Below are 72,089 nucleotides of genomic sequence, written 5' to 3'. Positions count from 1 at the left end.
ACTAGCCTCTTCTTTACTCTGCTATTCTCACAGCAGAATAGTTGCTGTAAAAAGAATCTGTAAAAAAGGGTTACTGTCTTCTAATGCCTATATAGGAACCCCATTGGGAAAAAACAGTGGAGAGCAAAATATAACCAAAAATTACCATTTCTGGACCTTGAGATCTATCTGATTTTGTCCACTTCTGCTTTTTAATCTGACAACTTAAGACAAATCTTAGGTTTCTAACTAGCAAGAGAGTCATCTATTTTTTCTATAAGTGAAAGTTTACAGAGGCTTTTCCCAATAAGTATACTGATTTACTAGTGAACTGCTAACTTGTAACAAAAGTTAGATTAGCTCCTAACCCCATCGTGAAACACACAGCCATCCCTTTAACCCAGCAGCTAGTTCCTTTCATTCAGTCTTCAAAAAAGGGCTAAAGGAAGCCATTCTTTCCCTACAAAGTGAAGGATCTGAGGCTGCTGGGGAGCCAGAGGCCATGTCACACAAAGCGAGTGTCACTGCTAGCACAGTTATCATTATCTTCGTTATTACTGGAGGCTGTGGCCTCAGGAGGCCTTTAATGGATTTCTGTAGGACCAGGAATGTTTAACTTCAGGGTAAGATAAGCTTGGCCCTGGTAGGGTTTCTCCACGCAGAGCTTAGAAGGTGTGCTTTTTCTCCATAAAGGGTGAAGCATGAGAATTACACCAACTGCTTATTCCCATAAACTACTGGCTATTTGGCAGGGATAGCTTGCTTGGAAGTGTCTCAGTAGCAAGAGGAGAGGCCAATGAAGGATTGGGAAGTATAGTAGGAAATCTTCCACACAGATCATTTAAAGTCTAACTCAGAGAGGTGTTTCTGTTCCTTGAGGGTCTTGCTTTGAATGGCAATACATCCCTTCAGAAAATTACTAGGACTCCCTTGATAATATTCTTGTGGAAATGAATAACTAGGAATTAGAGAAGTTGAATTCCCCAAAGTTACCCAACCAGTAAATGGCAGTGTTAGCACCTAAATGCTGAGGCTCTGTCCACTCTTCCATGCTGTCTGCCCAAGCAGACCAGCTAGACTCTGGCTGTGGCTCCCAGCCTTGGCTAACTACTGTGTGCTGAGTGCAGTTATATTCAGGGCTTTGCATGGGTCATTTTAATCTGTAGACAGCAATGAAACTCTCTGCTGTCATCAACAGTGCAGTGAGGCCTTGACTAATGGTATTCCATAATTCTCAAAGTTTGGGGCCAGTGTGGAGATGCAGCTGGCACCAGCACAAGGACCTCTGGCCTTGCATCCCAGCCAAAAGTCAAGTCAGTCTTAACTGGCAGAAAGGTAAGTTGCAAATCAGTCCCAGTGGACACCAGCATCTCATGAGTGTGTTCTGTACTGGTTGATTCTTCCACAAAAATGAGGGTCAGGAGCACGGCCCTGCCTTTCACCTCCAATAGATTGGCTTCCTTAAAAGGTTACCCACAGGTTCTTTCTTGTGCAGCAGGCTCTCAGCCAAGGGGGTTCATTACATTCTAGGGGGCTGGTTTTCCACCCTTTGTGACAGAAGCAGCACTATGAGCCTTCAGGGTGGCTCCAGAGGTGGTGTAACTCTGCAGTCCCCGGCCTTGAGAGTGCATGGTGCAACAAAACAGAGGCCTCCCCTTGGGACTTTACCAGTGGACATTCATTTAGCTTCCAAGACTGTAGCCTGTAAAGGACACAGTTGTCAGGTACTAAAGTTCTTGTTTTTGTGGGTTTTTTTTTTTAATCCAAATCCAGATCTATGTTACAAGGAGAAATTCAATTTCTGATCTGACTTGGGAAAAGTGTTTCGTTTATAGACTTACTTTATGGTACTAATGTTCAAACCCAGGACCTTCACATTGAGCTATGTCCCCATTCCTTTTTATTTTTCATTTTTTATGTTTTATTTTCCAGACAGAATCTAGCTAATTTTCCCAGGCTGGTCTCAAACTTGGTACTCCTCCTGCTCCAGCCTCCCAGAGTGCTGGGAGTACAGTCATGTTCTACCACACCCAGCCAGTTTATAGACTTCATTAAGAAATGAGCTAGTTAGTGATGGCAAGGCAGAGCTGCGTAACATTGAAAGCTCTTCAGTACAAAGGTGACCTCTATTGACTCGATATGCACCTCTCCTCTTTCCTCTTACTTTTTCTCCCTATCTTCCTCTTTCCCATTTCTCTTTCAGTAAAAGAGAGAACATGCAGCTAATATCTGTCAAAGGTCTAAATTCTAATTCTGAAGAATGGCGGTGGGAAAGGAGGACCTCAGTGACCTGCTTTATCTCCATCCAGGAAGGCCATGGTTAACTGAGGCTTGTGTTTGGCATTTCCTCCTATTAAAAAAAATTCAGGAAATATGCACTCGAACATGAATTTGCTATCTCAACAAAATGCTCCTTATCTCCCCCACAACTGCCTGCCAAGCGCCAGGAGCTTTAAGGGTCAACGATTATCATCGCTCCATTGAGACACTGACATCTGCGAATATGTTGACCTTGAAGATTGGACTAAGTCATTCCTAACAGATGTTAATTTGTTTGCTCCCTTTTGGCCTCTCCTGAGGTCTGGATTTTGTCTTCATCACTGTATTAAGATGGTGATAACCTCCCTGAAGTCATAAAAATGTTCTGATAAGACTTATCGATCCTGGATTTGAAATTGAACAGATATCCAAAGTGTATTATGCTAAACTTTTAACCTACTCTTAAGATGTATTTCCACAAAGACAGAAACAAGGGTGCATGCTTTCAGTCTCATAAAAGACCTCTCCATTTGTTTTTATATTAGTAATTCGTGCTCTAAAAGTAACATAACCTATTCTGTCCACTTTGCATTTAGTTTTATCAGCTTCTGGCAAGAATCAAGACTATTATAATCAGGAAATTAGTGAAACTCCCTTAAAAATTTTGGACAGTGGAAAATTTGGAAGACACCAATGACATTAAAAATGTGATAAAAATAACCTAACTTTTAAAGTGGAAACATGATCAGAACAGATAGCTCTCAGATGAAGAGTTGGAAATGCTCAACCTGTATATAGAAAATCATTCTGTATCACTAATCATCAGGGAAATTCAAATCAAACCATGAGATTGTATCTCACCCTGGGTAAAAAGGAGACAATAAAAAAGACCAAAACAAAAGGACAGTGCTGATGAGCACATGAGAAAGGGGTCCACATGCCGGCAAGGGTGGGAATGAGTGTAGCTATTCTAGAGAACACTGTAGAGGTTCCCATAGAATGCTGAAAAAGAACTACAGTGTGATCCAGAAGTCCCCTTACTGTGTGTACAAAGGGAATGAAATCAGCATATCAGAGATAACTGCACTCCTGTGTTTATTGCACCACTATTACTATAGCCAAGATATGCAATCAAGTAAGGTGTCTACTGACAGATAAACCCATAAAGAAAATGAGATATATATACTATATGTGCAATAGAATATTATTCAGCCATTAAAATGGACAAAGTCCTGTCATGTGCAACAATATACATAGACTTGTAGATCACATTGACCAGACACAGAAAGACAAATACCACTTGATTTCTCCCCTATATAAGGAATCTGAGAAAATTAAACTCATAGGAGCAACAAGCAGAATAATGGGCACCAGAGAGCAAGGCAAGGTGGTAGGACTGCTTCACAGTGCAGAGTTATAGCCAGACAGGAGGAATCGGTATTGATATTCTAGTGCACAGAGGGTGAGGGCAGTTCACAGTGCTGTGCCACAGAATCCAAAAGAGCTGAAAGAGAGGAGCATTTTGAATGCTCTCATCACAAAGAAATGACAAATATGAGTTGATAGATAACCTATTTTGAGTTGATCAACACCCAGTGTGTAAATATACCGAAGCACCACATTATACTGTACAAAGATGTACCACCATCATGTCAATTTGAAAAGAATTTAAATAGTGATGCTCACTGGATGCTTTTACACAAGTTCCACAGTATTAGAAATGATGCATCTGTTCCTGTGTAGCTACAGACACTGAAGCCCTGGGGAAGAAAGCATCTCCTCACTGTTGTGTTGCAGAGGAAAGAACAAGACATGGTCATCAGTCAGAACTGGGCTCAAACTTAGGCCCACAACTCACCAACTAGGTATTCTCAGGGAAATTAATGGAAGAGTCCAGGATGCTTCCTCACAGGCAAGATAGGTCTAATGCCCACTGGGTTATTAGAACTCAAAGCCTTTCCTTCAACACGCAGACCCCAAAGGGACACTGTAACTGGGTCCTCATCCCCAGCTTCCTTGTTAACCCTGCCCACAAACTCTAATTATTGGGTGAGACGTTGCTGTCATTACCAGAAGCTTGCTAACCTGAAGTGATGACAGAACTGGCCAAATGCTCCCAGAGTGGCAGAGCTAGGAGCATAAGGTAAAGATAAAGACGATTCACCATTAAATTGTTAAAATTCCCCAGAATGGGTTGACTATGTATCTCAAATACTTGAAGTAGATGAGCTAGCCACTAGACTAGAGATATGGTTGAGATAGTGAAGGAGGTCTCACTCTGATCAGGCAGGGAAGATGGGAGAAAGTTCTAGAACACTGACTGCTCAAATGCAAACAATCCTGGACTAGGCTGTAGCATCTTTAATGCTACAGGCCCCTGCATTATCTCAACAGTGTAGTGTGGGTTCCTTGGAGGGGAGGTAATATAGCCACAAAGGAAGAAAAGGAAGGATTATGCTCAGGAGTGACTATGTATACCTTCATTCTCCCTTCCTTTTTGCTGATACCTGAAACTCTTTTAATTTGAATGGATCAACTTCATTCCATAATTAAAGCAAACGAGGTTAAACCTCACATGTCTATTTCAAGCAAGGTGTGAGAAATGTGACTTCTAGTCAAAATATAACCAGTCAATCAGGCAACAAATGTCAAGAACTGGTTACCAAGCCCTCCCTCTTTCTCTCGGTTTTGAGAGAGGAAAGAGTGAAGACAGCAAGGTCCCAGACCCTGAGGAGAGGTGACCACCCAGAGAAAGTACTAGACAAGAGCTTTCCTCTCACAGCACCACCTCGGGCGGGTCCTGCTTGCATCGGGGAGTAGGCAAAAGAAGCTGACTGCTGGCTTGGCTTTGGGAAGCTTTTGGAGTTTTCAAAATATTTTAGTTTTTTTGTTCATTTGATTGGCTTTTAGTTTTTGTTTGACCAGGTGTCTGCAAATGATAGCAGTGATTTATATTAGCACTGACTTGTGAACTGCATTTCCTTTGGTGTTATTTACTTATTTTTCACAGGAATGGCTGGCTTCTTGCTGAAAAAAGACTCCTTATAAGGTGAAAGATTGCAAAAAAAGACAAAAAAGTCTGGGGATATAGATCAACAGTACGAGCACCTGCCTGGCAAGTGAAAGGTCCTGAGTTCAATCCCCAGTACCCAAAAAAACAAAACAAAACAAGTTGAAAGATTGGATACTAGAAGGTGGATACAATTCCTTTGAGATGCTTCAATATCCAGTGCAATATATTCATTGTATGGTGACTGAGCCCTGTCAGCCAGCCCCTCAGTCTATCAGTCAGTCAGATAGACAGACAGATAGTATGCCAGATACACAGATAGTCAGATAGATAGGCAGTCAGACTATCAAACAGACACACAGTCAGACAGTATGCTACATACACAGATAATCAGAGGGTCAGACAGCCATACAGCTAGTCAGTCAGTGTCAGACAATCTGTCAGTCAGACCCTCAACCAAACCATCCATCAGACAGTCAGTCAGTCAGTTGAACATTCAGGATTATGTTAACTACTGAAAGTCAAGATGTCACTGTTTTCCCCTTTGGAATTCCAGTATAAATTTGGTTAAATTTTAAGTAAAAATCAAATCTAGAGCCCAGATCAAAGGATTAGTTTCTGGAGACCTGAAGTTAATCTCCCACATCAGCCCATTATGTCAGGCCAATTTCCAAGGTCCTTTGGCACCTTCCCAGTAGTCCTTGAGGGCTGAGGCAACTCTCCTTCAACGCTGGAGTCTGAAGATCTGGTACTCAGCAAATGTGGCTTATGTGATAGATGTGTATGTCAAAGTGATGCCAGATGTCACAACAGGAATTCTTGGGTCCCAGGTGGGTTGGCATAATAGAGCTCTAGCCCTTCCTGGCAAGTTGATCAACGATCCAGACTAAGAGAAGTCTGGCCTTCTAACAACTACAGTGCTTGTCCTGGACATCAGCAAGCAGCAGGAATCTAATGGGATGTTCTTATGATCATATACTTCCACCTACATTCCATTGGGCATAACCCAGTGCATGTCCTAGCCAATTGCAAGAAAGCCCAGGATACTAGTCCATTGATGGCCTTAGAGGAATGAGAAATCTATGGTGCTTCTACCTAGTATCTGTCATCATGCTTAAACAATACTGATCACATGAATAGTACTAAGTCCCCGTGCTACCATTTACTGAGACTGATCCTAAAAAGAGCTGTTAAATTTTATCTGGAAAAAGGTCATAAAACTTTAGAGAGCTTGCAAGAGTCTGAACACCTGTAAATATCACTCCTCAAAACTCATATCTTTGAAACCCTTACCTGTAAGATATATAAGGCACTAGGATGTAGGGCTTTTGGAGATCAGAGGCCCAGGAGACAAAAGTCTCACATGGGATTAGTGTCCTTAGAAAAGAGAACTGCAAGGGGCCCTTCTCTCTTTGCACCAAGTGAGCTTCAGGTAAGAGAGCCATGTAGGCACAGGAAATAGTGATGCAATGGATCTGCTGGTGTTCTAGTTTTGGACTTTCAGCCTTCAAAACAGTGAGATGTAAGTCCCTGTTGTTTGCAAGCTGCCCAGTTTATGGCACCGTGCTACAACAGCCAGAGCAGATGAGGATATAATGAGCTTCCCAGCAAGATGCACTTTGCTGGCTTTCCCAATAAAAGTACCTCCGCGCTGCAAGCTTTGTCCAGTGATTTGGCCTTTTTCATGGCATGTGCTAGACTTAGGTCCAGTAACATAATGACTATAAGGAATGTATAATCTTCTCAACCAACCACCTATTTTGAAGTCATTTCATCTTTCATGCTAATCAGCAAAGGTATAAGGATATTTGAAGTGCTAAATCATCACTCTAGGAATGTGGATTGGTGGTCAGGCTACTTCAAATGCTATGTTCTGGTTTGTGTCTGGATGTCCCCCGAAAGCCTCATGCAGTCATAGGAGATGAGCTTCTTGGAGGCAGCTGACTCTAGAGTTTGTCAATGATCTATTGTCTGGTGCTGGGATTATGTGTGTGAGTGCTGTACCCACCTTAGGGCAGGTAGCTTACATACAATATAAGGGACAGAAAAAGTCTTTTCTCATGCTCCTCCCTTTTGCTCTTGTTGCTTTTGCTCTCCTCTACCACCATGAACTGTTGCTCCTCTGCCATGTGCCACTCTGCCTTGGAGCCAGCTGATTATGGACCAAAACCTCCACAAACTATGAGCTAAATAAACCTTTCCTTCCTTAATTTAGGGCACTGAGCATTTTGTCTCAGCAACAAGAGAAAAGTAACTAAGACATGCTGATTAATCAGTCTAAAGACCAGATCAGAATTCATTTATACACATATCACAGAATTTACTCTAGAGTACTTCAAAAGAAAGTTACTATGGAGACAATGCACCTGCCCACCAATAAGGGACTAATTAAATATATTATGATATGCATATAAAAGTAAATACTGTGGAAATAGAGGAGAGAATGAGGACATACAAATGAACAGCTGTGGAAATGTGAGTGTACCCTAGGTCACGTCATCACATGAAAACAAGTAAGCCCAGGCTAGTGTACATAGACAGCCTTTGTGTCCGTGCATAAATATGTCTAGAAAATACATGTTCACTAGATTATGTGCTCGTGTGGGGGAATAAGCTAATGTGAGTTTATCAAGGTGGGAGAGAAACATTTCATCACTTTCCCTTTGTGTAATTTCCAAAATACCTCAAAACAAATGATTGAAATATTAACCATCTTTAATCATCCTTAACAAAACACTTTCAGGGTAACCTCATAAGTAAATTAACATATTTACTCTGCATTAAAGTGGTGAAGGAGACCGGAGGTCACCAGACACCAAAAGTGCCTGGCTTGTCAAGGACATCGTGCAGGTTTTGGCAAAGCTGTCCCCAGCTGGATGACGCCTTCCCCACCCATGATTGCACAAGCCTCAACTGCGAAGGGCACCTGCTCCTGCCGTCCTATGTCTCTCGCTCACAGACACAAGGAGGGGGGTACAAAAGGTGGGGGGCACATTTCCCCAAAAACACTTAAAAATTCACTGAGAGATTTGCTGATATAATTTTCCTTTTGTTCTTAAATTGGTTTCAAGGGAAAACTGTAAACTTTTGTCCTTCAGGAATTTCCCCTTTCATCCTTCCTCCATGTCTTTCACTCCCCTGTCCTTGGCACTGGGCCAGCAGCTGCAGTTTCAGTCCTGAAGAGAGTTTGCAACCAACTGATACTGAATGATTGATATGCACTTCTTTCTTCCATCATAAAGGGTGAGTTCACCCCCAGAGCAAAATATCCTCAGCAACAGCCACAAACAGTAAAAAAGGACTTCTTAGAGAAGAGGAAGAGGATGGGGTTGGGAGGATGGAGGAGGAAATAAAGGGGTTGGGAGGATCCAAGCTGATGTATATGTGTATCTATTCCACCAAGGAAATGAGACCTTTATGTATCACAAACTTACACTAATTAAAAAACAGAAAGAAAAAGGTGGGGGGCACATTTCCCCCAAAACACTTAAAAATTCACTGAGAGATTTGCTGATATACTTTTCCTTTTGTTCTTAAATTGGTTTCAAGGGAAAACTGGTGAACTTTTGTCCTTCAGGAATTTCCCCTTTCATCCTTTCTCCATCCAACTTCTATCATTTCCTCTCAATCAAAATACCAGGAGCAACACCCTCTTAATGGCTATTTTGCAGTCAGCCTTAAATGGGTCAAGCTGCAGCCACAAGTGAAACAAGAGGCAGTTTGTTTGGCTCAGATGTGGGATTACACAAGTGCTCGCTCAGGTCAGGTTTTCAGAGGCTCACCTGCTGTACAGGATGCCTTCTTGCTGCTGGAGGCCAGGGTGGGTCCTCCGGGGCAGCGCAGTGCCTGGGAAGGCACTGGATGGGGCCAGGCATGCAGCTTTCTCTCACTGCCATAGACAACAGATGCAGCAACTGGCAGCTGCTGGCCCTGTCAGCACCCGCACAGCTGTAGCGCGATGAACACTGTCACTTTCAACACCTTTTTATTAGTAACCAGTCTCTTTAACAAATGGAGATTTCACTAAATTCTGGATCTACCATCTCTTAGTTCGACATATGGCCAATCAAGATCCAAATCCCTTCCAGACAGCAGCCTTATGACTGAGTTCATGGCTGCCCAGTGTCCACATCAGCACAGTCCCAGTGGCCTGGTTGTTTTGGTGACACATAGTGCTGGGTGACAAATGACTGCCAAAGTCAGCAGTTTAACACAACCAGTTCATTTTGCCTGTGATTGTGTAAGCTGCACTGCAGTCACCAGAAGTGCTGATCTGGCTGGAGCACCGAGATGGTCACTGCTGCAGCTACAGCTGGAGGAGCTGGGACTGCTGTGAACTCTGCTGGAGCATAGGAGCACCTGTCAGGGCCTCTGTGGCAGGCTGTCTGAGGAGGGCCTTTTCAGACAGTCTTCTCTCAGAGTGGTTGGGAATGTCCTGAGAGAACCAGGCAGATCTGCAGATAACCTAGTGTCAGAAGTTTCATCATCATCTCCCCTGCATTTGTGCAGGACTAGTTAGTTCCAGGACCTCCAAGGCAATTGAAATCCACAAATGCTCAGGTTCCTTGTATAAAATGCTGTAGCACAACCAGACCCTGTATCTACAGACTCCACATCTGCAGCTTTAACAAACTGTGCATCAAAAAGGTTTTTAAAAATCCCATGCATACTGAACATACAGATTTTCTTCCTTGTTATTATTCCTGAAATGATACAATATAACCTTTTACATATCATTTACATTTTGTTAGATGTTATAAATATTCTAGAGGTGATTAACAGTATGCAGGAGCGTGACATAGGTTAGACACAATACCATTCCATTTCATATAAGAAACTTGACCAGATGGTGATTTAGTTTCTAAAGGAGCCCCTAGAACCAGCCTCTTGTAGATATCAGGGACAAGAGTACTCTGTTGGCTGAAGGCCTCGTAAGCACAAAGATTCATGGGAAGCGATATAGATACCACTTTCCCATGGGAGACATGTTAAAGCATGTGCATATCACTTCACATGTTTCATTCCTATAAACTTCATAAAAACATTTCTATTAGTCTATGTCTGTACTACTTGGTAAAGGTACTCAGTATAGAATAGTGGTACATTCCCGTGTGGTTGTGGGTCCCCTGGGCCTGAGTGAACACTTACATGAAAGGACTTCTCCTTCCTCTCCTTTTCCTGATCTCTGCCCACTCTACAGATGGGGGTTCAGGAGTGCTTGCAGAGAGTCACCCATATGCCATTCCTTCACCTTCTAAATGCTGCTAGAGCACCAGCCATGAGCCAGGTGCTGTCTACATGTTTTTGTTTAACACCCCCCATAGTGCTGCGATTATGTGAACAAGTATCACCCTCATTCTGCAGGCAAGGAGAATGAAGTTCAAAAGTGAACTACTTTGAGTGGGGTTGTACAGCTTTGAAAGGGCAGATCCAGGATTCGAATCCAGTTCTTGCCATGTGTCTCATGATAAGGGAGATTGGATTTTTGCCGGCTTCTCCTTTCCTTCCACTTCCTGGGAGGCTTCAGATAAATAAGAAACACACCCCGGAGGAGAAGGAGATGTATGAAGAGCCAAAAGTAAAGGGATATTTAAAAAGATCCTGGGCTCAGAGAAATAAGACCCTAGGCAAATGTGGGAGAATGTGTTCAAATTCTAAGTGGGGCTTGGGAATACAACAGACACCATTTTGGTGTCTGCACATGGTCAGTCTTCACTGGTTCATTCTCTGCTTTGTGATTTTTCAAAGTCCTCTGGGTCTCCACTCTTTCCAGCCAATTTTCTTTTTTTCTTCTGCTCGTACTCTTCCTGGGCATGAATAGAAAGCTGCTCTGTTCCCATTAACACAGGGAGGGGGCAAGTGAGAGTTAGTATTTATTGTGACCCTACCACACACTGGGCATTGCCTGGATGCACTCAACCCTTGCTGTCCTCTAAGGCAGATATTATGGTCCTAGTCTCAGAGGCTCAGGGAATGGAACTGCACAAGATCACATGGCCAGCAGGACTCCAGCCCAGTCCAGACTGATTTCCATGGGCACGCCATGGTTGATGTTGCTTAAACACAACCTGGGAGATTTATAAGTAAAAGAAAAAGCTAGAATAAAACTCTGGAAATTTTTTGACCACTTTGTGGCCTAGCAGGGAAAAAAGAGACTAAAATACAGACAAATATGGAAGAGGGGATAAATGAAAGCAAAACTGTGCTACTTTACTATTCAACATTAATGTGAGGGAGACATTCAAGATGCACAGAGTTGAAATGTATTCACGGGGATAAAAAATACCAGTTGTCTTTGCTATGGCTGGAAATGTAGTTGCTTGTCTCAGGGATCCATCCCTGCATAGCAAACTGCCCTAAAAGTTATGGCTGAAAATAATGATGTATTTCTCCTGGTTTTAGGGTTCAGATGGGAGTTGATCTTTGCTACATGTCATTGGCTAAGACTGTCAGCTGCATTCAGCCCAAAATGCAGCTGAATTGAAAAGACCTAAGAAATTTTCACTCATATACTGAGGTCTCAAAGATCTGCTGTGGTAGACTAGGGAAAAGTTCTCTTGTTCCAAAATTCATTCACTTCTTAATCCCCAGCATCTGTAGCTATTACTGTACATGGCCACAGATGTGATTAGGAATCCTGAGAGATTTTCCTGAGTTGCCCTGGCAAACTCTTGATGCTTTTGCCACTGCCCACATAAGACAAGAGACAGAAGAGTTTTCAGGCGGAGATGAGCACAGAGCAGCAGAGATGCAGATCCAAGCAGAGCTTGGCAAGACGTGATCACGTCAAGCCACAGCAGCAGGAGCTGAAGGAGACCAGGAAAGCTTTCCCCATCAGCGTCCAGAGGCAGTGTGGCCAACATCTTGATTTCAGATGCCTGGGCTCCAGGCTACGGGAAAATAGATTTCTGTCACACAAACTCTGGAAATTTGTTACAGAAATCACAGAAACGAATCCATCTTCCAACTGGCCTCTTCATGTGGCAACAGCATGTGGTCTCACATCAGTTACGCTCCTTACATGGTACTGGCTTCCCCTGGGAAGGCTGCATGCAGGACTGGCGGGGCCTCACATTCGCCGGCAGCCATAGGACGGGGGAGGAGGCTGAGTTCTCAGTGGGTGGGGCATGCAGAGAGGAAAAGGAAAAATCGAGGCAGCCATCTTTGCCTGACACCCACCACAGTGGGACACATTCACTGATGGTCCTCAAGGGCACATGAAGCTCTCTGAGGACTTAGAAATACGCAGTTCACTTTTTAAAACATTTTTTGTTAAAAAAAAAGTAGTGTATACACTCAGAGAAAATTGCAAACCTTAACTGCACAGAAGGATATAAAATAAAAAGTGAAATTCCTTCCCATCACCCATTTCTGGGATCTTCTTAAACTTCTCTTTGTATATCTTCTTTTTAAGTCATATAAACACATGTGCTATGTGTTTTTCAAAATACAAGATATATAGATAATTTCTGAAATATTATATTCCCTAAATGTTCCCCATTTATCCCCACCAATCGTTGTGCTATACAAAGATGGTAAACTTTTAAAATGTTTGGTTGCTTTTTGGAAACTATTACTGACCTTCAGTCTCTCAAATATTTGTCATGGTTTTTTGCTAATACTGCTAAATTAACGTTGGCTAAATAGACCTAAATTCATGTAAACTTTCACAAATGTACATTATCTGGATTTTGAAATTCTCTCCTCTGTTTTCTGAAACTTTAGGCATAACTGAGTCCCACATTCTAAGTCAGTTTGAATCCAAAATAGTTCTGTCTGTGGAAATACAGAAAAATAACATCAAACACGAAAAGAGATTAAGTAACAATGATATGAAATAGTGGTCAGTCTAAAGCACAGAGTATCACTAAGAAGTGAAGAACTTGAAGTTTTTTATGCCAACTACAGAAAGTACTAACTAAAGCTTGAAAAATTCAAGATCTACGTTCATTTGCTTTCATGAAAAGATGGAAGTCATTTTTAATTAGCATGTCAATCACTGGTGTTCAGATGGGTTTGTGAAATTCTTTCAAATTCAGCTCAACACCATTTATTGAGCATGGAGTCTGTGTTCATTTTGTCTAAATATGGAATCCCAAGATGACAAAGACATCGCCATGTCCTTAGAAGAGCCCGCTGCTCAAATGAGAACACAGGGACAGGAGGGAGGGTAAGCATGATGAGGCTGGTGGAGAGAGATCAAGCTAACGGAGTCTCTGTGGCCACTCTCACTTCCAAGGAGAAAAATGGTTACCGTGGTGTCACTTTCAAATTCCACCCAGAAATGGAGGTAATGATGGCTTATGCACACCAAAATATGGCTACATAATTTTTTTCAGGAGATTCAAGGAGGGAAAGTTAAACTTAGTGTAGCTCTAAAAATTCACATGTAAAAATTTAGTGAGTTCAAAAGGATACTGTTTTAATTATGCATAAAATTTTTATCTGTTAGTGCCACAGTTTTAGTACTCTCTTGTATATCAAAAACTACTGAATGTGAACTGTGATACGCAATCCCTAACCTACTGCTTGTTTTCTGGCTACAGTTGTGTAATCATGACATAATCTAGAAGACGCTCTGAAAGATTTTTTAGAACACTAAGTAAAATTTTAACAATGCATCTCTTGTTAAGGTTTTATAGAAGACAATTCAGGTCAAAGGCATGCTATCTGAAGCCCAAGGTAGATTGTTTCCTGGGTTTATGAAGTTAAGGGGTGACAAGGAGCAGGTAGACTGTTAAGAAAGAAATTGATTAGAAATGAGATTTTGTTCTCAGGGTACTGTAGAATGCATAAACTTCCCTCAGTCTTTTCCTTTTAAATATGATATCCCATCCATTAGATACTCACCATGCAGACATTCGGTCTTTTTATTTCAGCCTGCTTAGACAGAACTCCAATTGCAAACTCTCACCATAGGAAAAGGATATGGGAGAAGGGAAGATTGGAACTGAGACACAATGAAGTAGGAAAAGCTCATGTTTTGTGTTCTTATTCCTCCCTCAAACACCTCCCTTCCCTATCTGTCTCAGGAAGGCTGACATAGATGCAGACCCTGGAATATCAGGGCAAGGAGTTTTAAATAAAAAAGTGATCCCAGAAAGCTCTGATAAGGGAATAGGGTGAAGAAAAACAGGAAGGAATTAAACCAGTGAAGCTGAAGTATAAGTAAATTACCACTAAATCACTGGGGGGCTGAACCAAAATGAGGGCTCTGACAGAGAGTGTACAAACTTTTAAGTTATCCCTAGCAAGGAGAAAGAAAGCCGGGATATGCACCTAGTATCCCCATCTGTCATGGCTATAGGCTTTTCCCAGAAACCTTAACTATCTAACCCTCCCCAAGAGAAGGCAGAGGAAGCCTCCCAGGAGAGCCAGAGGTCCTCATGGTGGAAGTAGGTGTGGGTGTGCTCTAGAGCAGTGCTGACCAAGGTTATATGACAGACGCCAACAGCTCTTGCTACACCATCCTGTCCTCCATCACAGTATTTCCAAAGTCTGTTCTATGCATGCGGTTCTCCCTGCTCTTGGAATCTTACAGTTAAACATCTTCTATAGAGTAAAGAGTCTTCAGGAAGAAAGTTGCATAAAAGAGGAGCCTTTGCACATGTGTTGATATTAAAATCCTGAGTAAGAATTATTTTGATGAGGTTTGGGCCCCAGGGGAGACCTCCTACAGAACCGATGGGAGTTAGGGGGGAAATTCTTGTCTTGTATTTGTACTAAATAGCTCTACTTTGATTAACAATAATGACTGATGGGAATAATTCAGTGAAACCTGTCTCTCCTTGTCTCTTTATTTCATAGACCAATATCTGCCTAATGTTCCAGGCAAAAAAGATATAGATATAGATATAGATAAATATAGATACAGATATAGATGCCCTGTTCTGTGTAAGCCATCTACTTCCAAAGCAAATTTTTATAAATAATCTAAATATAACTGGGATCCCATGTGTTCCAGCCTTGAAATGCTATCACATTAAAAGAAACATGGTTGGTTCAGATGAGCCTACAAAAAATCTTTACTCAGTCTTTATGCACAAAAACCAGTTCTGTAATTTTCTCTATTTACCTTTGCCTTCTTGGCATCATTCACAGAGATGATTGTTGTTCCCACAAACTGTCTTTCCCACTCTTTACTTCCCATACACCACACCCTCCCTATTCTAATGTACATAGTTTCAGTCTCTCTCTCTCTCTCTCTCTCTCTCTCTCTCTCTCTCTCTCTCTCTCTTTCACGCATGCTTTAAAAGGAAAAGAGATCAAATAAAAATACCTTACCAGCTTCATTTTGTGCCCATTTTCATGTTGCAAATGATTCCCACAATAAGTGCTGTCCAGAAGCCGTGGTGAGGCAGGTGCTGAGGAGGGAGGAGCCTATAACACAGGAAGTGAGGAAGTTTGCACAAACTGATTCTGACATTTATAATTCTTTCATATTTTTCTTTCTTTTTTATTTCAAACCTTTTTATTGGTGCCCATTAGCAGTACAGAATGGTGAGACTTATAGTGGTATATGGTACATGCCTATAATATATTTTGAATAGCTTATCAGCTAGATCTTTATCTACCTACATCTATCTATATGTCTCTCTGCTGGAAAATTATGAAAGCAAACATAACAGGGTCCTCAGTTTATTCTTGCCTTCTAACTTTGCTCCCTTTTTTCTCTGTGGCCAACTATGTCTGCTGCTGAGGACTTTAATTAGTCAATAAAATGAAAGACTTGCAAAAACAGTTCTTGAAACATATTGTTCTGATGGTTATCAAGTGAGGAACACACAACAGGAATGACCCCCAACCTCAAGTTTCATTTGAAAGGGAAAAATGCTGTCTCTTGCAGCTGCAAAGACAGGTGCACAGATCCTTTCCCGCCCCTGGAAAGCCCAAACTCTAGCTCAGCAGGGGAGAGACCGGCTTCAGGGTTACCTGAATAAGGATCCATCTGGACAAAGCCTGCACTCTTCTCTATTTGGGTCCCTGAAATAATTTTCTTGTCACTCTCTCTGTATGCACACACAGTACTACAAAGAAAACAAAACCACCTTTAATGTAATCAACTGGTCATCATTACTGATAACAATGTATATCTTTCATAAACACACACGTGAATCTTAGACTTTTTATATCAAAACAAGGAAGGAATAGTGTACAAATGGGTGATCATAAGTCAATCCTACTCAAGATGCAAAATTAGTGAGGTAATTCTCACTAAGCAAAAAATTAGTGAGGTAAATCCTACAATTTACAAAATAATGGACTATGACAGCCAATTTATTTCATTGATTTAGGTTTGATTGGACATTACACAAGTCACTATGTAATATACTGTTCCACAATAACAGTTTGTTTTAAGTATGATCTCAATAGATGCAAAAAGGCATTCAAAAATTAGCATTTACTTATGAGAAAAACATTGAAGTAAGAAGACAAACATCCTTAATCTGATAAATCTGATCTTTTCTACCATAAAATCATGTACAATAATGAAATATTAAAATTATTATCTATCAGAAACAAGGCAAGGATGACTTTTCTTTCTTTTCAGTATGGTCTTGGAGGCCCTAGACAGCTTAGTAGGATGAGAGAAATATAAACACACACTAACCAGAAAGAACTAACAAAACTGTCATTATTTACATATAACTGTCTACAGAGTAAATGCAGAGAAGCCTACAGAGAAGCGTGTTAGAAGTATGGAACTGAACAAAGTTCCTGGATATAAATTTAATATCCTAGAGAGAAATGCATGTCCATACATCAACAACAAATAGTAAAATACCTACAAATTAGAATAGCAAAAAATGCAGGACTCTCTTAAAGACTTGCCTATGGAGGATTTCCTTTAGAATGCTAAGATTTTGGAAGAAACAATAGGTAATGCAATAGGAAAAGACAGTGCTCCTCTTCTATTTGGCATATTATAAACTTCATGTACCACAAACATGTCCTAATTTAAAAAGTGCTCCTCCTTTTTCTGCTGACATCACAGAAATGAGCTTCTATTTCTTAAATTACTTTTAGAAGAGAAAATTTGTGTTATTTTATTTTACTTTATTTTGAACCTTAGCATGGATAAACTATCATTTGAAAGCTACAGTCTTTTATTTTTCCAGTATGGGGTTTGAATCCAGGCTTTCACAGTAAACTGCAATCCACAGCCTTTAGTTATTTTTTATTTTAAGTTAAGGTCTTGTTAAGTTTCTAAGTTGCCCAGGCTGGGCTGGAACTTTCCATTCTCCTGCCCAGCTGATGCCCAGCTGATGCAGTCCTTTTAATTACAAGAGGTAGAGATTTGAATGTACCTCCGCTGCAGGCCATTCTTTTTGCTGGAAATCAACACAAATGGGTCACACATGTGTCCATGTGAGTGTCAGGCAGAGGCCAATGAAACTGTCACTCCTGTCGCTGGGTGTCCGGTGTGAATGTGGGTGTCATAAGCAGAATTAGGTCTCTCTGTGCTCTTGGTCTCTTAGATGGATATAGGTCTGCTCCCTGGCAGTTAGGTGTATTTGAATTCGACCTGATACTCGTAGGATATCAGTGAGTCAGAAGCTGCAGGAGGGCAGGGGAGATGTCTGGAAGCAGGATTACAAGAAATCTGGGTGAACTGGGTGGAGCTTGACCTGAACTCAAGAGCAAATTGACCCAGCTATGACCAAAGTCTAAGCAGTCCAGGCCCAAAGAAATGTTTCCAGAGAAGACACACACACAGGATCCTTGAAGTCCCAAAGGAGGAAATGAGAACTTAGAGAACTGACCTCAAAAAGGAGAAGAGCAAATTCTCACTGCATCTTATGTTCTTCATCTTGGAATCTACAGACATGGCTCAAGACTCTTTCAGCCAGTAAGAGAAAGGTAGAATGCACTGTTAGGAGGCATCCCACAGGCAAAGCAGAAAGGCCATCCCTCAAGTGGCTCAGGTGGCTCAGTCTGACCCATGGATCCTGAAGCAGGCATCCCTCTGGCTGCAGTCTGCAGACCTTTCACTCGGTTCCAGAATGCAAGCAGGGTTCTAACATTCACCTTGATTCCAACAAACACTTCAGCGGATAGAGAGGAAACTTCCATTGGCTTGCCCAAGATCAGCGGTCCCAAAGCATACCTCCAAAACAAGCAACATAGGCTTTCTGGGAGCTTCTTAAGAATGCAGATTTTTTTGGTTCCACACCACATTTACTGAATCCAGGACACTACACAAGGATCTGTGGTTTAACAAGCCTTGTAGGTGATTCCAGTGCATAGTCAAATTGAGGACCAGTAAGCTGTCGGTAAAATCTCACACATGCCAGTGATATCCAGCTGAATTTAAATTTTACCCTGACCACATGTGGATGCACTGCCTGGTGAGGTCCATCATTGTCATGAGAGCTGCTCACCTAGTATGTCCAGCTCTCTGCCCTTTGGAGACAGGGTGGGGCTACATTCTTTACAGTTGAATGTGACCACAGGCATAGTTCTTGCAAGCGAGTAGAACCATGAAGCCCTTGGCCCATAGACCTTACACCACTTTCTCCATCCCTGTGTAGTAATGTTCAAGACGATGGCTGCTCTGTCAACCTGAGTCCCAGAAAAGGAGACAGGAAGAAGTTTTTGTTGTTATAAATCACTAGGGTTTGGGAATACTTGTTGCTGAGGCACAGCTCAGCCTATCCTAACCAATATGATAAGAAATTATTACTTCCTAAAATTTCTGTCAGTGCTCTCATTTCAAATAGCCTGTCCCACTTTTATTCCAGTTTTGTTTCAATGACACATTATCAGCAAGTGCTCTTCTGTGCCCCTGTATGGTCTAACACAAAGCTGGAAACATTATGAGAGCTTAATAAATATTAAGTTATTGATCTACCACAGCCTACATTTGCTTTAAAGACCACTATCCATTTATAGCCTGCATTTTGTCTATAAAAATCTATCTACCACAAAGCACTCCTCATATTTCCCCCTCAAATAGTTTCTTTCTCTCTTGATAGTACTTAAATCCAGCATTTGAGTCTCCTTGCTTTGTCTTAATTATTAACTGTGATTAGACACTCCAAGGGTTCTGGAACAACCGGGCAATTGAACACATGTAATTTTCCTGATTATTTCTTGACTCAACCCAGAATGAATATAAACAAACAACAGAAGTCAAAGGAGGAGTGTTTGTTTTCTCAGCTAGATCAGTGCGAATTTACACCTCTTCTGCATTTGCACTAATGAGAATTACATGAGTAATTCCCCCACAATGAGTACCACTCTGAAGTCCTTTCCAGGCCTTTCTAAAGTGGTGGCAAGAATTTAAGCTATTTTAAGGCAAGTAACTAAAAAACAGCAACTACCATGTGGTGTATCCAAACCTAAACATCTTTCCAGAATTACGCTGTGAGGTCCCAGAGATGGGGAAATGTGTTTGTATCCACAAGACCTGGCATGGAAGCTGGCCATTTTAAGAAGCAAATGGTACATGTGTTTAGCTGAATGAGTAAATGAATAAATGAATGAATGAATTCAAATTTTTCTTTAAGTAATTTCATAGAAGAAACTAAAGACCACATTTTGCTTAATGACCCTTATGAAAGAAACATAATTTCTAAACTTGCCCTAGTCAAGATTCTTTGTTTAAAGGCTTCTGCCTTGACTACAATCATTAATCTCTGAAAAATGTATTTTCCTCACCCCAGGAAGCCCTTATCTTTTCTTTATTTTAGAGATAAAAGAACAAAAACATCTTAACAAACACACATACATTTGGAAAATAACATAAAAACAATACAAGCAATACATAATCTCCGACAAGGTGATAGGAAATTAACAATGTTGTTGTAAGGAAACTGCTCAAAAGAAAAGAACAACTGGGATGAAGGTAAAGAGCAGGAAGCCCTTCTTGCCTGGACTTTTGCCCATATTAACAGCCCTTCTAAGGCAAAAGCAAAAGCCCTACTTAAACAGACAATAAAACTGTAACCTGAAAATGAACTAGGGACATATGACAGTGATCCTTACACTGTCAGTAAGTGCTGATGATACCAACTAAGCACATAAAGCCGGTGGAGAATGAATACCTTTGGGTGAAAAAGAACAGTGATACTGCCATTTCTTTAAACCCACAGTTTGCTTTTGGCAGTCCAGGAGTCAACAGAATGGTCACACAAAGGAAAATGTTCCAGGACTCCCTTTGTGGCCAGGAAGGCTACAGGACCCCACTCAAGGCTACTTGAACATTTAACAATCTGACTGTGACTCCCAGTCCAAGGTGGACCAGAAGACTGTATTCCCTGGTGCAAGATCTGGTGAAGATAAGATGGTCTCTAAGGCACTGTGTTTCTCTAAGACAGTGAGTTGCCCATCAGTGTCCAAGGACAACTAATTCTGGGACCCCCCATAGACACCAAAGTCCAAGGCTGCTCAAGCCTCTTATATGCACTTGTGTAGTGTTTGCCAATGGTACACAGCTTCCCTAAGTATCTAGATTACTTACAGAATCTGAAGCAATGGAGATGCTGTATAAATTGTCATGCTGTATTGTTTAGGGAATAATGACAAGAAGAAAAGTATGTACATGTTAAAAACAGATACAATTCTTTTGTCTAGATAATTTTAATCCAACAATGGCTGGCTGCTTCTATGGATTTGGAACCCAAGAAGGTTTTCTGGGTAGCAAGGATATTTAAAGTGAAATGAAATAACTTGCCCAATTAACTTATTCTAAAATTTTTTTCGCTCTCCAACTCTTTAATGAAGGCAGCCTCCGAAGACAGCTCAGCTATTGTTGAATCATGCTCATTGTTTGCAAGTTCTGCCTGCTTGTAATACACAAATTTACCTGCCATAGTTTGAATCTGAAATGTCCCACCTGTTAAAGAGCTGGTCCCTAGCCAGTGGTGCTATCAGGAGGTTGGTGGCACCTTTAAGAGGTAAGACCTAGGTGGAGGAAGCTGGGTCACTGGGGGCGTGACCTGGAAGGGGATACTAGAGCCCTTTCCTGTCCTTCTCTTTGATTCTTGGCTGCCACGAGGTGAGCGGGTTGATACGCTATGTCTCCCCACCGTAATGAGCATGCCACCTTCACACAAGTCCCAAAGTCTTGTGGCCAGTTGACATAGAACTAAAACCTTTGAAACCATGAACCAAAGTAAACCTCTTTTATTTAAAAAAATTAACTTATCTCAAGCATCTGTTACAGTAATGGAAATCTGACTAATACACTATCCAATAGCCTCACTTCTTCCATCAGCCTGTAAGATGTTCCACCTATCTTTCAAATATCTGAAGACATCCACCTATCAGCAGACATTAAATTGTGTCTAATTCACCCAGTGACTGCTGATTCCTCTCCATTTTCACTTCCATTACATCATTTTCTTGGATTATTCTTGCTGCTCCATGAGACCTTCTTGCCTCTAGTCTTGCCTCCCGCAATCCATCTGTAATACATTAGCCTGAATAATATTTCCAGAATAAACATCTTCTTTTAAAAAGGCCCTCAGATAGCATCTTACCACCTTCAAAATAGAGCTTGACTTCTAAATGCTGTTGGCCCTTCATTATCTGTTCCTTGCTTCTTTCTCTACGATCATCACTCATCATCCCTTACCGTACACACAAAATCTATCACACTGTGAATTATTTCAAGTTTCCAAGTCCAACTTGCTCTCCCACGTGAACCTCATGCCATGCTATCTTCCTGTAAAGCTCCCATTCCCCATCAAATGGATTGCTCCTCTTCATGTTTCAGACTCCCTGCACCACCCCCTCACAAGGCTGAATCAAGCACCCCTCCCATGGTACTTGGTTCTTAATCTACATTATAAATATTAACGTGCTACATGAAAGCCATCCACTTGCTACTTGTCCATCTCTACCGTCAAAATGGAGCTCTGACAGGAAGGGATTCCACAGCTTTCTTCACAGCTGTAATGCCTCCCTGGCCTATTGGAGGAGTACCATCACTCTCTGTTGAAGGATGACTCCAGTCTCTCCAACCTTGCCTCCTTTGACTTGTCACTGTCTTATCCATGATCCTGATTGCTTCTCACCATCACCTCATATATCCACGTTCAATGTTCCAGCTAAAGGTGATGCTGAAATTCTAACTTCATCCTAAGCCAATATAGGGAGAAACAAGCTCTAGAAAAGAATCTAAAATGTTGTGTGACCGGTGCTTCAGGTCCAGATATTTTTCTTTCTACTCTTCATACTCTGAGTCAGATTTCTACCTGAGTTAGAATCCCAGAATGTGATATCCCAGTAGATTAGTGGCTCTGCCAAATACCTAATAGAACTTTCATTTATTTATAGGAGAATTAACAATAACTTAGCCTTCTGCTGTATGAGATACACATTAAGAAGAGCTTAATGGCTATTAATAAAATATTAATGCATTTGTTTATCAGGCCAAATATCTGAAAGTTGTTTGGCTCCTTTCCAGTTGATGACTTAATCTTGGCATCCTGCGATATGAAAGTCATTACTGATTTGTGCTCTTCAGTATCTACTTTGTAGGTTGTTTCCTCACATGTATGAACAATGACTTAATTATTCAGTGGCTGTCCCAGACAGTGTCCCAGAGGAACCTGTCCCTCTTGAAGGCACTGAGGAGTTTATTCAATATTTTTATTTTTTAAATTTTTTATTTTCTTCTATGCCTACTCTGCTCGGACCCAACCCACCTGCCCCATCTGCTAGGTCACTGCACACCCCCAACAGAACGTTAGTCTTTGCTATGGGCACATACTCAGCCGTTCTTGCTCCCCAAATCTCATGCTTTCTTTGCCTCACCCTGCCTCTCTCTTCTACCCTGGCCATAAAAGATCCAGCTCAATAAACTGAACTCATACTCTCCTTGAAAGTTACTTCAGGAGGTCCTATCTGGAACCCTAAATTCAGGTTGGCTGTATTCTTCATTGGGTCATCACTGTTTACCTAACATCAACATAAGATTGTTTTAGGGCTTTCTTTTTTCATCCACTTCAATTTAATGTTTTATTTTATAAAATTGTGTGAACCCTTGACTTTGATCCCCAACACTGCAAAAACTAACTACAACAATAAAGTTTTCAGATACAGAATGAAGCCAAAAAAAGTTACAGAGAACACCTATAGTATATACTCAGGCTATTCCCACATCTTCCATTCCCACACTCTCATTTTTAACACATTCCTCTGTAGTATTTTCAAGCTTGTGAACTGTTCAATTATCCATTGCATTTTATTCTTCTCAATGTTTCCAACTGTGTTTATTATTCAGTGTTTCCTATTTATCTTCATCATCAAGAGCAAGTCTTTTTTCAGTGTAATAGCCAGTTGCTCTTTCCTCATTAACATTTATCCTACAGCTCTTTAACATTTTATACATGATTTAATCATTTTCACATAAACAAAGACTTTTAATCCTTCAAAAGGATAAATAAAAGACAAAAATGCATAACATTATGTGATTAAATAGCTTTCAGAGAAATATATACCATTCTTACATGTAGTCACTGAATTCTCTGTCATCCATAACACTTATAAATGAACATTAGTGAAATCTCCAAGTAGGTTGGCAATATGACTAGTATGATCACACAGAAGTTGGGCCCAAGCACCCTTTGAGAGAATGGACCGAAGTAATTGAGATTGTTCATAGATGTATGAATGGATATAGAGTGATACAGATATAGACAGAAAGAGATAGACTGACAGAAAGACAGAAAGGGTGACTTTCCCTTTACCTACTTCATGATTTAAAATGAACTTTAAGATGAAGTCCAATTTCCCTTCTATGAGCATAGAGGAATGAAGACAGATTTGGAAGAAGCTCTCCAATATGTAGAATCAACTAGGAAAGTAAACCACCTATGTAATCACAGGCAAATTGCCTGACTTCTCTGGGCCTAGTGTCCATATCTGCAAAAACATTTATGAGGTTCTTTGTACTTCCAACAACATATGAGCCTATGAAATTAAAAATTATTCTACAAACATTAAGTCATGTGTTTGGTATGTACTTTTACTACAAATGAGAGAAAAAGATGTGAGGAAGGGAAAGGGTCATGTGAGAGATAGCGTGGGAGACTGCAGATAGAATATAGGCTACTACAATTAATTGTCAATTTATTTTACTTGGAGGCAAGGGCTGTGAAACAGGTGTCCAGAAACAGGATGAATTCATCAGGACAGAACAGTTACAATGATAGGAGGAGACCACCTGGATAAACACATTGAATGAAAATAAGCAACATTTATTGGGCCCTGAGTAATACTTTTAGAGACCTAGGACCATACTTACTCACTGTAAGTGCTCAGTAAATATCAGCTACAATTGTACATTTTTATAATTGATAGATTTCTAGAAATACAAAGAAGGAAATATTATCCACAAATGATTTAATCTACAGCTAAGGTACAGAAAAGTTGGGATGTTCAGTGACCCTTGGGAATTTGGAAATTCAGCTTTCCCACAGTAGGTGTGACCCCAATAGGTGTGATCCCTGGAAGGATGGTTCTGAGAACATTTTTGGACTCATCTCCAAAGTTCAGGATTGCTGTTTGTGTGGCAAGCCAATAAGAGTGAGTGGGTATGAACACTAAGAGGATGTGAGGAAAGGGAAGTGAGAACATTCTGTGATGTTCTGGGAAACAGGGTTTCCGGTAACAATCAAGAGAGGGAACCTAAAGCCCAAAGCTCATTTGTTAGTCAGCTTTCCATTGGTAGAATAAACACCTTAAATCAACTTAACTAAGTAATCAACTTAAAAAGATGGAAGGATTATTTTAGCTTACAGTTTTAGAGGTTTCACAACATGGTTGGTTGGCTCAGTTATTTTAGGGTCTGTGGTGAGTCAGTGATAGAGAATGCTGTTCACCTCATGGTAGTCAGGAAGCAAAAAGAGGAACAGGAAGTGGCGGGTGTCCCACAATCCCCTTCAAGGCCATGCCCCCAGCAACCTAACTTCCTTCCACTTGACCCCACCTTTTAAAGGTTCCACCACTTCCCCAAAGTGTCAATCCTTCAATACACTGATCTTTGAGAGACATTCAAGATCCAAACTACAGCAGCCCTATATGACATACAGGGAGTTCTGTACTTGAAGGAGCTGGGAATTCTCACTGTTTCTGTCAGTTTATATTACTCGCACCAGATGCAACTGACAGTAAATGCCCACTGAACAAGAGCCTGGAAAGAATGTCAAGTGTGTGATGAGGGCCTGCCAGAGCCCTGGAATGACTATGCCCAGAAGCATCACCATCCAAGGGAACTGGACAGCTCCTGGAAATCATGAGCTTGCCTAGCTTAAAAGAAATGTGCATCTCAATAAATTAAATTCTACGTCCAAGTGTCCTAAGAAAGACTGATTTTTTAAAAATAAAGATGATCCAGTAAAGTGAATAACCCTCTACATATGAGAATCACAGTCTGTCTTATCTGTTGGTACCATGGGATACCAATGGCTGTCTGAAACCACAGCCAGCCATAACCATGATGTATATGATGTTTTCTCCTGTACACATGCACATCTATGATATGTAACTTATAAATTAGATGCAGTATGAGGTTAGTAATAACAACCAATAATAAAATAGAATGATTACAAGAGGACATTATAAGAAAATCTATACAAAGATAAGTGTGTTCAAAGTAAGGAGGAGTACTTTGAGGGGGATTAATACCAATGTGTCTTTTACTGTAATAAATTTAAGCATTTGCCATAAAAACATCTATGTGTATGTGGTCTCTCTCTTGACCAAGTCAAGACAAATACTAATATTTTTAGACAGCATTTGGCCCCCAATAACTAAAACCAGAAAACAAAGCTGCAGATGCAGTTGGGCAGGTAAGAGTGGATTACTGTATTTTTACTTTTTAAGAGTTTACAATACCTCTTAGGAGAAAAAACACACAAAAAGATAACATTGGTTGTTTATGGTTGCTGCTTTACTTTTTTTGCAGAAGCATCACTGTTGCTCCGTGTGTGTGTGTGTGTGTGTGTGTGTGTGTGTGTGTGTGTATTTATTTTCTGTTTGCTCTACTGGAATGTAGGTATCTTGGATCAGGGGTAAAATGTAATCTGATAAAGTAACATCTCTATCCCCTACACCTAGACTAAACTCCAGTACATACTAGATGTTCAGTGACATGTTAGTGGATGTTATTTGAAAGGAATAATCCTTTCCTCCGACTCAGATGTAGCCCTTTACAGGTTAATGGAAAAGATTTAGGCTTCAAGGCAAGGTGGGCCAGGGCCTGGGGAGGGTGAGCCCAAATAAGAAATCAGGAAAAAAACTGCTAATGGAATAACCAGGAATGTAAAATGTCAGCCATCGCTTATTGGTAATTGTTACAGCATATTCTGTCTTTGACTGAATGTTCCACAAACAAGTAATTAAGGTAATCTTCATCACAGGAGGTAGTTGGAAGAAGCCAAAGCTACACCGTGTTTCAAACAGCTGGAGAATAGCACAAATACTGGAGAAAAAAAACACATGCAACATCCTGTGAGCTGGCGTTTTCATAGAATTTAAAAATAAATGTCAAGAAACGGAACACAATCATTTACAAGGTACCAAATTAGATTCTTGGGTTGCCACATAAATTTGTTCAGGGGACGGAACAAAGATCTCTAAATGCTCCCTCGGCAATGAAAGGGAGAAACTGTGGGCATTTGCTAGCAGTCAACACTCAAATTCACAGGTCACCTTAGGAGGGAAAAAGAACTTCCAACATGTCCTATCCTTAAATTTAAAGAATATGCTCACTAAATCCTTCCCAATGGGACATAAAACCATTAAAATTCTCCAAACTTCTGAATGCAGAGTTCATGCACACACATCCAAGCCCATGTGGGCATTCATAGCTAGACTTTCCTTCTGGCCTGAAGCTCACGCCTAATCCTAGTCTCGGCACAGCCTGTCCTGCTTTCTTGGGATTATGTGATGTGTCAGAGGGCAGGTTTGACAGCTTCACAGAGTCCTAATGCCCCACTCAATGATCACCACCACTCTGGCCACACTGGTTTCTGAAATAACATTTGCTCACTCTGTTCCCCTCCAGGATAGATCCCCTTCAAACTAATACGGTCTCATAAATTCCGCAGCCTCCTCACTCTCCATTTCAACAAGCTTTGTCAGCCTGAGTGTTATAGCTACTGCCAGCGCCTGGTCCGAGGCCCTTGGCCATTCCCTCCACCCGTGACCAGGCAAGGCTCATCCCCTGTTCCAACTGGCACTTGCAGGATGGAAGTGCCAGAGAACAAAGCAGCCCCCAAACCAGCACAGCGGATAAAGCCTATGTCGTTGACCACCTGCTGAGATAACTCTAAGTGGTGCCTACCTGACACCACAGATTCCTCACAGGACTCAACTCAGCTGCTCACTGAGGACCTGGCTCAGCCCCTTGCCCTTCCCACCCTGTCCTTGTGTTCTTGGTCCCCTGCCCATATTTCCCAAGAGTAACTCAGATGACCTCCTAAGGCTTAGCCCTTCCCTCAGTGTCTGTCTTGAAGAGAACCTATACTGAGACAACATGTGAGAATATAAATGAAGTATCAAAAAGCGAACCTTCCAATAAATAAAAATACACTCCTATTCAAATGTCCAGTTATTAGTGACATTTGCAATTTCTTCTGGTTACGTTTGTGTAGGAATGGTCTTTGAAAAACAGTAGCACTCTTCTGAAATTTGTTATAAATGTTTCGTTGAGGAAGTCCTCCCTTATAGTGGGACTTCATATGGTACTGAATATTGCAGTTTGTCTGGAAATAAAATATTGACATGACTTAAAGAAAATAGGAGCAGAAACTCAAGCAGAATGAGACTGGGAGGAAGGATCTGGATTTAAATTCAGACCTCCTGTCAACATCTTCAGGACATGCCCAGAATTCTGCAGTGTAGATAAGTAATATTTATGATCCTTGATATTATAGGTTTTCATAATCTAAGTAGAAATGCAATACTCATTCCAAAATAGGCTTAAAATAGCCCATACTCACAAAGCAATTCTTTTAGCTAAAATAATACTCAAGATTATATTTTCAGTCATTTTCTTATTACTTCACAATACTGGTAGGAAGAGTTTATAAAACCATAGGCTAGCTTGTAATCATTATATTCTTATTTTAAAACTATATTCCAGCAGCAGCAATAACAAGAGAAGTCACCCTATTACTAACACTTGTTGCAGTATTTCAAAATTTGGGCAGTACTTTCTTTAACAAGAAGACTGCTCCTTCAGTATATTGCAAGATACAGGACCTATCAATGCAAATTACTTATCTCGACCCTGCAGCCTGTCCTGACCACCAACCAGAAAACAGTGGCAGAGCCAAGCCAACAGCTGGCCTCTGGGGGTAACTTCTGGTCATTGCCATAGAAAAGGCTTATCACATCTGAGAAAGACAAGAAATGGGTGAGAGGGAAGCCTGTGGAAAGAGGAAAGAACATCTTTGGCTTTCATGGTCATCCTATTTTGTTCATTGCTAACTGGCATTGATAATGTACAACAAAAACAATTAAAATTCTTCTCCTGGTCCCTTCTAAACTAGCACCATTGATCCATGCTTTACAGCGGCTGAATGAAATCTTGGACCTGCCCTATAGCATTTTAGGTCACTCTTAGAAAGGAATCAGATAGTTTCTTCACTAGAGCATTCAAATGTCCATAGCAGTTTAACCTCACAATTCCCAGTTGCAGTAGCAAAACTCTGAACTCTTGTCCAAATGATGCCTCTGCTCACCCCATCCAGCTAAGAGATAGCCAGGATTAGAAATCTGGAGTGAGGGGATGGAGATCACAATCTGCTCCCACTTCCCAGATCCCTCCAGTTCCCAGTGCCTTCGGGAGGATGCAGATGGCCTGAGAAGAGGGACACCGGCTACGGAGATTTGCCTCAGTTGGCACCAGTCACCTGTCAGGGGTACTGAGCATGATGCATGCACACGGCTGTCTCTGTTTGGTGGGCTGCTTCTGTGGGCTCCTGCAAGGCACTTCTTCCTGTAGGTCCCTCAACTGGTAAAAGGTTCTTCTAGAGCTAAGGACTTCAGAGTCATTCCCCATCTACCTCCAGACTTGGCCTCGATAAAATGGTTTTGAGGACAGCCCATTTTTTTTGGCAGTGTCCACACCCTAGAAGGTATGAACCTCTACTCTTGCTCCATGTATGCGCAACTGGCTACAGATCCAGAGCTGATGCCCTTTCATTCACTGGCACATGCTCTCCTGTCTTTCAATGTTTCCTGACAAGAGTCCTACTACAGTCCTTAGGTTCCCAAACTCCACGGGGCATAGGACAACACTGTAAATTGCCACTTTGAAGTTCCTCTCATTTGGTTTGACAGGGGAGAGGTAAATCCAGCCCTCTCCCCAGGCAGCAGAAGGAAAGTTGCTGGAGACCCCATCGCTGCCCCAACTTAGTCCTACACATCCATCTGAGGGCAGCAGGCGGGCACTTCCAGGCTTCCGTAATCTCAGCACGGTCTGTGTTCTGCCCTATTCTCTCTCTTCGGGATGTTTGGGCATTTGGTGCCTACATTATTATTCACAGCTTTTGTAGACTCAGCCAAAACTGAGACTGAAAAGGTTCCTTTTAAATATCGTACAATAGCATGAAATTTAATGATGGCCTAATGAGAGGGAGATGGCTGTATGCACCAGACACTCTTGAAAGAGGAATGCTGTATTTCTTTGGAATAACTTTCATAAAAGCTGAGGTACCCAGGGACTGACTGTGGTTAAAACATCCCTGCATGACAGAAGGATAATTTGTTAAATTGTTAGGGATACAGGAAGATGAAGTAAAGCCAGCAAGATGGGGGCATATACCCCCAACACCATTATTAACCCAAGGGCGCACTGACATCTCCACATGAAAACAGGCACAGTGTGTTTTTACTGTGAGTAGCCTCCTGTGCAAACCAGGAGAAGCTGGATTTCTTTTTGAGGAAGGCCAGGGCACAGTGCGGCAGGAAAATGGTAGGGAAAAGGTGAGTAAGTCAGTCTTGGGAAGGCAGAGCCCTCAGCAAGTACCAGAATGGGCCAGGAACGAGAGCACTACCAACGCAGACCAGAAGGCTGTGTGCTGGGGGCCACAGGCTGCCTGCCTTGGAGGAGTGGGGAAATTAAGATACCGTGTTTGTTCCTGAAAAACAACCAGGTATAAATTTGCAGTGGAAGGAGTTCCTTGTTGTATAGTGGAAGGACAAACCACAGTCAAGTCCTTCTCAAACTCTGGTTCTACCATTTTAAGTCGATCTTGTCAAATATCTTCACATCCCTGAAATCCATTTATCAACTGTATAATAATGCTAATAAGTACCTTGCAAAATGATGTTGAGGAAGAAGTTCACCCTGGTGAAAGTGCCTGGAGTACGGTAGGCACTTAATAAATGTTAGCTGCTTTTCTTCCTTCTTTGCTGTCCTGACTCACTCCTTTCCTTTCTTCCCACCACGAGTAAAAGGCCTTAAGTGGTCAAACTGAAAGTAAGTTCCATCACACTCTATGATATAGTTTCCCAAGTCAGGCATGGTGGTGCACCCCTAGAATCTGAGCACTCGGGAGACTGAGGCAGGATGATCACCACTAGTTTGAGACCAGCCTGGGCTACACAGTGAGTTCAAGGCAAGACTGAACTATGTAGCAAGACCCTGTCCTAAAAAATAAACAAAAATACATGACATGGCTTCCCAACATGATAATGCACGCTTAGATTGCTTATTGAGGAAGAGTACCTGGGGCCATGGCATGATGACCCTACTGGTTCATTTAAAACTTTTTAGCTCTGAGTCCAACACTTCACAAGGGGAACAGATAATTTGGAGCAAATATAGAAGAGGACAGATAAGGATGCTTAAGGGGTTCAGGAGCGTTTTGTTCCAGGCATTATTTCTTAAAGAAGGAATGTCTTTCATGAAAAAGAGAAAATTCAAGGTTGGGGGAGGCTAACGAATCTGTGAGGGACAAATGTGTGGCAAAGGAATTAGACTTTTTCTGCAACGTCTTAGCTCATGTTGTCCACAAAGAATAGTAAATATAGATCCAGACAGTTCCAGCTGAACTCATCCCACCCACTGGGGGCTCTTACACAAATCCTTTTACTTTTCTGAGCCCAGTTTATCTCATCTGCAAAATGACAAAAACAGTATCAGTGTTTTCTACATTTCTGAATTATCTGTGGTGAGAAATAAAATGAGCAGTACAATCTAGAATAAAGCAAAATTTTAAACGCATTTGACAAAACCTTACAAAACAAAATGTTTCCTTGGAAAGGTTATGCCTCTGACATTCTATTTTATCTTCATAAAATGCTGGTTACACTCTACTAAATTGATTTTATAATCCACTGATGGTTTCTGCAGTTTGGAAAACATGGGAAGATAACATCTAGAAAGACCTGTGCTGTTCTGACTGCCGATAATTCTTTGAACAACAGCTGATGGTCAGAAGTTTCTAGGAAACCGATTTCAGCTCAGTGTAGAGGAAATGGTCAGGGACATTGAAGAGGATTAGATTTCACAGCAGGTGCTGTGTCTCCTCTGCTGCAGGTTTACAAGTAGAAATTCAGTGGCCATTCAACTGCATGTAGTCGTAAGGATTTTAAAAGAAGGTGGGTGGTCTACACAATCTTCAAGAATTTTTCCGGTGCTAGGCATAAGTGCCTCGATAATTATCGTGAAGCTGGGTGCAATGGTATCCTCCTATAATGCTGGCACTCAGGAGGCTGAGGCAGGAGGACCACTACAAGTTCAAGGGCAGCTTCAACCAGTGAGATCCTGTCTCAAAAAAAAACAAACAAAATCATGAGAACTCACTGCAAATAAAAACTAAAAACTAATATAGGCAAGTATTTGGAAATATGACCGGTACCGGGGAAAAAAGAAAATACGACAGCAGTTTTTACCTTTAGCCTTTTTTGAGGGTTTTGGAACAATTGCAAAGGATTAGCAAAGGGTAACTGAGAAAAGAAGTTGCTTATTGCTCATCTGAAAAAGATATTCCAGCTTTAGTGTATAAGTTCTTTAAGAAAAATGTTTGGTTATTTCTGATTTTTTTTCTACAGATTTAATAAAACCTTGATTGTAATTACTAAAGCTACTTAGTGGTTAAGAAATTAGAATACCTCCGGATGAAATTTCTCTAATTAAGAAAAAGAATCACAAGTCTTATGAAAGTATTAACTTTTGACATACACATGTATGCGCTTCCATTCCCTTGAGAGGGCTCTGGCACACCTACAACTGAGAGGAATCAACTGGAGAAGACACTTTTTTGTTATAGAATTAGGGGTTAGGATGTAACATGAAATGCAGACACATGTGTATACTTTCTCTTCACCTTGTCGTAACAGTGAAATTGAATGCCGGATAACTGATTCAGAAACACAAAATTTAATTTCTTACTACAAGTACTGGATCAGTCTATTCTCTCAAAAAGGCTGGACACAGGAGGGGAGAAGATGAAATGTTTCTTGTTGGGTATGAGCTGCTTTCACAAATGTGACAGTCTCTGCCTCAGTTACATATGTAATCCGGAGGTCATTTACATCTTGCCACCCCATCCGACAGTACGGGGAGGAGGTGAGTGGCCACCACTCAAGCAGTCAGTGCTCTCAGATGTGATCAGACCTCCTACAAGGTGAATTCTACCTGCTGAACCCCATACCTCCTGGTTATGATTCTGCAACTATCTCCAAACACAGCTATTAATTAATCTGTTTCTAACAGGGCCAGAAAGTTAAATTTTCAACAGCTCCATTAAAACTATGACTCCACAATGCACTTAATTTCCAAATTTTCCTATTTAAAACATTGTAGGGTGATGGAAAACAAACTTATAGCAAGCTGGTAGGTTTTAATATTTCCATTACTCTTGGATGCTACAGTGCTTTGTAATTCTGTCTAAAGTTCATCCAGAAGGAAAAGTAAGCCCTCTGACATTTTATCATTTCCTTCCCCAGTGCAGCATATACTTAGTGAGGAATGGTCCTGGGGACTCCACGGGTTTTCAGGAGAGAAAACCCTGTGGATTTGTTCATGTGGCAGCAGGCAGAGTCCAAAAGCAGCTGTGCAGAGCGAGGAAGACTTCAGAATGGTCTGGTTACAAGGGTACCCCACAGGGAGGAAGGACTTCTTGTTTGGGAGGGTGGGTACTGAAGCTCCATTCCAGGGCCTGAGCATGCCAGGCAAATGCTCTATCTTCTGCAGAGCTGTGCCCGAGTCCTGGCAAAGAACAGAGGTTTTTCTCCCTTCTAGGACCGATTATGGCTTCCTCTTTGGCCCACGGCATGGCTGTGAGGGCTTCCACAGACCACTAGGGCATCCATAGAGTGGAGCTGTGTCCTAACATGGCTCTGAGATTGGATAAATAGCCTCAATCTAAGCAGATGCTGCAGCCATCCCCAGCTACCTCCCCAGTTCCTCCCTCAATTACCAGTCTGTATGGGTTTCTTGTGGCTGCTGGAACACAGTGTCACAACTTGGTAACTAGAAGCCACAAGAAGCTTTTTATGGTTTGCATCTGGATGTCCCTCCAAAGCCTCACCCAGTCAGAGGGCTTTTTCAAAGGCAGCTGGATCTAGAGTGTGTGATGCTGGGATTAAGGGTGTGTGATTACTAAATCAGCCCACTGGTTGGTTTGGTACCATTCTAATCCTGGTAGTATGGATGAGATAAAAGGGACAGAAAGATGCTGTCAAGATCCCTTGTTGCTTTGCTAATTTCTGCCCACTATGAACTGTTACCCCTCTGCCATGTGCCACCCTGCCTTGGAGCCAGCCAGTTATGGACTGAATCAAACTGTGAGCGAAATCAACCGTTCCCCCCTTATCTTTGGGCGTCAGGTATTTTGTCTCAGAAACGAAAAAAGAAGCTATTCTTTCACAGTTGTGGATGCTGGAAGTCTGAGGTCAGTACTACAAGGTGAAATCCAAATACTGGTATAGGTCTGTGCTACTCCAAGAAGAATGTACCATTACTTCTCCTGTCTCCAGGACCTGCCCACATTCCTTGGCTTGTGGCTACATATCCAACCTCTGCCTCCATGGGTACACAGTCTTCTCTGCTTTCCTCTTAGAAAGGGAGGTGTGACTGCAGCAAGTGCCACTCCACCATCCAGGCTGACTTCTCACCTCCTCTTCACAACATCCTTGAGTGACTCACATCTGGGAGGCAACACTGATAAATTGAGTGTCAGAGCAAGAACATTGCTAGAAAGGCCCTTACTCAGCCTACAAGTGCTGATGGTTAGCACATAGGCTGCAGAGCTTCTGGCTGTGTGTGACCCTTTCTTTAACTAAAAAAGAAAAAGAGAAAAAGGCAAGTATTCTAAAGTAAAGAAGAGCCTAAACAGTCCTTTGAAAAATAAGAGCAGCCAGTGAGCCTCTGTTTCTTCAAGACCTGACTGCCAGAATTCTTTGCAGAATGATGGCTGTGAGGAGGATGAACAAACGCCCTGGCTCAGTAGTTGTGAAGATAAGAACATGAACTTGATTTGCAAGCTGACCCTGGGACACTGCCAGAGGTTAGGGAAATGAGAGGGGAGGGAAGGAGCCCAGAAAAGTGTTATCAATCCATACTGCCTGGGTGGCTCAGCTCAGAGTCCTCAGGGGCTCCTGTGGAGAGCACAGAGGAGGCACAGGGAGAGAAAGGAGGAATGCCTCCCAACCCTAGCAACCCCACAGAGGGACATCAGCTCTTGGCTTCTTGTTTGGCATGCTCATCAGTTGAGTGAAATCCAGCAGCCAGGATAAAGCTCTTAAGCAATGTTTTTTGCCATAATCAGACTTGGGTGTTTAGAAGTGAATTCCTCAGCTAGTCTCCAGCATCTCTAGATTACGTGTAATATCTGATACAATGTAAATAGCTATTCATTATACTGTGCTATTTAAGGAACAGTGACTGAAAATAAAAACCCAGTCTGTACATGTTTGGTACAAACATAACCATCACCTTAAGCATCACCAGACATTCCACATCTTTTGTGGCAAATGAATTCATATTCAAGGGTATCTACATTTTGTAATCTCATTTATTCTTCCCAGGATAGACATGGAAAGACTTTATAGGTGAGGATAGGGAAGCTCCAAAGTCATACAGCTTGTCCAAGACCCCAAAATCCATAAAGAAAATCAAAGGTAGATCCTAAATTCTGACTGTGACCCTTAGCTGGGGACAGGAATGCTACACTCTTTGTTCATCTGACAAACTTCCGCCTGTCTGCCTGTGATGTATCTGAAAAGTTACTGTTTTTTTAAAAAACCAGACACATAAATGAAGGTTATAACTATATCTAAGCCAAAAAAGAAGACAAGGAGATAAAAAGTTGTTGGTGGGGAGACAGGAGGTCTCTCACACCTGAGAGGTAGGAGGGCACTACAATTGTGTAACAGGTGGGTGGGACTAGCTAGAAGATACACATATGTGGAAAAGTATTGAGAGAGTTTGCCTTAAAATCCAGAGGCAGAAGCCAAAATAAGAAGCTTTGGCAGATTTTAGTAGAGAATCTGAGGAAGAAGGGTGCATGATTGCTGGAGTCCATGACAGGAAGAGCCAAGGATGAGCTTGTGCCTGAGGCAGCCTGCGGGGCTGAGACTGGCAAGAGGGAGTCAGGGTGAGACGAGGATGGGCTGATCCTGGCTGGTGCTTTCGATCTCTAGTTTTCAAGTCGGACTGTTTTCCAGCTAGGTTCTATTTTTGGAAAAACACAGGTATACAGATAGAATTATTCTTAAAATCTGCAGGAACTCATTAGTTAAGGTTTTGAAGAGGAACCAGCTCAATCTATCAATCATTTTGTCAACAAGGAGGGAAGGAATTAGAAATTGGAAAAGTTAATTCCATTCAAAAGAAAGCATAAGAGATGTTGCTGTGAGGCTAGCAAGCACCTTGGTAACTATCAAGAATAATGGATAATGCTCCACAGGACCTCACACTTAATATCAAAGTTAACTGTTTGCATATTCATCCTAAAAAAATACATGTAGGCATTCCTCAGCATAAACAAGCAATTGAGCTCAGGGTCCTCCCCTCCACAGTTACCCAAGTCCACACATGTTCTTTGGCTCCTGGAGAATAGTGTAGCATTTGTGTATAACCTATAAACATATTCCTGCATACTGTAAGTTATCTCTAGACTACATGTAATATCTAATACAGTGTAAATAGCTATTCATTATACTGTGCTATTTAAGGAATAGTGACTGAAAATAAAAACCCAGTCTGTATATGTTTGGTACAAACATAACCATCACCTTAAGCATGTAATACAGGAATGAGATCTGAGACAAACAACGTTCAAACTAGTGTAAGAAAGAGGCTGAAAAGACCCAATCCAAAAATGGGCAGCTGAGAGGAATACACACTGCACAGATAATGAAATACAAATGGCAAATAAATACATGAGGAAATGTTCAACATCATCAGTCATTCGAGAAATGCAAATTAAAACAACTCTGAGATTACACCTTACCCCAGTAAGAATGGCTAGCATTAAGAAATCAACCAATAACAAATGCTGGCGAGGCTGTGGAGAAATAGGAACTCTTCTCCACTGCTGGTGGGAGTACAAACTGGTGAAAGCACTGTGGAAATCAGTTTGGAGACTCCTCCGAAAACTAGGACTAGAGGTCCCATTCAATTCAGCTATTCCCTTCTGGGTATTTTCCCAGGAAATCTAAAAACATCATATCACAGTGATATATATGCACCTATGTTCATAGAAGCACAGTTTGTAATTGCTAAATTGTGGAAGCAACCCAAATGTCCATCCACCGAGGATTGGATAAGAAAATTGTGGTACTTTTATATAATGGAATATTACTCAGCTATAAAGGAAGATAAACTCGAGTCCTTTATAGGTAAATGGTCACAACTAGACACCATACTCATAAGTGAAATAAACCTGCATGTGCAAGCACCACATTGTCTCACTAGTGTAAAACCTGAAAGAGTTAATAAAAACTTGGAGGTATGATAGACATTGTGAAATGGTAAGAAAACGCTCAAGGGTAAAGGGCAACTGGGATGTGGGAAAAGAGAAGGGAAAGAAGGAGAAATTTTGTATGTATGTATATACAGGATAGTTAACATAGTTGATCTACTGTCTTCTATTTCTTTGCTGAAAGAAACTGTCAATGAGTCCTTGATTGATCAGTATTGTATGTCTCTATTTGTTTTCATGAGAAACCACTTTGAAGATATCAATATGTAATACAAGAAGCATTGTTAATTTCCTACCACTTTGTTTGTAACTCTGTATTATTTGTATTGTTCTTTTGCTATTTTGTAAATGGTTGTCTGTCTGTTAATGCTTTCCTCCTTTTATTTTTAAAATAAAAAAAAAGAAAGAGGCTGAAGATAAATATATAAAATAATGGCAGGCTACAGAAAGGCACGCCTACAAGGAACCACTTTTTGCACAGACTGAATGGCATGCTTGGTATAAGGCAAGTTCACATTTTGGTTTTTTGGAAATCTCAGGAATTTTTAACAATTTTCATTGGTCTTTGGTTGGTTGGATCCATGGATGTGGAACTCACAGGCATAGAAATCCTAGTGGAGATGAGGACAGATGCATCTCACACAGGTGGACTAGAAAGAGCTCTGGGCAGCAGAGAAGGTGGGAGGGTTTGGTTTTTGTTTGCTTGTTTTGTTTCATTAGGCAAGCAAGTGAGGGGTTATGAAATTTGAGAAGGCTGCTCCTAATTGTGACTGTTGTCTCAGCAAAGACTATATCAGAAACTCAACGTTGGAAATGGACATCACAGGCTTCTGGGTAGATCAAAATCATAAAAGTCTTAAAGTCCCCTTGTCTTGGTTACTTTTTTCTCACTGCTGGGACAAAATACCTGACGCCCAAAATTAAGGAAGGAAAGGTTTATTTCACTTAGAGTTCGTGGAAGTTTCAGTCCATACTTGGCAGATTATAAGGCAGAGTGGCACATGGCAAAAAGCTACAGCTCAGAGCAGCAGAACACAGCTAAGCCGTAAGCACACACCAGGGCAGAATGGGGGAGGAATGGCCTCAAGCACTCTTTTCCTCCCCCTTACATATGCAAACTATCCACCCCAGGGTGGGTGTAGCTCTCACACCCATCAAACTCTTAAAGCCTGCCCCATGCCCACATGAGGCTTTGGGGGGACACACAGACATAAACCGTAACACCCCTGTACAGAAGTATCACTGACAGACTGCCCTGATGAATATTGTCTGCCTAGGTGATACAGTGGCATTTGAACAGTACTGACAGAGACCCTCATACTGAGCCTGATTCTTAAATTGCATGGCCATAGACAGGCCTGGGCCACTGACATATACGATTCCCAAGGCATCCATGGCAATAACCCCATCTTCTCACCATACTTAGAAGCTCATCATTCCCACAGGTGGCAACTCTAGGAGGAGACCACATGGTGTTAAAATCAGAAGTTCCATGTCCTTTTGTAAGGACACATTCTGAGAGGAGCAGAGGCAGAAACCCCTGAGGAAGGAATCCAGCAGGAGGAGGAAAACCTTGCACAGAGTGAAAAGAGAAACTAATGTGGCTCTGGTCAGCCCTTTGGCCAGCATAGGTCCAGCACGCTGCTGTGCCCCTCAAATTCCTTTTCAATAAAACCATTGTTGGGATGAGAAAAGGTCATGCTCCAGGCTTAATCAGGGAAAGCCAGGCATGAATTCCTCACTTGCTTCTTTGATAGGAAGAATGTGGGGGCTGCATCCCTTACCCACTCAGGAGTTTGGGGAGAACACGAGTGTTCTTGTGACACACAGAGCATCCAGTTGGTACACGGAATGGAACATGGGTGTGTGTATCATAAAGTTTGGGTGGAGATCCACGCATTTTCATGTTCAGACAATCAAACATCTGGGGGGAGTTTACCTCACAGCCGCTAGAGAGGCTTCCTCATCTGTGTCTGAAGGCTGAGCTGAAAGTTTCCCATATGCTGTTTCCTAAAACCATTTTTCCTCTTTAAGAGGATATAGAATAGGAAAACAGAAATAAATGTTGTAGAGTGAATTGGGAATATTTGTATTCAGTATCATTTGGGGAATTATTTTCATTGCCAAGTACTAAACTCCAAGTGCCTGTGGAAATCATAAGCATGTTTTGTCTCCACTGTTGTCATGTTTCCACCCGCTGGGAGGTTCTATGTCATCTGGTCACCCGCACTCAATAAGCACAGCCTTTTATCTGCAGAGAGACGAGGGAGTGTTTGAAAGCTTGACTGTTCCTCGGAGCATCTGTGAGGTGGGAACTGGAGGCTGCAGTTGTGGTCACATTCTTCTTGATAACCTGTCCTGTGTGGCTTCATCGTCATACTCACCTCTGGAAAACCCTTGTGTTGAGAAGAGACCCAAAGTATATTATTTGCAGTGAGGGTTAGATGAGGGGGGTGGACATGCATAGCTCTCTGAGTGCAGTGCATTCTGCATGTCACTCTCAGCCACCTGTACCACTACAATGCAAAAACCTGGCTGATTTGGTGTGGAAAACACCCTGGTGGTCTATTTTTTGCAAGTTTTATGGTGTTGGAGAACAGACCTGACTGCAATGTCAGCAGCACTCAACAGGCTGACCAGAGTTTAGGACTGACTCCTGTGCAGGTTTTTCTCAGGAAGGAAACAGTGTCCTGCTGTTTTCCAGGTGTTTAGTGTTTACCTTCATCACTAAGCATCAGGAAGTCCACCACTGGGCTTTTATTTTTCTCTTTTTCTTTGTCTTTTAAAAAGCAATATGTTTGTTTTAAATGCAATGAGTAAAACACATAGAATGAGGCAAGAGCACCACAGAACGTATGCCACACTCCAAAAGGGCAACTGAGAACAGTCATATGTTGCAGCCATTTGCAGAAGGGGAGACAGGGTTCGGGGAAGCCCCTCAGGACGGTGAAGTCTGGAGAGGGGGCAGCTCCACCCCTGCACCTGTAGCAGCCCATGTTCTGACAGTGATGCCCAGGCCGGCACAGCAGCAGCCCTGGGGACACAAGCAGCACAAGATTTATCCTTAAAATTTTGAGTGAAACCTCCATTTTACAACAGTCATTCTCATTCCCTCTCCACCCCACCCCAACTCCCAGTGAGGAAAAAGATCCATGTTCTCAGTACACGAATGTTGTAAAATTACTTACACTTCAGACCTAGGTTTGCTTTTGCAGATTGCCTCAGGAACATCTTCGTCAAGCAACAGGATTGCCGTTGGCACATCAAAAGCATTCTGTGGATGAATGGAAAACATTGTGGAGTTAGAGCCCACACCATGGTTTGTACATGGTTTGCCCCAAAAGGGTTCATGTCACTGGTCCTTAGTGTGGCAATGCTGAAGGGCTGTAGGTCCTGTAAGAGGTGGGATTTCATGGGAGGTCTTTAGGTCATTGGAGCTGTGCCGTCAAAGGATGAATACAGCTCTTCTCAGACCACCGTCACTCTGGCTTTGTATCTCACCATACAATCTCTCTGGCTCACATACAGTCCCACTACTGTGGATGCCATCTACACAAGGTTCTTACAAGAGCCAGTACCATGCACTTGAACCTCTAAAACTATGAGTTAAATAAATCTTTTACTTTATAGGTTGCCCAGGTTTAAGCATTTCATTACAGTACCAGAACATAAAATTGTACGAACTAATTGCAAACCAATATCCACAATAGGGAAAAAAGGGCTGGGGATTTAGCTCAGCGGCAAAAGCGCCTGCCTGGCAAGCGCAAGGTCGTGAGTTCGGTTCCTGGTACCGGAGAAAAACAAAAACAAAAAAAAACAAACACAATAGGGAAAAAAATAAAATAGAGAAGAGGGGTTTGTTTCCTTTTCATTGGAAAGGAAATAATTTTATTGGATCAAGTGAACTGGCGGATGCCAAATATTAGTTTTTTTAAAAAATTGTTTTCAGGGTCACTGATGTAATCGGATTAAAGATATGTGTATGTCTTTTCCTTATGACAAAAGTTCTCAATTTTAATGTAATTTGAATTTATCTTTTTTTGAATTTATCTTTTGGTCAGAAATAAGTCAGGAAAGCAAGTCACCTGGAAAAAAATCACCTTCACATGGTTAAATAGAGAGATTTTAATATGGACATCTAGTCACAAAAGTGCTGAAATTGCTTAAAAGCCAAGCAGGGGCTACAGAGGTGATCAGAGACCAAGGAGAGCAGGAAGTAGCTGCCACTCCCAATGGAGGAAGTCATCCGTCCAGAGCTAAGGAACTGGCAGCACCCAAAGGGAGCTGAGCCCCTGGGATGGGATTCTACTGGACTCTGGACCTTTGGAAGAAAGACCATCTAGGAAGGGACAAGTCATTGTCAGAGGAGCCACCAGAGTTACAAAGGCAGGAAGAGCTTGTGTCCCTCTCCTCCCTCCACACTCCCTCCAGTGAGTCCAGCCAACGGCCGCTACCCAGGGAGCTAGGACACCATCACTTCCATGATGAGAAGGAGACCCAAAATATATTATTTGCAGTGAGGGTTAGATGAGGAGGAAGGTGGACATGCACAGCTCTCTGAGTGCAATGCATTCTGCATGTCAGGGAAGAAGGAGGGGAAATGGACCTGAGAAGGAACTGTCAGGTGGCACACGCTTGATGATTAGTGCTTACTGGGTCTTCTTTAAAAACCCTTCCCTCTTCTCAGCGCATGACTGGATCTTCTACACTTCCTCCAATAAGCTGCAAAATCTTCACAGGTAAGTTAACAGTCCACCTGCAGCTGGTATATGTATATTCAGCGGGGTAGGGGTAAAACTGCAGTTTTGTTTTTATGGAACTTTAATAGCCTCAGTGCCATTTATTGAAAATATCATCTCCCCACTGTTCTGTAATGCTCCTTTTTTCTAATGTTTGTACTTTAAAGAGAAAAAAAATAAAAATAAAACATACTGGTAAGAAAGTATCAATAATTAATACATTGCATATTGTTATCTTTATAGTAGTTACTCAGAGTACAAGATATATGCGTGAAATATTGTCCAAACAATATTAACACAGACCCCTCTTTTCAATGAACTAAGAGAAAATAGCTGTATAACTATCCTAACTATCTTTGTATATATATTTTTCCTTTTCCCTTCCTTCCTTTCCTCTTTCCCCTATCATTGTTTCTCTTTTCTTTTGAACACTTTCTTCCCAATTCACAATATGTATTGTACATTTTGAATCTTATTTAATTGTTCAGTTTCTCACACTGGTGAGACAATACCATGTTTACACATATGGCTCTGATTTATTTCACTTATGAGTACAGTCTTGAGTTGCATTCACTGACCTATAAAAAAGATGTGTTTTTTTTATATAATGGAATACTACTCAGCCATAAAGAATGATAAACTTGAAACTTTTATAGGTAAATGTAATGCTCCTTTGTCACAGTCAATGGACTATATCTGGGTGGTCTGTTTGTGGATTCTCTATTCTTTTACAATGGTTCATCTTTCTATTTCTATAATATTACTAATTTTTTTTTTTTTGTATCATCACTTTTAATAAATAACCTGTGTGTGTTCTTTTCTGGTAGAGAAAGTCTGAATGATTTTTGCAAAAATATTTTTCAATTACTGCCTTTATGTGTATCTATATAAATTTTAGAATCAATTTGCCAAATTACCTCAAAAATATCATCAACTGAGATTTTGTTGGGGATGGTCTTGAATCTACAGATAAATTAATATTTTTAAAATAGGTTTTCCAACTGATATATGCAGTGTATCTATAATGTTTCTTAATTAAGTTTTCTGGTTTTCTGGTGTCATTCATGATGTGTTAGTAGTTACTTCTCATTCCTGGTAAACAGAAATACAGTTTATGTTTTTGGTGAAAAGAGTTTCTGAATTTCATTGAAAATTCTAGTTTTTCTGGGTGTTCTAAGCATATCATCATCAAATAATGATGGCTTGTTTCTTCATTCTTGTTACTTAAAAATGACAATTTTGTGCTAGCTATGGATTTCAGTACAATATAGAATGCAAGTGGTGATCTCTTTCTTTTGTCCCCAATTTCAAAGGAAGCTTTCAGAGTAATTCAATTTAGTATCATGTTTGCCCTGTGGGTTGGTAGATTTACCTTCGGGCAAGTTTTTAAAAGTTCCCTTCCATTCCTCTTTTGTAAGAGTTTATACTAATACATTTAAAATGGGTGTTGTAGTAATAAATTATAAAGTTACAAATGGATGTCTTTTGTCAGATGCTGGCTGACGCATGCTAAGGACACCATAGGTTCTATCCTTTGTGGCTGTCAACATGGTAAATGTTATTGACTGGTTTTCTTGGCAGCCTTGCCTTCTTGGCATAAGCACAACATGGAAAAAATCTGTTTTTCTTTTCCTGTTTTGTTTGATTTAGCCTGCTTCTCTTTTATTTAGGATCGTGTTTATGTTTCTAATGAAATTGGCTTGATAGCTTTCTTCTCTTCATTGTCCTTGCCACACTCTGACACTAATGCACTAGTTTTCCTTGCTGCCGTAATCCACCACCTCAGTCTTAGTAGCTTTGATGATAGAAGTGTATGAGCTTATAGTGCTAGAGGTTAGAAATCCAAGGCAGTTCTTCCTCGGCTCAGATCACACTTGCATGCAGGTTGTGCAGAGGTGGGAATTTGTGAGTCTGTGTGTGTGTGTGTGTGTGTGTGTGTGTGTAACCACAGTCAAAACAATCATAGTGTAAAATAGCCAGAGAACAAATTGACAGGAGTGCAGCCACAGTTCATAGCTAATGCAGTCAAATTTGTGGGCCTATGGCTATGACTGCATGTGGATTTAGATGGTGCTTCTTGATTTCTCCTAAACCCCAGTTCCCAGACTTTTCTCCTTGGAACCTTAATAATCCCAAGTATATTGAATATTTCATGATCAAAAAACAAAGATGATTTTCCTGCAAAATAGGCCAAAAAGCAGGTTAAACAATGTTAAACACGTGCCTCATCACAATGTCTTCATTACGCTCAAATGCATTGTGCATTTCCAAGTAAAAATGTGAAATTCGGGCTTCCAAATTTATATGTGCTTCTAGCTGGCAAATGCTACTTTAGACCCATGATTCTTGAACGATTTTGACTGTAACACATATCAGCAGAGCCAAAATAATAAGGAAGAAACGGAGAGCTCAACGGCTCACTTTACCTTCCGTTCTCAGTTTCCACTGCAAAGGAAACCCATCAATGGAATTGCATGCTGGCCCTTGTAAGACGCACACGGGAACAAATTTGTATCGTTTTATGGCCTATCAGCAGGTTTTTATGACCCACCACAGACATACCTGAGGAACACTGCCCTAGATTATAGCGCATTCTTATAATTGTTTAAATGGACACAACTTCATAGAATCCATAATGAAGACGTAAACTTTGTTTGAATGCCGATTATCAACTTAAATACAACAAATAAGACTTTTCCTCCTTTTAATAACGATCATTTACTCTCTATTATACAAACTGTGGTTGTTAGAGCAGTATTTCTATAATCATCTTTTGGTATGTCAAAAAATAATGATTAATTTGCATGCATATATGCTGCAAAAAAATCCACACCATTAAAGAATTAAACATTTCAAAAAGCTATTTATTGAAGTGTGATGCATTTTCCACCCCCATGGTTGGAATTATTTGTCTTCACAATAACTGAACTCAACAACCCTACAAAATGTAAAGGGGGAAGTGTTTCCATATGTTAAATAGCTTCCTTCTAAGGAGCATGACACAAATGATGGGGCAGAGCCTAACATGTGTTAGTCATCTCTGGCATCATCCAGGAAGTCATGCCCATGCTGCCAGACAGGGAGAGAGGTACTGACATGCGCATGTGTGGGCTACGGCCTTCTGGAATTTTCTTGTGACCATGTGCACCTCGTGCTCCTTGTCTCTCAGATTCACACAGGCTGCTCTCAAGGGCACTGAGGCCGCTCTCACTGAGGCTAAATGGAGCCACAGCTTGCTTAATAATAACCTAGGCCAGATGTGACTCCAGTGTGCAGGCGATGTTTTCTCCACAATTAGTTTGCTCAGTTCCCCTTGCTTCCCCACTGCCTCATTCCAGACACACACTCTGGATATTTATTCCACAAGTCACCTGTTAGCAGCCACATGGCAATTTGGTCACCAGTCAGAAACAAGCTGCTGCTATTGAAGTGTGTATAAACTAGAAATAAATTACTGAGCAATTACTTAGCCAAGAGCAAAAGGGCCTGCAATAATTAACTGGATATAGTCCTTTTGATTTTTTTAAGTTTACTCTTAGAATGGTAGAAACTCCCTTTAACTATTAATTTCTGGAGATGATGCTTTCTATCAGCAGATGCATCACTACCATTTATTATAAAAGCCCTGTGAATATGTTATCTTCACTGCATATATGCATACAAGCAAAAAGCAGAGATAAGATATTTCAAACAAGAGTATGAAATTGAAGTAAGCATATTTCTTGATATCTAAATTTGTTTATCCTTGCTAAAGAGAACAAGTGACAAAGTAACCATATTTTTCATAATAAACAGTCCTTGCTTTAGTAGACTCAATTCCTCAAATATATATTAAAAATATATGTTGATATTTGTATATATGCATGCATGCATGTATAAACGTATAGATGCATAGTACAGTGTTGGGTGAGGAGATAAGAAAATATCCAGGCAACACTCCTGGCACTTTGTTCTAGGTCATATTGCCTTCAGTAAGCTCAAAATTCCTGAGAAAGGTGTAGGTCTTGAAACTCACTGGGGCAGTGCCTAACACAGGGTCTTCAGGTGCCAACCATGGAGACCACTGCTAACACTGAACACTGACTTCTCAGTGCTGTTCATGACCCCCTCACATAGCTCCCCATCGCTGCCATCCGCACTATTAGATGAAATGTAGATACACGGCAGTAACTCCCCAAGGCATTCAGAGCTGACAGTGTGGCCAGGGACTGCTCTTGATCCTGTCTGGTGGGTAAGTTGTTGTATGAAGGTCATTTAAGCTACACTGGGAGCAGCATTAGGAAGGAGGAGCTTGAGCACGCTCTCTGAGAAAAAAGCTTGAGCAGATCATATAAAGGTGACAGGCGTTATGGGAGGAGCGACAGCATGTAAGAAGGTGGAAGCTCATGCTGCCCCATACGACTGTCACCAGCCCTGTGTGCATGTCAGGTATGAGAAATGCAACCTTCTCAACTGACATTTGCTGTGTCTTAATTACTTACTGGCTTTCAGTCATCTCATATGATAATAATGCAAAGTATCTGATGAATAGTTTTATTTATTACATGTTAAAATGGTATTTTGGATGTGCTGGTTCAAATACATTATTAAAAACACTTTCACCTATTTCTTCTTGCTGTTTTAAAATGGTTAATAAAAAATTTAAAATTCTATCTGTGACCTGTTTTTTGGTTTTCATGTTCTTCGGAATTGTGCTGGCATAGGTACACACAGCAGGATTGCTTATCTAGATTCCTAGGTGATAAGCCCTGGATAAGCTGTGACTGACTAATAAGCACTTCTGGCTCTGACCAACTGAATCTCAGGATCTTGTGAAGGACACAGTGAGATGAGACTGGAACAGTGCAGTGGACAAGGAGCATGGACCAGAAAGTGGACAAGGGACATGTGCTTGGTAGAAATGGGAGGCCACTTGATAGGACATTGCCACCCTTGGATCTTTGTTTTAAAATCATCCCTCAGCAATGGACCACACTGAAGAAGGACATCCATCCGTCAAGGCACTAACTTGAAGGTCTGACAAGGTGGCCAGGGCCCCCTTTTGTAGAAGTAATTGGGAGAAAGAGATGGATGATGGTGATGGGATGAGGGAGAATTCATGAGATTTAAACTGCTTGGCAACAGGAGGTGTTGAAAGAAATAATGTGGGAATAACATAGGTAGGATATGCAAGCTCTTGACTGAGACATGGAAATACATATGGGTCAAATATCTGTTGTACGTAAGTTGAGGCAGTGGTTTTGTGTTAATCACTTAGAGATGGTTATTGTTATGGTTTAAATCTAAAATGTTCCCCAAAGGTATCACCTGTTCAGACATGGGGCTTTGGAGAGGTGATTGAATCGTGGGTGTACTCACTCATAGTGGACCAATGATGAGTTCAAGCATTGTTAGGAGGTGGGGCCTGGTTGGAGGAGCAGGTCACTGGGAGTGGAGGGAAGGAGAGGGCAGAGGAAAGGGTGTCACCGTTTTCTTGTGTCTGGTTCCTCCACCTCCTCTCTGCTTCCTAGTTGCTGCAGATGAGCAGCTGTCCTCTGCCATGCATTTTCCCCATGCTGTTTCTGCCTTGGTGCCATGTACTGGACCAAAAGAACTGTGAGCCAAATAAACCACTCCTCCTTTAAGTTGCAAGTGTCCACAACTGGAGATTGATGAACGTAACCATTAAACTACAGGAAAAAGAACAGTTCTGGACCTCAGGAGAAAAACCCTGATGACAGAAGTTTGGGAGTCATGTTACTAGATTTTTTTCCTGAAAGTAATAGTTTTCAGAAAGATGGATTACAGGAAATATAAAGTATGAAGAAAAACATCAGAACCCAGGACAGAATCTTGCCAGAGGGAAGGCAGCAGGGACATGCAGAGCAGCTACTTTTGAGTGACATTTGGAGCAAAACAGGACACAGTGAAGGTGCTGGACAAGCAACCCTTTGGGCCATTCTTTGGAGATGATGCTCTCAGAGGATCCAGACAGCCAAAAGATCTAAAAAAGAGAAAACAGTGAAGAATACCAAATGTCCAATAAGTACATTAAGTAAGCTCTGAGGACCGGCAGTGCTCAGTGAGTAGTGAGAGGCCACGTGAATGACCCCAGGATAGCACAGGTGGTAGAGCCAGCTGCAAGGGGCTGAGAGCAAGTAGGACAATTTGGTTGTGAAGGTGAGGAAGGGATAAGGTTCAGATGGAGGGGAGGAGGGAACACAGGGAAAGCAGTAGAAATTCACTGGGGACATATTCCAAGACCCCCAGGGGATGCCTAAAGCTGCAGATAATGTCAGAATGTAGATGTACTATTATTGTTTTCTATACACATATACTCATGGCAAGGTTTCACTTACAAATTAGGCAAAGGAAGAAGTCAATAATAGTAAGTAATAATAACACAGAACAGCTATAACAAATATTTTGCTGAAGTTTTTGTGAATATGGTCTGTCTCTGGAAAGAATCAAGACAAATATTAGTATTTTTGGATGACAGTAACTGAAATTCTAGAGAGTAACACAGCAGGTAAGAGGAGATTGTGTGTTTATTTCCTGCAGGAAAAGATCCAGTAGGAAGAGGTGAGGAAGAGGAGGGACATGTTCCTGGACAGAAAACAGGCAACATGGTTGCTGAGGAAGTAAAGCCTGAAGTCAGGGGACTGTCCTACAGGAGTCTCCATCTCCCCTCCCCGGTAATCTTAGGTGCTCTAAGGAGGGCTGGGAAGGAGCAGAGGGCTTATGACCTCACCTACAGTTTAGAAATCTTTATAAACCAAGCAAAAAATACTTGAGGTTCGTTGTTTAGCATTCTGAAGTCTCAGCACATTTATTTTTCTCTGTTTGTCATTAGCCCATAAATATTTCTGTCACTCCAGTCTGTCTAAAGTTTTTCTGGAAAATCTCTCATTCTTTTTTCTCCTCAGCTAATACCCAGCCTTGAACACTTCCATATCTGAGTTATGCACACGTTGTCCATCCCCACAGATTTCAAAGGGAACTTGAAACACAGAAGAGAGCCACTAAAGCTGGTCCAAGAGTTGTTACAGGAGCTTTTTCAAAGACCTCTGGTGCCCGAAGATCTATGGGCATTGGAAGGGCTTGAGATGAGGCTGGGAATCGCTGGAACATAGTCACGCTTACCTTGTCTGAACTGTGTGTCTCACGGGGAGAGACTGTGGAGGAGGGACTCCACAGAGCCAGGTCTGTGAAAGGGTTAGGAACATAGCACAGTGGGGGTGGGAAGACCACAGAACTGAGGAAAAAAGCTGCCTCCCTGCCACATTTCCTCCTACAAAGTACATTTCAGATGAGTAAAAAGTTTTCAATAAGGTGAGACCCCAGTTTTTGATTCTTTGAAGTATTTCCCTTGCAGTTTGGTTTTGTTCATAAACTCTCTGCCTACCCCTATGTCTTCAAGATTTCTACCTACTTTCTCTTCCAGTATATTTAGTGTTTCTGTTTTAATATTTAGATCTTTGATCCATTTAAACTTCATTTTAGTACATGGTAATAGACATAGGTCTAGTTTTAGTCTTTGGCATGTAGGAAGCCAGTTTTCCCAGCACTATTTATTAAAGAGGCTAGCTTTCTTCCAGTGAACATGTTTGGCCCTTTTGTCAAGATAAGGTGTTGAGTGTGTTTGTAGTTGTGGCTGATCTGTTACATTGATTCTCAGGTCTGGTTTTTTGCCAGTGCCATGCTGATTTTATCACAGTAGTTTTATAGTATAATTTCAAGTCAAGGATTGTGGTGCTTCCTGCCTTTCTTTTGTTGCCCAGGATTGCCTTTAGGTAAATTGATGCAACTAAAAACCATACTCATAAGTGAAAGAAATCAGACTCATATGTGTAAACACTGTATTGTTTCTCTAGTGTAAGAAACTGAAAGAGTAAATAAGATCCAAAATCTACAATAGATACTGTGAAAGAGAAAGAAAGTGTCCAAAAGGAAAGAACCACTGGGATAGGGGAAGGAGAAAAGAAGAAAGGGAAAAGAAAAAAAAAAATATATATATATATATATATGCACACACACAAGATAGCTAAGATAGTTATACTACTAATTTCTTTTAGTTCATTGAAGGGAATGGTTTGTGCTTATCTTGTTAGATCAATCTTGCATGCCTATATTTTGTAACCTGAGCAACTACTTTGAAGATAACAGTATGCAATATATTAACCATTGTTAATATCCTATTATCTTGATTTAAAATTCTGTATCATGGTTTTCATTGTTTTTTTTTCTCTTTCAAATAAGCTTTCAACATAAAAAACACTATGAAACTAAGTAGAACATAGTATTAATTAAAATGTTTTTTACCCTTAATCTTTCTGATTTCTTAATAAAAATATATACATACATTATAAAAGTTATACATACCTTAAACTTTTGTATAGTATAAGTAAAATAAAACAGAAAACAATTCTCACTTATAAACAAGGTTGAAGAAACACAGAGAAAAATAATAACCTAAGTGCTAAAGGGTTAATATTCTTTTACTTGAGAACAATTATAAGTAAGAAAAATATGTAATAGCCATATGATATCCATAAGCAACACAGATAAAAATTACAAATAGCCAATGGAAATAAGAATAATATAACTCCAATGTCACTGGCAATCAAAAACATGCCTACTAAAAATGAAGAATTCTTCACTAATTAAACTAGTAAAAATTTCTAAAGATGATAAATAAGTACAGATAAGTACAGATAAAAATATGACCTAAAGGTTACATTGACCACATGGAAATATAGTAGACTGTTACATCCTTCTGAAGAGTTCACCAATTATGTCAAATTATAACACTGGGAGGGCATGGTGGCACAAGCCTGTCATTCCAGCACTCTGGAGGGCTGAAGTAGGATGATTCAAATCCAGTCAAATTCAAAGCCAGCCTGGCAACTTAGCAACTTTTTGAGATCCCATCTCAAAATAAAACATAAAGAATGTAAACATTATGCACTGCAAACGTGTACCCCAAAAAAGAAGGGGATCAAGAGACGTGTGCAGGGGAGGGAGGGAGAGGGGACGAGAAAAGGAATGAAAATGTGTTACTCACATGAGCCAACTTCTCACATGACCACAAATATTATGCACTACACACATGCTCTAATAAACTAAAATTTTAAAATGTACAAAAAAGAGAAGACAAAAAAATAAAACAAAAAAGGGCCGGGGTTATAGCTCAGTGTGAAGGCTTTGTGTTCAATCCCTAGAACCACTTTAAAAAAAAAAACACAAATATATATATATTTGGAAAACACAAATATTCTTGGCCTAGAAAATCCACTACAAGGAATTGGGTCTGCGTCTAAGGAGAAAAATGCACAAAAATATTTGTGCCCTACATATCTGCTTATGAACAGCTTACATGAATTGCTATATACACATAAATGAAATAAATCAGTAAAAATTATCATATTGAATATCAATTTATTAATTTACAAAGATAATCATTACTTAATGTTTTAAATAACACCACCCCATTTACATAAAATTCCAGAGGCTAGAGAGAGAAAAAAGAAATACAATGCTTGGAAGAATAATGAACAAAAGCAACCCATCTCACTTACCTCTTGTTATAGTTTAGGTATGGAATACCTCCAGTCCCAAAGTCTCATGTGTTTAGGAGGTGATCAGATTATGGGGATGCTGTCCTCTTTAGTGAACTGACCCACTGGTGAGCCCATGTGCTGTGAGAAGGTAGAACACAGTTGAAAGAAGTATGTTGCTGGGGGCAGGCCAGAGATCCCTCCAAGGGTCCTCTCTTCTCTCTCCACCTTCTGGCTGCCGTGAGGTGAGCAGCTTTCTCTGCCAAGCCCTTCTACCCTGATGTTTCTGCCTTGGAGCCAGCCAATCACACGTGGACTAAATCCTCAGCACCGTGAGCCAAATTATACCTCCCCACCCTCAAATTGTGGGTATCAGGTATGGTATCTCAGTAATGGGAGAGCTGACTAATACATTTCTGAACCATGGAATTAGAGGTTATTTCTTCCAACTTTTCTAGACGATTTGAATGTTTTTTACAAAAGGTCATATATACCAAGTGGTTTTTGACATACAACTGTGCACATGCATTATTCATTATGCATTTCTGAGAACAAAACTTCAAGTGAAAATAGTCACAAAATCGAGAAAACAAAGATGCCAGAGAGTGCTCACTTTGGCAGCAGATATACTTAAAACTATGCCAGAGAAAGCCTGGCAGAGAAGGAAAGAGCCCGTAGATGAGGCCGGCAATTTCAGATTGCATGAAGCTGATGGGGGGTCGTGAAGAAACGGCTGCCACACCGGGGCTGAAACTAGACATAAAAGAAGCCAAGAAGATCTGTGTGGTGCAGACAAAGGGCCTGGTGTAGTCTTCCTCTTCACACCACAGATCCAGTCCTAAGGTTTCCTATTTTTTATGGAACAAGATGCCTTTGTTTCTTCATGTGAAGGAAGGGAAAGCTCAGCAATCAGCAGCTGGAATAGAGGGAAATAGTCTGGAAGACTTAGGCTGAGAGGCCCTAGACAGCTTCACTCAAAATTTGGTGATTTTCAAGGGTAGCTGGAAGGCTGGGATCAACCAGAAGTATTCAACAGATGCTGAATGCTCTACTTGCAGTATTTAGGGTTCCCGTGATGGCCAGCAGAAGTGGCAAAGCTGGCTGTGACCCAGCTTGGGGAATCATAGCACCATTTTCACCAAATTCTGTTAGCCAAGCAAGTCACTAAAGCCATCCCAGATTCAAAGGGAGGAAAACTGGACTACCCCTCTCTGAGGTATCTTCATGAGAGGGAGTTAGGAAATGGCCACTAACTCCAGATCTACCACTTGCTAGTAGTGTAGTTGCAGACATGTAATTCAACCTTCTTCAGACTTAGCTTCCTCATCTACAAGATTGGGACAGCTAAAAATATTCACTGAGTGGTTTGAAGCAATAAAGTGTCATGCAATAAAGTGTCATGACCTGACCTCAAAGGAAAGTCAGTTCTGTATGCCAGGGCTTCCTTATCTATAAGATGAAGTTGAAATGTCTCTCTTTGAAGGCCACTATGAGGATGAATGATGCACAGTGGAGTGTTGTGATGCAAAGAGAAGCTTTTAAACTAGTTATCAAAGCATTTACTGGGCTCAAGAAATTAGTCCCCTCTTCCTTTTTCTCTTCTTAATTGGTCTTCTGCCTTGGTCACACAGCTAACTCCAGATTTGTTTAGAGGTTATCAGAAATGCCACAGAGAGAAGCTGAGAGACCAGGGCATGAGAGCAAATAATCACGGTCAATGATCCTGAGCCCAAGGCTTGACATTAGAAGGTCAATGACGATGCAGAGATTTTTCTTCCCTGCACAGTGTTAACCATCTTCCATAAGTGATTCTGTGCTGCTTACACTGTGGACAGTTAAGATTAAATACCTGTGCATTCCTTACCCTTGCTTATACATGTTGTACTTTACCTTTGTCAGTACTTGATCAAAGCATTATTCTCATCAAGCATAAAACTTATAGCAACACTCGACCCTATAGTTGCTTAATATCAGGTTTTCTAAGGACAGGCTAAGGAGCTAGGGGGACTGAGCTAGAGGGGAATGGTAAGCAGGGATGTTTGTTTAGTGCCTACACGTCTGACACTATGGTAAGGACTATATAATGATGTAATCTTCCACATCTTCAAAGTAGAGCTGATGAACTGCTAAAATGTACTAGTGTTGCTGGGTTCTGGGGACTCTGTCTAGAGATTCTTTCCAGTTTCTTCTCATCTTGAACAACAAATTAGAAAAGGCAAGCCAAAATATATTGAGGTTTTACAGCCATTAAAGGTAGGAAAGGAGTGAGTGTAGCTCAACTAAAAGTAGGAAAAGGAGTGCACTCTGCAAGATACAAGCGGACCACTGTGAAAGAGAAGCATAGTGATCACACAGTTAATGGTTGCTGTCCTTTGTCTCCTGCTCCTCAGGGTGATGTCAGGTCTGGGCTGTCTTATCAGAAACCTGCTTAATTTCTTGGAGAAGAATTGAAGATAAACACTGTCTGATCAATTCTAAGTATAGAGCTTTAGGATATGTCTCCTGGATCTCTGTGACTGACAGGTTACAACCACTTGGCCAGCCAGTTTGGCATGTCCTAATCTCCTGCCTCAGTGGTTGCCATGTGCCAGGCACTGTTGTTAAGTGCTTTCAAATACACCTTAACTTGGGTTCCCCCTAAGTAGGCCCTTGAGATAAGGACTGGTGCACAGGGAGCAACTTAGGGAAGTAAGTAGGGATGAACGAATGAGAAGGTACATGAGACACTGAAGACAGAAAACCTAATAATGGTTAGGTCCTTGCTGTTGGCAAGTGGGCTCAGTCCTACTGGGGAACTTGAAAAGATGCTGTTCCAAATTACTCCACCAGAGGTTGGAGGAGCTGGAATGTTTATCCAGGACTGACTCCCATCCCCATGGCTTGAGGTTTGTCCCCAGGGCATGAACTCCAGTAGTAATTCTCTCGCTGGGAGGAAAGGGAGCAAGCAAGCCATCTACTACCAGGGCCTCAGGCTTCTAGAGAGAAAAACCAGATACATGAGATGAAGAGGTATCCACAACCATTGCCCACCTGTGCATAGCTTCCCTGGGGCGAGGACCATCTAGGTCTGGCCATCAACCACTCCTGCTTCATCCACATGATCCCCACATTTGACTGCAAGAAGAACCAAGCCACAGAGAGGTGAAGTAACTTGCTCAAGGTCCCACAGCTAAGAAGATGGCAGAGTCAATCATTTTAACTGCTAAGTCAATATTAACAGCTTAGCCTCTCTTCACTATTTTACCTCTCAAATCAGGGATGCTAAGAAATGGACCCAACAAGGTCAAACAGCTATTAATGCAGATCACTAGTAGCAGGGAAAAGTGTATGGGAAATCTGAAATGCCTGATCTCTGTGGTGTAACCTACTATCTTCCGAGGACACTGGCTCCAAAGAGGAAAGTTATCTCACTTGGTAACTAACTCCCCTACTCTGAAGCAGCTTCCTCTTAAAGCCCACAAGGCCCCAGTGACATTCCCTTTCCTAATGAATGATGGCCATATTTTGTTGATGCCCCAGGCTCTCTCACTCTGCCTTTTTATGATCGAGGAGCTCTAATAACTGGAACACAATACCACCTACTTACAGTAAACACATGGCCCCCTTCGTTATTGACAATCCCTGCTGTAGGCTTTCTCTTTGAGTGGCTACCTTAATAAACAAGCAATTACTGGGAAATAAATGGATAAACAATGTACTTCTTGGGAGGGGCTAATAAATCTCTGGCTCTACATCCTCAAATTTTTCTTCTACTTTATTACTCCCATTGGCCTGCGTCCACATCTATCCATGCAGGGAAATAATGAATCTGTTGATCAATTAGAGAATCCGTGGCCCTGTTTTGACATTCAGCATTAAGCAGGAACTAATTGCCTGATTCCTGGTGCTTTCTAAAACACATCTCAGCAATCAATAAGCCTGTGATGATGTTTGGAATAGAAGAGCAACTTTGGCTGGGCCAAAGGAGGCCACCATGTCCCTACCATGTGTCCTGGAGGCTCTGGGATCCTCCGAACTTGTCCTGAGAGACTTTTCTCCCTTCCCTAAAGCTCTGTGAGGCTTCCTTGGTAACCACACCTTAATCTATGCCTCTCAGGACACCCTAACACCTAGGGTAGAGCCATTCTCTAGGAAGCCACTGGAGTGGCAGAGTTAATAAGAAGGAGATGGAAGAGCGGAGACATCTGAGGCTCTCTGCACTGTGTAAAGGCTGAGACTAGCACTGTTCTCAGAGAACTGAGAGCTTCCCCACACCCAAGAGGAAGCCACAATCAATAATTGGTGACACTTTTATGGAACATGAGAAAGCATTTTCCAGAATGCTCTAAAAAGATTTCCAAAGCACCACAGAAAGATGTGAGGGCTCTGATACCCCTCGAGCCTCCCATCTTCTCACCTTGGACTCACCCAGTTTTCACAGGACTCTCCTCAGTTGCAAAGGGCACTAATGTCCCAAGCATCCTAGGGGTGTTCATCCTGCCTGAAGCACCACAGGGGACGGAGAGTCTGTTGTTCTCCCATCCCATGTTCTGTAAAAGTCCATAGATGCTGCCTGGACCTGAGGCATTTGCCCTGCCAATTGCCCAGACAGACTGTATCGGTCTCCATCACACACTGTGCTCAAGGGTGCCCACATTATCATTATTGGTAATCACCATGAAGGGGAATTAAATGAGTTTGTAGTTGAAATACAAGGAAAGGATGGCACCATCTTGCCCTGCTAAACTACCTTGGAAGGAAGAAGAGATGGAATTTCCCTCCAAGGAGCCATAGACGTGGTTCCACAGAGTCTGAGTGGGACTGGCCAAATGCTCCCAGGACTAAATGTCCTATCTTTTAAAACCCAGATGCTTATTTCCATTCACATGCCCGTGTAATGAGGTCTAGATGAGAAATTGAAATAAAACATGATCTATAAGCAGATTTACCATTATAAATAGAGCCATTTTCAACTCTTTCCACCAGTGAGCCATCCCCTATGGAAAAGCAGAGAGACAGTAGTAGCTAAATGCCCCTTTGTCTGACGCCTTTGTATAATGACATTTTGAGGAGGAACACGAAGCCAGTTTTTCCTACAAAAGGAGACAATCTCTCTGTTTCTAGGGGAATAGTTGGCATTTTGTGTTGTTTTCTTTTGTTTTTTAGTCTCAGCACACTGCACACAATTGTCAGTCTGGCCTAGTGGCATTTACAGTTTCTCTAAGGGTGCTTGCTGTCTGACACCACATAAGAGAACTCAGGCTTGCCATGGGAGTCACTTTCTAAACACACCTGAGAATTCCAATAGTTACCACGTGTTGCCAAGAACTACCAGAACAGTTCTATGAACACTGCATAACTAATCATCCCGGTAACCCTCTGAGATAGGCATTATGGATCACAATTGATAAATAAGGAAACTAACCCATAAGAGATTAAACAAAGTACCCAAAGTCACACAAGCAGGATAGACCAAAACTTCTTACCCAAGTTGACATGACCCCAAATGCCATGTGTGTCTGCCTTGCTGTATGCCACTATCTCTTGGGGTCTCAGGAGGAGGGCCCACATGGAAACACAGCATGAGGATTTCAGCACATACCTCTGCCACCCTGTACCCCAGACCTTCCTAAGACAGAACCTGGAGCAGACAGGGAGTGGAAGTTCCATCACTGGTAACTGATTTTCTCAGAATGTGCTAAATTCACCTCACATGGCTTCTTTGGCACTGTCACAAACCAGGACAGGGCTGGCTGCATGGTGCATACATTCTTTCTGACACGTCCCCCAGAACACACACTCAGCACTTGTTGCCAGGCAATGGCTGTGTCCTACCTTTAGGGATCATAACGCCTGTTACTAATGAGAAGAGTAGCTCATATGTCTCCTCAGCTTTCTTCAAAACGAGAGGACATGTTCATTCAATAAGCACACTCCTAATAAAAATTCTGTGTGTTTTATGAAGCATATCAATGGTTTCACTGGAAAATGTTCTCTCTTTAATATGTGTCTAAGAGGTATGAGACACTGCACACCCTCATGCAGCCTCACGGAAATAAAGGAGGGTCAGAATTCATCAGGCATCATTTCATTCAAGAATGTCTTGTGGCTTCAAAACCATAGTTTTTAAGCCAGCAAGTGTTTATTGAAACCTAACTGTTCTAGCCATCCGAGGATCTAAAACAAGGCCAAAAAAGTCAAAATAACACAGAATTGTATTTAATTAAGTGCAGAATTATGTGATGCCAACTATACATACATAGAATAATGCCCATATGGAAGGAAAATGTAGGGAACTCAAAGGACAAACATGATTTATCTTACACATTGACAAAAGAACAAGAAGTGAGCCTTCTTCACAATTATCACAGCCCTGTACAGAAAGTATTATTATCCCCATTCTTTTCCCCCCCTAGCACTAGGGATTGGACACATGGCTTTTATACTTTGCTACATTCCCAGTGCTTTTTTTATTTTGTATTCTGAGACATGGTCTTGTTAAGTTGCTAAGTTACCCAGGCTGGGTTTGAACTGCCTCAGTCTCCCGGAGTGCTGGGCTTATGGAAATGCATGTCTCCCCTTTCTTAACATAATACACCAATATATCAATAATGCAAATGCTATAACACAAGTGCTATTCATACAGAGGGCAGCTCTCTTAGAACTGTCTTAGCTTAATTTCCTTTCCAATGAAAAATAGAGAAGAGAGTAGTAGCAACTTGAACTGATCTATTTTTGCAAAACAAGAAGTGATGAAAGTCATGACTGTAATATGTTTATACATAACTGCCTGGAAAGCTCTAGACAACTAGATTGATAATTCCCTACTATAAATACTCACTTTTGTGTCCAGCCCTAGAATCAACACTTTTTAAAAAGAACTTGGGCTAAATGTAGCATTAGGGTCAACCCTGACTTACTAGTTAAACAGAAAAAACTAGCAAGACAAAATTGAATACTTCATTTTAAACTTCATACAAGAAGAAAGCAGAATATTTAAGAAGCCTGGGGTATTACTTTTTAACTAAGCTTCATAATAAATATAGAGACCTAGAGCAACTTCTAAAGGGAAATGTGATCTCTCAGTTGAAAGGACCTATTAAAGCAATCAGCCTGACAGAGGGAGAAATAGAAACATATCCAAAGTTACCTCCGCATCACCCACTGATTAGTCCTAGACGCTGAATTCATTTTCCCATTCAGAAAACTGGAGTTTCTGTAGGTTGAAAACACAAAAATAAAAGCATTTTGTGCTAAGGTAATTTCAATTTAAACATATAGCATTTGTTAACACTCCTGACCCCATTCCTAAATCCTAAATTTGAACTAAATGGCTTATTCCAAGTTTTCTATCCTCTTTCTCAACATTATTTATGCTTTCAACTAATATTTCCTGAGAGGCGACATGTGTCCGGCAGCCAGGCAGCCCTGCAGTGAGACCAGCTGAGCTTCAGCCTGAGACTCACCCACAGTGAACGCGCTTTCAGCTCTGCCTGCTGCTGACGGGCTCTAGCCTGGGCCTCTCAGCAGCTTGGAACAGATAAGGAGAAAAAGTATGAACTCACCTCATAGGCTCGTATATATAGGAAAAGTCATGTCCTCACGTCGAAAATGAGGTCCTGTCCATCTGCCTCAGAACCAAAGGGTTGGGGTACACCCACTGAGTGGGAATGGGGTTCGACTCATTGCGTGTGCTTCCTGGGAGGAGAGGTGGAGATTCAGGGAGGTCACATGGGTTACTAGTTCTGTGTAACAAACCTGGCTCCCCCCAGTTTTTATCAGTACGTGTTTGTGAAACACAATAAACATATTCATCATGGGGAATTGGCACGCACACTTAGCACATCTCGATCTTCTTCACCCTCTGCCTGGTTCCCTCCTGTCTCCCCTTGTCCCCAGGTCCCCGCCCATCTCCACAAAGTCTACTGTTTACCATCACCTTTCTTTCATTTTTCTCTCTAAATTATTTAGTCTTTGGGTTTCTCATCTAAGAAAAATCTAAGAGATATTTAAGCTTCTGCTTCTCCTTTACTTCACTTAACATTATGGTCTCAGAGTGCATCCATTTTCCTACAAATGACTTAAATTTTTTCTTGCTTATGACGGAAGAATACTGCATTGTCTTTATCCGTGCATCTGTTGGTAGGCATATAGGCTACACCCAGGACTTAGTTCTTATGGACTGTGCTGTTATAAACATGGGTATGTGTGTATCACTATAATATAATGTCCTTAAGTCTTGGGGGAAGATACCTAGAAAGGGAATAGCTGGGTCAAATGAAGTTTCTATTTTTAGTTTTCTGAGGAATCTCCATACTGATTTCCACAGTAGCTGTACTACCTTACATTCCCACCAAAGATAGAGGAGTTCCATCTTCCCTACAAACTATCCAGCAATTTTTGTTTGTTTGTTTGTATGAGTTCTTGATGATATCCATTCATTCTAGAGTAAGAATCTTTGTTTTGTTTTGATTTATATTTCTTTAATGGCCAAAGTTGCTGGAACATTTTTTTCATGTACCTATTAGTTATTTGTGATTTTTCTTTTGAGAAGTGTCGATTCATTTTAATTTCCCAGTTTTTATTTTGAGAAGGTCTAATTTCTTTTTATTTCTTTATATATTCTGGATATTAGTCCTCTGCCTGAGGAGTGGCTGGCAAAAATTTTCCCAGTCTGAGGTTCTATTCAGAAATCTATGCTATGAAATCATATGTCTATGCTTTCAAGGGTTTATTGCTTTCAAGGGTTCACAATTTCAGACTTGAAGCTATACTACAAAGTGATAAAAACAGCATAATATTGGCACAAAAATAGAAATGAGGATGCAGAATTCAGGATGCAGAAACAACCCAGGCACTCTCAACCACCTGATCTTTGACAAAGGGGCCAAAAACATACACTGGAAAAATGATAGAAACTAAGTCTAGATGCCCCCCCCCAAAAGCTTCATGCAGTCATGGGCAGGCTTCTAGAGTTTATGATTGATTCATGGTCCAATGCTGAGATTATGGGTGTGATTGCTATACTCACTCAGGGGTGAGTAGATTGCATACAATATCAGGGAGGGGGAAAGGCTTGCTCTCTGCCTTTCCCCTCTTTTTGCTCTTGCTATTTTTGCTGTCTTCCTTTTCGCTGCCATGAACTGTTGCCCTCTGCCATGAGCCACTCTGCCTTGGAGCCAGCCAAGTATGGACTGAAACCTCCACAAACACAGTCACACTGTTTGATTCCTAGGGTCCAGGCCCTCATTGAGAATGCAGGTGGACGTGAACTTCTAAATTAGTCACAGGCATGATATCAGTGCCCAGCAAGAGTTCCAGTATGTAGAATTTGGAAACCTTAAGGGCACCTCCTCTCTGAGATTCTCTCTGCTTTATGAAGTCACTGCCAAGGAAAAGAACTGGAACTCAAGAATCTCTTTGCCCTTTTCACCTGGGAAATATTTTTTCCTCTCTTTCAAAAGCACACACCATATTCTCTTTCACGAGTTAAACTTTTGAGAATAAAAACCAGGAAGGGAATTGTTCTGAAAAAACATATCTTCCAATCGAATAATTTCCTGAGAGCTAGGAGTACTGTAGTCATGCTGCTTCAGACAGAAAAGGGGAAAATAGGAAGAGCATTATTAATACAGATCCTAAGAGAAGAAAGGAAGAGGAAAACAAAATTGCCTCTGTCACATAGTGGTCCTGCATTAACAGATCAAGGAGGGAAGACAGAATCATGGGCTTTGTGCAGTGTTCCTTGAACATTTCATGAAAACGTAGGGGAAACATAACATGCTATATTCCCAAGGTAAAACATAAAAGACAGAGAAACAAACAGCCTTTTCATTCATATCTGCTTTGTGTTACAATAGCAAAATACCTGAAACTGGATACTTTATCAAGAAAAGAGTTTTATTGAACTCACAGATCTGGAAAGGAAGCAGAAGACCAACAAGGGATCACACTTACTCTTTTATATCAACCCCTCCTCTTGTAGTGAGAAATCCATTCCTACTAGACAAAATTCAAGCTTTTCAGCACCAGTGTTAATCCTGTCATAAGGGCACTCAGAATCTAATTATCACCTGCAAGGGTCCATCTTTTAAAATCTGTTCATCTTTCAACACCATTTCAGAGGGGACCAAGATCTCAGCAGGTGAACATGTGACAAAGAAACCATTTCTAAACCACAACAGGAAGGCTCCCCTACTTAGCACCCAAGAGTCCTCAGGGGCAAGTGGGCAGCTCAACAGCTCCCAGGAACAGGGGGTGGTCACTCAGCTCAGCAAGGAAGTGCCACTGGCAGCCAGTGTGTAAAGCCTGGGAGGGCTGCTTAGCCTAGCATTTGATAGGGTCCACAGCAATAAAGAAATTTTGAAACAAAATGTAAATTCTGACAAAGTTGGGATTTTCCATGCCGAAACTCAGAAAGCTTTGAGGAGGAACTTCCCAAAGTGTCAGGGGTAGATGTCTCTGCTAGATAAGCCTCTGTAGTTTCCTAGAACAAACATGGTAGGACCTGTGTTTTCAATTGGAGTCCCAGTTTCCCTGGGACTCTACCATGTACAATGAGTCCTTAGATTTTAAGAATTCTTTCCTAACTCAAGACAGCTCAAATCCAGCCAAACTGCCATCTCTCCATTCTGCCCCTTCTGTGTATTCACCATAGCTGCAGTTTCCTAGTTTTCCTCTTTCCTAAAATCTCAATGCCAGGTGGTAGCTATTGCTTGTCTGAGTTGCTTGCAAGGCTGTGTATTCATGAAGCAAAAACTCTTAGATGTCCCTGGAGAGGAGCTGAAATACCTCAGTGATCGTTCATCATCTAACTTCCCTTCTCTCCATTGTTTTTCCTGCCTAGACCCAGCTCCTCTTCCTGATTCCCACATCCCCTCAGACTCTCCGTGTGTCTTCAGCCATCTCTCCCTCCAGCTCAGCCTGTCTCTGTAATACCCTTACAGCACAATTTTATTTTACATTAGTAGCAAACAGCTCTGACACAGGCAGATTGGTCCAAGTGTTGAAATAAGGTAACGCTCCAAAGCCTATGTGAGAATGGGTGGGAAGAGATAGATGCCAATCGGGGCGCCCTTGGCTAGGGAGGGAGGGAGAAATAAACAACTGACCTGAAGAGTTGCATTAGCTGTTCCATACTATTTCAATTTGTTTTAGTGAATTATCTTTCTCAGAACACCAAATGGCCCCCTAATGGCCGGAAAGATTTGAAACACTTCCAAAGCATTAACAGTTCTCTGTACTAAGTCTCTGGGAGGTCTGAATTTCAGACCTTATGTTGGCCAACAGCCAGAGGGTACCAACTTAGACTATGCACTCCCTGTAGTGACTTAAACAGGTTTTTAGTCTCAGAGGCCAAGATGTGGTTTCTGTCAACATTGTAAATTCGTATCCCTCATGCACACATACCAAATCTACTGCACATATACGGGAAATTCTCCCAGATGTGCTTTTTCATTGTGTGCTTTTTTTTCACTTCCTTTGTTTTACTATGTGCACTTTCAGCTCTATTAAGATGATGTCATCACTTCTCTTAAATGGCCATCAAGAATTGTATATGGCACACACTTGCAAAGAAGTGATAGAAAAAGAAACAGTCTTTGCATTCCACATGACAGGGTGATGAGGTAACATTTTCAAATATTAGCCTGTGTTTACCCCCATTCTACACCCACCAAATTCTTCCAGCTGTACCCTGAGGAACTCTTGTCTTCTTCTAACTAAACAGAAGTGAGGCCCTGCTGGGAAAGCACAAATGATGATCAGGAAAGCACAGGAACAGCCCAGAACTAGTTGTTCCCTCACAAAGGCTATAAAAGCATCAAAGACAAAAGAAGAGAGAGGAAAAGTAAGCAAAACTTCAATGACCGGGACAAGAGAATTAGAGAGCAGGGCATCCTGGGAATGGTAGTCCTCAAATCTGAAGTCTATGAGGAGGAGGAAGGTCAGGTGTGAACTTCAGGAGCTGTGCAAACTGCAGGCAGTGCCTGCCCTTTGTAATCCTAGCACGCCAAGAGGCTAACGCAGGGGGATCCCAAATTTGAACCCAACCTGGGCAATTTAGTGGCTTAGTGAGAACCTACCTCAAAATAAATAAAATTTAAAATGAGCACGATGGTGGGCATTGAGGCAAGAGGATCGTCCTGAGTACAAAGTCAGCCTGGGCTACTTGAGTTCAAGGCCATCCTGAACTATATAGATAGACCCTGCCTCAAAAATAAATAAATAGGGTCAGGAACATAGCTCAGTGGCACAAGCACCTGCCTGGCAGGCACAAGGTCCTGAGCTCAATCCCCAGTACAAAGGAAGGAAGGAAGGAAGGAAGGAAAGAAGGAAGGAAGGAAGGAAAGAAGGAAGGAAGGAAGGGAGGAAGGAAGGAAAGAATTAGAGAAATGTGGGTCCTTAAAGAAATAATTTTCTGGAGCTATCCAGATAATTCTGGTCATCCTACTGTCCACACTGAGGGACTCTTGCACTTGATCTTAGCCAAAAGGCTGAGAAGCAGTAACACTGAGCAGTAACAAGGACTCAGTAACTTGGAAGTGAAGTGTGACTTGGGCCTAAGAAACCCTGCCTAGGTATCTCCATCCTCCACTTGTGAGCACAACTCTGGAAATGAAGATCAGGGACATGCAGGAGAGCTACTACCTCACTCAGTCTTGATGAGAAGAGCTAAGACCCCAGCAGAGCTAAGACCAAGAGAAAATATTTCCTTCAAAATTAGCAAATCCCCAATGGGGATGCATGCCTACTTTCAGCTCTCTGAGGGAAGCCACAACTGGTTACTAATTTCTCCCCTCTCTTTCTCTCCCTTTGCCATCTCCTTCTTCCTTCTTCTAGCTGCTATACACACACACACACACACACACACACACACACAAACTCACACAAAATTCTGAGAGTAAATAATTGTCAATTTTTCTTGACCTAGTTTCCTCAATCCTATTTAACTTCTCAATCATATCTATGAATCAAATATCAATATGCATTCCTACTATAAATGACACTCCACTTCCAGTGAAGATACATCCTGTCAAGTCCATCATAAGTTGAAAATGTGGTCAGTTGGGAAATGTGTGCAATACTCCCGGCCTACCATCCATCCGCCCTTAGTAAACTAGAGTGCTATAGCGCTCTTTCTTTCTCTTTGCAGTGCTTTGGCTGGCTGGGAGCTGCACTGTGTTGTTGATACACAGCCTCACAAGAAGGGGTCATAGAGCCTATTACCAACCCCAGAAATGGTCTAAATTCAAAGTACAGTTACTATTGAATATGTATTGCTTTTCACCCTTGTGAAGTTAAAAAAGAAAATCTAAGTTGAAACATTGTAAGCCAAAGACTGTCCAGACATATTGTGTTGGTCAAACTTCTGTCTCTATAACAAAACAGTAACAGCATAAAAAGTGGGAAGATTCACTTTGGCTCATGACTTCAGAGGTTTTAGTCCATGGGTGGCTGGTGCTGCTGCTCTTGGGACTGTGCAAGGGAGCCCATCCCAGCAGGGAACATGTGGAAGAGCAGAAGTCTGCCCACTGCATGGCAGGGAAGTGAGCAAAAGAAAAGAAGTGAGAAAGGTCCCATGGTCCTCTTTGGGCTCACACTGCAAAGACCCAAAACCTCCTGCAAGGCTCCACCTCTTCCAGTAGTGCCACAGGCCGGAGAACAAGCTTTCAAGGGCATCCAAGATACAAATACCCATTAGATTTTCATTAAAACAGTATGATTCCCCTCATAAAATATTCCTTATTCTAAAACAAGGGAAATCTTTTGTTATTATATGGTACTAGGGATTTGATCCATAGTCTTCACATTAAGCTACATCCTCTGCCTCTTTTTTTATTTTTTATTTTGAGACAGGGTCTCACTAATTCACTAAGTTGCCCAGGCCAGGCTTGAACTTGTGGTCCTCCTGCCTCAGCATCCCAAAGTGCTGGGATTACAGGTATGCGCACCACACCCAGATTCTAAAATATATTTTTAAATTTTTTGAATGGATAAAGTGACCAGGAAAGTCATGAACTGTGTTTGAATTTCCTTTGCCATTAGTTGGTTCCATATGACACAACCAAGGAGAATCTATGCTCCAATATGAGCTTCACACTTAACACATCACAGGTATAATACAGAATGATACCTTAAAGGTACTCACATACATTTAAGGCACATAAGATGAACAAACTTTGCATTCATGTGATTTTTGAAAGGTTCATGGTCTGGAAGTCCTAGCTCAGTTACGTTAAGCTTATGATAGTCTGGCCATTTACCAAACTTCTCTAGTTCTCACCTTCCTCCTCTTTAAAATGAAGAGGTTAAACCACACAAAGCAATGTGTCTTTCGGGCATGCTCTCATTATCTATGAGGACATGATTCTTTTCCCTTTTATCTTTTAATAATCAGATTTTTAGTAATCAGTAGAATTTTTGTTGAGCTGTTTGTTTCCATGTGAATTTCATTTGCCCAAACTTTGAGAAAACACTGGTTCTTGCTGCCTGTCTGAGATTATAGAGCTTCTCTTCCACCCTTCACGTATGCAGCACTGTCTCAGATGCCCTACTTGTCCCCTCCCAGTCATGCCTGGTTCTTCCTTTCTTTCTCTCTTTCCCCTGTCCTCCAGCTGAGCTCCCTCCAGCAGCTCCTCCTGAACATGGCCTAGGCCTGAGCGGCAGTGCTCTTGCTCAGCTTTGACCTTCAGATCTTACTCCACTCCCTGTACTTGTGATGGGAAAGACCCCGGCTTTAGCCAATGGTCCCAGATTCTCTTGCCTTGCTTCCCAGTGAATGCCTGCTGGCCATGCAAGCATTCTCCTGTTCTCACACCTATCACACACTCATGCATGCAAGCACGCACACACGTAACAGTCCCGCTTGTTTCTGTCACTTTCTCCCCCTCAGAAGCCAGTAGTTCATAACCCTGTGGCTGTTGGTGATTCATTCCCACCCATTTGTATTTTGAGATTCCTGGGAATAGCTTGTTTCCTAATTGTGTTAACGTGGTCAGAAGAGGGAGGCAGTGATTGTGCTGTCAAGTTGTTCTATCTCCTGTTGTTGGGCAATTTGAGAAGTTTCAAAATCTACGTTGCTGCTGGCCTCTCGGTTTCCCAGTGACATCAAGAGTGCATACTGTAACTTGCTGTTTTGGAGCACAGGTGATATTGTCATGTGTTTGCATGTTCTGTGTTTGCATGTTCTTGTATTTGCATGTTTCTGTGCTACTGTTTTTTCCATATTCCAAAAGGTCAATAAAATGGAAAAATGAGGCAGTTAGTGCCTTTTCCAAAATAAATGAGCTCTGATTTTCATATTCCAGACAGCCTTGCTTGTACAAAGAAGCTGCTTGTTAGATAAGGTAACATACCCACCTTCCTTTCTAACAGCATGGGAAAGAAGGGAAATTCATACGTCTCTCCAGAGCAGCTCACTAACAGGTGGGCCTCACAGTCAGTACCCCGTCTCCGCGACAACACAGCTGCCAATTCCCATGACGCCACGCACCACAGACAGATGTGACGAGAGTAAGACCTACCTACCTCTCCCTGGCAGGCCCTTCCTTGCTCACCACATCACACACAAAGCTGCCTGAAGAATCTAACAGAAGTAAGAAAGGTCTTTACCTTTGCATATCCTAAGTAAGATTTTTCTATTAGTTCAAAAGAAACATCAACTAAGAAGTTAAATCTTCACAATCTTGAGGGGATCCCATGTTCATCACTGCTGTTCTGAGCCTTCTACCCTGCCTCTGTGAATTTCTAACCTTCCGGAAAGCCTTACGCTCCCCTCATAACAATCAGCCTCTCAGCAATCCCGGAGCCGCCTCTCCCCGGCGAGCTCATATTCAGCTACATTAAGTCCTGAGGAAGCCAGCAGAGTGAGGTCTGCCTTCAGTCTCTGCAGGTAGATGTTCCCCAACCCGATTTTTCCAAGGTCTCCCCACCAACATGAGCTGCGTGACTGCTGTGTTCTCCTGTTGTCTTAGAAGTAACTGCTGAGTCAATCAAACAGACCAAGACTCACATACATAAACACACCCTGCCTCTACTAGTAAATATGAATTCTTATTCAAATGTCAAACTCCAGAAAGAAGAACACAAGTGCTGGCTGCCATGCCATGACTCTCAGGGCTGCCTGGCTGCACCGGGGAACTCCTCTTGGCGTCACCACACTGAGCACACCTGTTTGCTCTGGCCTCATCACCACTGCCCCCCTCCACACACCTACAGACCCACTGGCCCTGGAACCTGCCCTCATGGAGAGCAATACCCCATGAGGTCGTTTTCTTAGCTAGCCAAGATGTCACATTGTTGAAACTACTCTTTTAAGAATATAATCACATTCTTAGGCTTCCAGTTATATTCAGTGATACATTAGCAGATCATAGCGCCTTCTCCTGAGTGGGGACAACTTGCCTTCCAAAGGTACTCAAGCTACAGGGCAAAGTGAGAAAAGATTTTTATTCTAGTACTGGAGAAATGCCCCCCAAGTAGACAGGCTTCCCCTCCACCTGGATGCCTCAGTTCAATGGATGTTTCCAAGGATACCGTCTGCCCAAGGACAGGTGCTGAGGTACTGAAGTTCTGCTGCCTTCTGGACTTACCCCCCAAAAGCCACCTGGGTTCCTAGGTCCTCAGTCCCACCCCCAGATGCCAGGTGTCCCCTTGTAGTCCCCTCAAGCCTCTCATGTGTTGAGTCATAGAGATGACACTTCTATTTCTGTTCTAGACCCACAAAACTTTCTTTGCAAAGGCTTTCTGTGCCAGAAGAAGGTGGCTAAGCCACAATATCTAGACAGCCCAAAGATGACTGTCATAGTCCATAGTGTGCCCTATAACAAAATATGTGAGGACGGGTTGGTAAGAAAGAAAAGAGGCTCAATTTGGCTCATACTTCTAGAGGACTAGAAAGTGGCAGTATCTGCTCAGTTTTAGGGAAAGCTGTACACTGCTTCATGTATGGCAGAAAACGTACAGGGGAAGCAAGTGAATGTGGAAGAAAGGGGACAAGAGAGCTGACCTGTGCCATAACAATGAGCTATCATGATGGCAAACACACTGTCAGGGGAACTCTATTAACCCTTTCATGGGGATGGGCACCTCTTGATCTAATTACCTCTTAAATGTCCCACCCCTTCTTACACCATTATACTGAGGCCCAGGTCTCCAGCACATGAATTTTGGAGGATAAGCCACATTCAACCTATAGCAAGAACACAGATAGTTTTGTTTGCATGAACTCTTTTATACAGACAGCATGAACAACTGGGAAAAGGTTTGTGCTTGGAATCAAAGAGATCAGAGTATAAATCCTGTCTTTGCCAATTATGGGCTGCATGATCTCAGGCTTAGGCTCACTGACCCCCTAGAGAACACCATAAAACAAGGATGATGATGATGATAACACCTATCTCAAAAGATGTGAGTCTGAAATGATGCTGCTTCTGTAACGAACTTATATTTGTGCACAGGTAGTGGAACATATCTGAACTTGCCTCCGAACACTGCACTACATGATGTATTAGTACGGGTTCTCCAAGGAACAGAACCAACAGAATAATATAATTGTAAGAGGGTATTTGTTAATGGTCCCACACAATCTGAGGCTGAATAACTCCACAACTGCCACCTTCTGGCTGGAAAGTCAGGGAAAACAGAAGCTGGAAGCCTCAGAATAAGAGAGAAAGAGACCCATGATGCAACCCCAGGCCAAGGGGAAGGGCTGAAAGCCCCCTAGGCACTGCTGGTGCAAGTCTACACCAAAAGCTAATGAATCTGGGGTCTGATGGCCAAAGGCAATAACAGCACAAAAACCCAGCCACACAAGAAGGGTCAAGGGCGTGCTGTCCAGAGCTGTCCTCTTTCCCCTCCTTTTGCTCTATCCAGGCCTGCTCCGTGATGCTGCCCTCATTCAGTGCAGGTCTTCCCCACTCAGCTCACTGACCCTTGTGCCAGTCTTCTCTCACAGTACTCCCAGGAGAATGACCAATTTCCTGAACCTCTTTCAGTCTAGTGAAGTTCACAACAAAGTTAACATCACATAACAAATGTCATGTGAGCTTCACTTTCAGAATCAATTAATCTCATCCCCTAAGTCCTTCCCTGCCACAGGGTGAGCAGTTTACTCAGGCTCTATTTTAAGCAGCTGTAGACTGTACCAATATAATAGAAAGTTAATAACTATTGTCCCAGATTAATAAGAAGCAACCTATATTGCTATTTCTACAAACAAGAATGTTATATGGAAGTGTGGGTGTAAATGGCAGAAGAAAGAGAAGAAAGGTAGTTTCCATAGGAAGAACAACGGCATAGTGGTAATCAAGTAAGATGGAAAAGCTTTTTATTGTTATGGCTTTTAAACTGTGTGTACATAACATATTCATAAAATTAACTATGGAGAAACAGCCATGTGTTAGTTTCCATATGCACAAAGATTTCTTTATATCTGTACTATCTTGACTCAGAGAAAAAATTTGAGACCAATTTGAAACCCCTCAATGTTTCTTTGCACAAAACATTTTGCAGTTCAGCAAACATATGAAACCATTTAAGGCCATGATATATAAAGATTGCCCATGACTTTCTGACACTTCTACATTTTCTTAAGTGTTACCCAACACTTCTCACACCCCTGTCCAGATTCTGGTGTCTTGGGCCATTCCTCTTGGGCCATTAGGCTTTTGGCTCTATTTCTTTATCTACAATGTCAGACCACTTGCAAAGGTCTCTTCCATTATCTGACATTTTCATTAAGGCAGTTGGCTGTCAAAATGGAGATCAGATGATTTTTTGAAGCCACTTTCAGGTTAAAGGGTTGTGAGCTGAGTAGAAGACTGAATTCAGAATCAAGCTCCTGCTTGCATTGCTTTGTAACAGTTAACCTGTGCAGTTAGTGTGTTTGTGCTAGTCCACATCCTTCCCCCTCCATCTCCTAGACCCTCATGACACAGAACAGTACTTATTTCAGGACCTAGTGCAAGCCGCTCCTGGAGCTGCAGAAGAGACTCTAAAGATGGAGACAACACAACTATGAGATCAGCAGATGGCTCATAAACCATAAACTGAGTCATCAACACAGAACAAACAGTGCGCAGAAAAAAACAGCTTGCGGTTAGATGTTTTAGGACTTTGTAAGAACCACAATGAGGGCTGCATTTGATACTGACATTTCTTCACTGATATCATATTGAAGATTTTGAAAACTTTCAGTATTTACAGCATCGGAAAATACTAAAGTTCACTCTTCTAAATAATTCAAGGGAAAAAGTTTCATTTTCCTTTTACATTGAATTACACAATTTCAAATGTTAGTTCTTTATTCAAAAATTACTCTGCAAACGAGATTTACAAAGTGTATGGTTTATTTTAGGGGAGGTTCAAATGTTTTAAAACAATCATGAGAGTATTATATTTTTTAAATAAAGTATGTTTCTCTTTAAAATCTTGTAAACCATGTTTTTCAACCAGGTTTGCTTGAAGAAAAACATTTTGTTGCTATAGTAAATCTCATCCTGAAGCAATTCTTTCTTTTTCAGGTTTGCACTGAGCACCCAAGCTCTACAGCAATAAAACCTTCCACACAGAGATGGAAAAGACCCTCTGGCCCTCTGAGGTCTCTTTTCCTGGAGTCTCATTCCAGACTCTCCCCAGGGCATCTCCCCAGTGATTTGTCCAACCTCGCATCAACTCAAGAAATGGCACATCCCTGGCTTCTTTTAAGAGAAGATTCCATAACTTTTCATCGCAATTAAGCTTAACTTTCCCCTTAAAATTCCCCCTTTCCTCATCAGGCTTAACTCTGTTCTTGAGAGGAGGTCTCTCACACAGTTCATCCTTGCCTGGCAGCAACATCTTTAGCTCTTTTGAATGGTTTCTCTTGGCTTGTTTGTGAGGCCCTTTAGCTCCAGTGTCCCCATATAAGAAAGCCTCCCCTCTAAATTCTCCTGCATTGAATTGGTGTATTCATTCTGGGAAGAAATAAGAAGACTTTTCCCTGCCACTGCGTCAGTGTTAGTGTATTTAGATGCAGGCACAAGCCTCTTTCCTTTGGGTTTTCTTCTTGGGATCCCCAGGATTCTTAATATTTCTAATCTTTTTTTTCCTATGTTGGAAAAGAAAATCATGCACTCAACACATATTCCGTGAGTGGTGAATATATTCCAAACAATGTTCTCGGGGTCAGAGATACAGTTTGACAGGAAAGACAAAGTGCCTGCCCTCGGAAGCTAACCATCTAGAATGAGAAAAAGAGGTGCAGCGTGCGAGGAGAGAGCAGCTATGGAGAAAAGGCAGCCAGCCTGGTGAGGCGTCCACAGGGGCAGGGGCCACTTCAGAAAGGGCTGTGAGGGGAGGCCGCTGCAAGGCGATCTGAACAAAGACCTGATGAAAAGGAAATGTAAAGCCAAGACAGTCCAGGAGATAAGATGTGGTGATTAGTAGATCTGGGTCACTTTATAGCTAAGCTAAAATTTTCTTTTTGAGTAAAGGAAAACATCTGGCTTTCTAAGAGTTTTATTTTCTTCTTCCACAACGGAGTCACTACATCTTTCAAATGCAAGGAAAAACTTCCTTTGCTCAAGAGAAGTTTGAGTGTGTGTCATTACAGAACAAAGCTCTGCTCAAAGGGCTTAGGCACCATACCACACTACCTATCACACTAAAAGTCAAAGAACTGTCAATCTGGAAAAGGATCTTAGAAGTCATT

The 72,089-nt window shown here is 41.6% G+C and overlaps 1 long non-coding RNA gene across 1 annotated transcript; it reads right to left on the bottom strand.

Annotated features, from left to right (window-relative positions):
- Positions 1 to 39,904: 39,904 nt before the first annotated feature.
- Positions 39,905 to 51,539, bottom strand: LOC106148893. Its single transcript, XR_001234646.1, has 3 exons — positions 51,440 to 51,539; positions 40,332 to 40,417; positions 39,905 to 40,177 (listed from the first exon to the last, which is right to left on the bottom strand). It is a non-coding gene; the product is annotated as an uncharacterized LOC106148893 (long non-coding RNA).
- Positions 51,540 to 72,089: the final 20,550 nt, after the last annotated feature.

This window comes from Chinchilla lanigera, unplaced genomic scaffold, assembly GCF_000276665.1.
Source record: "Chinchilla lanigera isolate Chin_1 unplaced genomic scaffold, ChiLan1.0 scaffold00031, whole genome shotgun sequence".
Taxonomy (NCBI): domain Eukaryota; kingdom Metazoa; phylum Chordata; class Mammalia; order Rodentia; family Chinchillidae; genus Chinchilla; species Chinchilla lanigera.
The sequence above is the reverse complement of the archived record's forward strand: the minus strand, read 5'-3'. Positions and strand labels throughout refer to the sequence as shown.